Source organism: Talpa occidentalis, unplaced genomic scaffold, assembly GCF_014898055.3.
Source record: "Talpa occidentalis isolate TD23 unplaced genomic scaffold, MPIMG_talOcc4v2.1, whole genome shotgun sequence".
NCBI classification, from domain to species: domain Eukaryota; kingdom Metazoa; phylum Chordata; class Mammalia; order Eulipotyphla; family Talpidae; genus Talpa; species Talpa occidentalis.
In genome coordinates, this window is record NW_026555331.1 from 45,708,643 (window position 1) to 45,780,731 (window position 72,089).

The 72,089-nt window shown below is 38.9% G+C and overlaps 1 protein-coding gene across 2 annotated transcripts; it reads right to left on the reverse strand.

Moving 5' to 3' along the window:
• Positions 1–31,659: 31,659 nt before the first annotated feature.
• On the reverse strand, positions 31,660–56,833 carry STMN2 (stathmin 2). Of its 2 annotated transcripts, none has more exons than XM_037504654.2 (4): positions 56,731–56,833; positions 53,663–53,835; positions 41,221–41,412; positions 31,660–33,019 (listed from the first exon to the last, which is right to left on the reverse strand). In XM_037504654.2, exons 1-4 carry the CDS (start codon positions 56,771–56,773, stop codon positions 32,960–32,962), a joined length of 468 nt encoding a protein of 155 aa, XP_037360551.1. In that variant the 5' UTR covers positions 56,774–56,833; the 3' UTR covers positions 31,660–32,959. The 2 variants fall into 2 exon arrangements, with proteins under 2 accessions (XP_037360551.1, XP_037360496.1); XM_037504599.2 differs by having other exon boundaries at positions 56,713–56,833.
• Between the last annotated feature and the right edge of the window lie 15,256 nt (positions 56,834–72,089).

The window sequence follows — 72,089 nt, forward strand, 5'->3', positions numbered from 1 at the left end:
GAATGCAAGACTCTGAAGCCCGAGTTGCTTTCTCCATATCCCAATACCTGACTCACCACTAACTTTTCTGGTTGAATCTTCCATTTCAACAGTAAGGAACACAGAAAAAAGACAAAGCTTGCAAGCTGACCATAGATCAGAGGCATCCAGGAGGGGGAGGAGTTGAAACAAGAGAGGGAGGAACACAAGGGTCCATGGTGAAGAATCACCTGTGCTATGGGGTGGGAGAACTACGGGAGCTATACCTGAGGGGAGAAATCAAATACTGTCCAAAATTTAACAATGATGTAAAAAAAAGAATTTCTTTATCTAAAAATGAAATTAAAAAAATTAAACTTAAAATATAAATAAAACAACCTTTACTAAACATAGAAAAAGCAAAAGTCTACTGAGCCTATAGCTTTAGGGGAGTGAGTTGGATATAGTCAGAATGCTAATAATAATAATAATAATAATAATAATAAGGAAACAGAGGCTCAGAGGGGTTCAGTGGTAAGTTCACAGTTTAGGTCAGAATTTCATTCCTGGTCTTAGGACTCAAAAGGCCATACTCTGCCCTCTGGCAGGTTGCCCTTTCGACTTAATATTGGCGGTAAAGTTGATTGGCTTTTAAGGTTCTTGTTTCGATGATATCATTTTACATGAAACAATGATCATGGACTCATGAACTCGTTGGGGGCAAATCACACACTCTGTCAGGCCTCATCTGTAATCTAGAAGTCGCATGAGGCTTGAACTTAACATTGTGCAGCAGTGCTGAGGAGCAGGAGGCAGGTGGGGGGGCCTATGGGGTCGGTACAGTGGTGCTCACGCAGCTTTGAATAATGAAGTGGGTTTTGTGATTCTGTGCAAGATATGCTTGTCAGTAGTGGGTACAATTCAGTGGTTTGTCCATTTTCCCCATGAAGGGAGCTTCTCATTTTAAACCTGTCTGCCCTCATGACTCCATGTTCCCTTGGTTTGTCATGTGCCTGCTCTGCATTGGTGCTTGGCTTCCAGCCACCCTCAGTGTCTGAGTGTCTGGCGGCCACAATGGGGTTCACTGCCACAATGGGGTTCACGGCCTCCTCCCTGGGACAACCCGCCTTGGGGGGAGTTCCTACTCAGGGGGAAGACACTCAGGAGAATGGAAAGCCTGCATGTTTTTATAGCTCCTGTGACAAAAGTGTAAAATTATCTGAGATAAAGGAGAACTGGGAAGATAATCATGACAATCATAGAAAAAAAATCCAAAATAACCAGCACATCTAAAAATACCAAGATGAAGAACTGAAGCTCAGGTGAGGGATGAATCATATCTACTTTGGGGGCACAGCCAGAGGTGTGAACTGGGGACAGGTAGGTATAGCAGAGGATAGCAATTGTCACAAAAAGCAATATTTATCTAGACAGTAGGAATCTCAAGGTGGAGAAGTGGGTAGGATGGCTGCCTGGAAGACAGAGCTGACTTGATGTAGAATTGTTCATGTTGTCCAGCTCCTATGTATGATGGAAAGGTGAAACTGAGGGGGCATGTCAGAGGTCACAATCAAAATCTGCAAGAGATGGACACCTACTAGGTGGTGCTTGACTCTGGTTCTTCACAGCACCCAATGTCACAGGACGGTTGAATTGATAGTTTGTAGAAGAAAATAGACAGAGCATGCTTATACCTGCCCAAGTGAGTCAGTAACTGTTCACATTCATTCAAAGACTAGGTGTAGTCAGGCTTAAGGATGAGGTGATTTTTGTTTTCTGAATGTGCTTCCTGATTCCTTTCCCGAAAGCTGACATTTAGGCTCATACTCTTGCAAACCCCCTTTTATCCTCAGTTTCCAAGTCAGCCAGGTAGAAGTTATAACTCACAGCTCTGAGACTTTGTCTCAAATTCCCTGGATGTCCCTGAAGCAGCTGTGGAAAATTCACAATTGATTGGTGGCTGTTGTGGCCCTAGGAAGCATTTCTTAATTCTTGATCTGATTGTACCCGTGAACTACAGTATAATCCATGGTAGGAATGTTCCCGTGTGCTTCTCCACTAAAATTATTTAAGTCATGCTGACTCCTCAATTGACAATTGCACTGTGGACTGACTCAGTGAAAATCATATACCAAAGGCAAATATGTTACTGCTGTTTTGTCACAGGCAGAGATCAATTTGGAAAAAAGTAGATTTGTTGCACAAAGAGTACTCCCAGCCTGGATTATTTATGCTTAAATTCTTCGGTGTCTAATAACAAACATATCTCTTCCATTAGGAATGTCAGACCACAAGGAGTTTCTCCCTTGAGAATCTGACACATCTGCATTGGAAAAAAAAAACATACAGTTACTTCAATCTAATTGGAAGTTTAACATAATACAGATATAAGAACTGGCTCTTTTCCTCCCAACACAGAAAACTTTATGTTTCACCTAGAGAGAAATTATTAAATGCCATTACAAGGTGGAAACTCCACTCATGAAGATGAGTTATGACTATTAAGCTTTTAAGATTTCATTCTCTAAGAACCAGTGCTGGGAATTCAGGCTGTGTAAGAATGATTTTTGAATCATTTAGGGAGATGAATAAATCCCTGGGTCCAGTGTGCCTCACAGTCAATTAAATCACAGTCAATTAAATTGGAGACTTTGCATCCATAATTTTGTAAAACTTCTCCTTGGGAGACCCTTCAGTGTTTAGCGGAGGCTGGGAACCCCTGCTGAAGAGAGTTATGCATTCAAAGGCTGACTTAGAAATCAAAGTGAGGTCCCGGGTAATGTGGGATCTTGATCTTCTCAGCCCTTAGGGACCAGAACTCCTGCAAATGGATATGTCCTTTCTGGATTCAAATCTCCTAATCCAGGTTGCCAAGAAATGTGATCTTTTTCTATGTGACACAGAATGAGAGCACCTGGTGTTTTAAAATCAAACCTTCTATTTGCAGGAAGTCAGCGTGAATGCCATCATGCAACATCAGTTGATGTGGGGAGTCATTTGGGTCAGCTCTGTAAGCTGGCAGCTTCCCACAGAGGGCACCTGCTGTGTGCATGCGTGCAGCCCGCCTTTTTATTTCTCCTGCCTTCTGCCTGTGCCTCTGTCTGTCTCCTGGTCTGTGTACCTGCCTTTCAATTTAGTTACTTATATTTTTTTCCCAACGGTTTTCAAAAGGGAGCCCTAGGAAAATACCAATCCTTAATAAGGAAGTCATTAATGATTGGTTGATTAGAAGATTGCCTCTGGATTTACTTACCTTGCCCTTCATTCTAGAACTCCCTTATCTGTGTATTTCTTTTGTCTCAGGATTTGCTCACCTGGTCTTTCACTGGAATCCTTTGTCCCATTTCCCTGTCTACAAAGTTCTCCCATCTTCGCTCCCCACTAGCAATGCTGTCTTCTCAGTGTACCCCAACAGAGAGAAATAGAATCACATTTCTGAACCAGCATAGCACCTGTATACTATGTTTCAAAGCACTTACGAAATTTCACAGCAAGCAGATAGAGGTCCGTACATTGCCTCATCTCCTGGCAGTGGATATTATGGGTGCCCTATCAAACTTTATTCTCTTTGTGGCAAATTGCATTTATCAAAATAAGTCTGATAATTACAGTGTCCTATATTCTTCCAGAGCTTTCCTATGGAACCACTAAGATGTGGAATTGATGCTTCCTCCAGTTGAGCCTAGGTGGACATTTTTGATTTCCTGTGCAAATAGAATGGTACAGAGTGAGGCTAGAAAAGGTTTCACTGTGATTCTCTCTATAATGGGACTTCTGCCTTAGAGAGCCCTGAGGCACTATGTAAGAAATTCAATGAAGCTCTGAGCTGGAAAGACCATGGAGAGACCACACACAAAAAGAGAGAGATGCTAGGGAGTCTTTGAGTGATCTCAAGTGATGCCCTCCACTATCTGAAGCCACATGAGGCAGAGACGAGTTGTCCCTGCTGAGTCCTGCCCAAATTCTAGCTTGTAAGTTAAATAAGAGTGTTGTTTCAAAGCCACCAAGGTGTGAGTGTTAATAAGTAAACTGACCATTCCTTTTCCTCCCTCCTAACACAGTTTTAGTCTTGTAAAGCTCTACTGTCATCTCCTAGATTATATAGGGAGTTAATCTCAACCATATTTCCAGGGGGTGGCTATATTTGGTTTAAGGATATTCCAGTTCACTTGCCAATGATTGTTTCAGGATTCAATTTAGGCCCAAATATAAAAAGAGAGATTTGTTGGGGATTTCTTTGTAGGTTCTTTTTCTTTCTTCTGTGAAAATGTCTGGAAGCCACTTTCCCCTTTCCTTTAGATTTTTGTAATGTGCAGACATGAGGTCCAGAACCACTATACTTATATCCTTACCCATTGATAGAGATGAGTCTCTCTCAAGGAGGAGGGCAAAGATGAAGAGTATCACAGAGGAATGGAACGAGAGCCACTAGATGATACCATTCCCGAAACCCACCTGACTGTAGGTGAATGTATCACTAAGATCAGGTTTTGCTGTGAGTCATGCAGACCTAACATAACACTGGCTTAAGCAGGATGGATGCTTAGTTTCTTTCATGGAGAAGTATAGGAACACAGCTCAGCACTGATGAGGTGGCTCCACTATAGAAAGTCCTCAGCAGCCTGCGATTCTTCCAGATCATCACTGCACTCTTTAGGATATGGCTCTTATCCTTAGGGTCCAAAATAAAGGCATCTATTTTCCAGGCAACTAGAAAGAGGAAGGTATCAGGGAGAAGAAGACAAAACATATGCACTATATGTCTCTTGAAAGATTCTTAGAGCTGCCTGATACATTTCTGCTTATATTTTGTTGGCTAAAACCAGTGTGAGGCAGAATGGGAAAGCAGTTTTTATTTTGAGTGACTAAATGCTTCGGTAATAATGGGGATTATACTGGGGAGTTGGGGAGAAAATTCATCCTCTGACACAGTGAGGTAATAAATTTCTTACCATATAGAATTAATTTATATTGGGTTTCATGTTGGCCAAGCCATGATCAATTACTGATATCTGCTGTGAACTCAGGATGGGGGAATGCCAAAACAGTCTTCGCTAAAATACTCTCCTTCTTCCCCTGGTGGTGCAGCGGTTGAGCGCTGGGTTGCAAAGCTGCCCGCAGCCTCTGCAGTGCCGGTTCGATCCCCAGCCACCGGCGAGGGTCCCACATGGCATGCAGACCTCTCCTGCCACCCGCTGCTCCCCTCAGCAGTGTATTTCGTCAGTCTGTCTGTTCTGCTCCCCGCTCTGGCTCTGGTGAATCCTCTCACCCTCCTGCACTCCTGACTGTACGCAGTGCTTGTATAAATAAAAATCTTTAAAAAAAATAATAAAATAAAATACCCTCGTTCTAGTATATAATGTAGAATACCCTTCCAGGATCAGTCTGTTGACCCAGAATTTCAAGTCCTGGAAACTTCAAATTAGCAACAGAGTCATTTTATCTGTTTTCCCCCTTTCATCTTATATCTTATAAAGGAGAAGATACAATAGCACATGGATAGTCTAAATCAGCAATGGAACATCTTTTGTATTATAGGCAAGCCTCGTCTCACTAATCCACTGGAGTGCAGGGACCCTATTCTGTTTCATTTGCTGGTATATCACAGCAACTATTGCAATGCCTGGTAGATAACAGATGCCTAATAAATATTGTTGAATAACTGAATGACTAGATAACTTCTGATCAATCAATAAGATTGATACTGAGCTGTGTTCGGGAGGGCTTCATCTTGGCCAGGTCATAATCAATTACTGATATCTGCTGTGAAATCAGCATAGGGGAATGCCAGGTTACTGGCCATTGGTTGTTATTGATGGAGAAATACCTCAGATGATTATTTATTTATAGAAAATATCTATCATATCTATCATTTATAGAAAATATCACTATGCATCTTGCACATTTTATTTATATTAATATTTCAAGTAAAGCCATCTTTTCCCTTAAATTACATTTTTTCTACATAAGAAACCTGCTGCAGTAAGTTTCACATGTTAAAAATTAATCATTATTTACTAAGTATCAGTCATATTTTCTAAAAACAGTGTTCTGTACTTAGTGGGCAATCAGTTAACTGCCCAGTGATTGATGTGTTTTATTAAGTATTTTTACATATACCTTGATAAGCATTTAGTTCAACTAGCACCTTTTTTAACCTAACAAAGAATTGTAATTAGTACACCACAATTTGTAAGTAATGCTCATGAAGGAGTTGAACCAATAGAAAACCAATATGGAGATTTTTTTGTTCATTTTCAAGGGAAATAATTCAAAGTATATATTCAGCTTTAGGACCAATGACAAGAACAGGAATGTCAAAGTAGTCATGGTGATGATGGGGAGCTAATGAGAGCCATGTGTGCAATATGATCTCCCAGTGGGAAAGAACAGGGCTATTTTGGGTGGAATGCCTGAAAGAGGAGGGAGAGTCTGTCCTCTAAGAATTATTTTAGGTGCCAGTGTATTTTGAATGGTAGGTTCAGTTTTTAGACTCATTTGCCCCATTCTCGAAGAGGCTCATGTGAGTAGACTGAAAAGAAAAATGCACACAATGATGACAGTGAATAATAGTCAATATCAACATAGGTCTATCTATGTAAAGGGCACCATTCTAAGCACTTTATATTTATGCTTAGTTTAATTTTCATAAGAAACCCATGAAGTGACTGCTAATAAGAAACTAGGTATTGATATATCATGAGAACTATAAGGAGAGTATCATGCATAGCTGAGTTGAGAAAGATCAAGGAAGAAGTCAGCATTGTTGACTCCGGAATGTATTGCATTTATTTAAGACCAAACCAGGGTTGCTTATAGAACATGGTGAACTTCACAAAGACTTCACTCAGGCTACAAGCTAAAGACAGCATTATAATGGTGTGCTATAGTCCAGGTTGGTCTGCATAGTTGTAGCCTTCAAAATGCTGGACAGTCTTAGTGTGGATGGGATGGGCATGCTTATGTGGGCAGTGAGTTTGCCTTCAGTAGTGATCACACATAGGATGGCTGCTTGACAGGATGTGGTAGAGGAGATGTAGAAAGAAGGGAGATGCTCTTTTTGTTTGTTTATTTATTTATTTATACAAGAACAGGGGTACAGTCCAGATGCACGGGAGGGTGAGAGGATTCACTAGAGACAGAGCGGGGAACAGAACAGACAGACTGACGAAATACACTGCTGAGGGGAGAAGTGGGCGTGACAGGAGAGGTCTGCCATGCCATGTGGGACCCTCACCTGGCAGCAGGAATTGAACTGGCGCTGCAGAGGCTGCGGACAGCTCACAGAGCTGTGCTTAACTGCCTGCACCACCAGGGGGGCCCCCAAAGGGAGAGGCTCTTTGAGAAGACACCCTTTCTTTTCTCTCTAATGCTTAGAGGTCATCCATCTTTTAATCAGAATATCTGCAAGTCTAGCTATTTGAAAAAAGTCTCCTTCTTCCCTTTGTGATGTGATCCTTAAAAAGAATTAGATTGCAGTGCTATGAAGAGGAATTGGCATATATTAAATTAATGCAGTATTGCCATCCCTTCCATCTTTATGACTTTTGTGACCCCTGAGTTACTGGGAAAAGACAGTGTTACTAGTGAATTGACTAGAACTTAATTTTATCATGATGATAAAGGGGAAAGAGCAAGTAACAGACTGTTTCATATAGGCCCACTCCTTACTGGTCCCTCTTTCATCCCTAAATCCCTATATTCCCAATCATCCTTCTGCCTGGAAACTTTGCGGGGTGGAGGGTGGGGCTAAAAGGATATTTTATTTTATCTTTATTGCAGTAACTTTGGTTTCCCATTGTTGTTTGTGAATAGAAGTATAGGATCTCCTCCCTCAGGTGTTGTCAGCGCACGACTCCTACCACCATAATACCCACGCCGCTCTCTGTGATGAAGACTTTTACGCAACAGGCTGGGAAAAGTCCCAGGATTATTACAGGATGAGGGAAAAATTGGTAGAGCTGTGTCATCCAGTTTGAGGGACAATCAAATGCCGGGCATGGATGCTTCTTGATGCACAGTTCCCTTTACCAGGGAAGTTCTGGGTTATCTGAACCAACATCTGAAAATCCATTGGGAATGTGTAATTCCATGAGATATTATTAGATTGTGGATGAGACTGAAGAACAATGTCTGTGAAACAGTGTGTATGTGACAAGCAGTAGAGGGATTCCCATAATACCTAAGAAGTAGAAAATGGGGAAAAATTTAAATCCTTCCTTGGATATCTTCTCTTCAGTGTCTTGGAATGTGCTAAAATAAGTGACCAGATAAGGGCTGTGGTTCCCTGATATGATTTGAACTCATGATATTCTCTGAAGATATAGAAACATTAATATAGAGTGGTATTTGTTCTAAATTGAAATAAACTTTCTATAAAATAAGAGAATGATTGAACAACCTTATGAGATTCCTAAATAACTAAAGGGACAGATTTGCTACTAACTGGAATTAAGTTACAGAAGGTATTTAAGTGGAAGCAGAGAGCTACAATACTTTTATTGTCAAGGGATGTAAAGTAAGGAATCGGGCCACGCTGGTGGTCTAGGGGTTAAGTCTCAGTGCTGTCACTTTATGGCCTGAGTTCGATCCCCGGCCAGGGAGATAACCCACACAGCACAGCAGACCTTTCCTGTTGCTCCTCTTAGCAGTGTTTTTCAGTAAGTCCACCTGTTATGCTCCCACTCAGTCTCTGGTGAATCCTCTCACCTCCCCTGCCCCACACACACCTCTGGCTTATACCCCAGTTCTTCTATGCATAAAAAAAAAAATGAAAAAAATGAAATAAGAAATCGAGTGCAAATACAAGGGACTGCTTAAATTATCTTGGGAACAAGTTACCAGACACCAAAGACATATTGAGACATCTTCTCCTCTGCCATTAAGACCCTTAGTCATTGGCGACAAACATCAACAAAGACTTAAAAAACAAACATTGGTTGACTTTTCATCTCTGTGACTTTCTATCCAGTAGTCATTAGAGACAAAATTGTGTCCTTTGACTCTCTGTCCAATCTTGGATGTCTTCCTGAGCTACAGGTGCCCATCTGCAAGTCTTTTTTTTTTTTTTTAAAGATTTATTTTATTTTATTTTTATTTATTTATTTTATTTATTTATACAAGCAGTGGGTACAGTCAGAAGCATGGGAGGGTGAGAGAATTCATCAGAACCAGAGCAGGGAGCAGAGCAGGCAGAGGGACCGAGGTACACTGCTGAGGGGAGCAGCGGTCGGCAGGAGAGGTCTATGCGCCATGTGGAATTCTCCTCTGGTGGCCGGGGAGCAGCTGGGGATCGAACACCGGGCGGCAGGAGAGGTCTGCGCGCCATGTGGGACCCTCCTCTGGTGGCCAGGGAGCAGCCGAGGATCGAGCCGGCGCTGCAGAGGCTGCGGGCAGCTTCACAACCTAGTGCTCAACCGCTGGCCACCGGGGAGGCCCCATCTGCAAGTCTTAATACTCTGAGGGATTCAATTTGGCAGTAAAAGTGCTTCCATCTTTTGGAGTTTTTCCTTTGGAGCACTTATATGTTTCAGGAGATCTCTTTCATGACTTGAGCAATGGGAATAAAGTTAGATCTTCTTTGGGTCTAAGAGAAGTATTTTCCCTAGAGATTTCAGTCCTACCTGAATCCTGCTTTTTCATTCCCTCTCCCTTCCCTCCTTTATCTGAAGATGCAATGTGACACGGACATTTACCTTAGGAATACTGGCCCTTTCTAATGAGCAGGAGGAGGACAGATGAGAAGTGTCACGGCTCCCAGGGGCAGAGCTAAGAGCTGATTAATAACCTGTCTGCTGTCCAAGCCGGGACCCTGCCCTGTGACAGCTGTATTTTAACAGAAACTGTTTGAAGAGCCTGCTGTGTTCATTTTCAGATTTTTTCTTTATGCTAAGCTATGGTTCTTCAAAATCTAAATGCCAGGGCACATTCTGACTTTTCAACCTAGTAGCAAGAGGCCAAGGAAGTTCCAGTTTCCCCTAGGATCCCCATTTAACCAGGAACTTGTCTCCCTCCCTCCCTCTTTCCCTCCCTGCTTCCTTCCACTATAGTTAACTATCTTCGGATCTTACTCAACTCACAGCTGCAACCAACCTCTCTCTATTGCACAGCTGCAACCAACCTCTCCCTATTACCCCCAGATAAGAATCTAACCTCTATCCTGTATTTAGTTTTGTAAAATGGGTATGATAATGGATAAGTTTCCAACTGGATTTATGTCTCTTGTAGCCTCTGAATTTAACCAGGTTCCAAGTTAAAACTTAACACCGATTCTATGACACAGATATGGAGGTAGTCAGGATTGAGACAAAGATTTTGTGGCGATAATTCATGGACTGAGAGGAATAATAATGAGGTTGACACCTAGGGGCTTTTCTAATGTGAGGATGGAGACTGTGATTCTTGGACTCAAAGAAAGCTCCAAAGTGAGCAGAAGGATGATCAGTGACTTCCTGTCTTTGGGGAATCAAGAATTTTTTAAAATAAGAATTGATACAGTTTTCAAAGTAACTGAGTGATTTATTTTTGGTTGTTTCTTTTTTTTTTTTCTTTTCATGTTGAGAGAGTTGAGTTTTAGGTACATAAGCAACTCCAGATTGCTTTTGAGAATATGCATACATACACATGCATATATTCAGGTAATAAATTACCTTGCTGTATTTGTTTTTTTAAGATTTATTTATTTATTTATTTATGCAAGCACCGGGTACAGTCAGAAGCGCGGGAGGGTGAGAGAATTCACCAGAGCCGGAGCGGGGAACAGAATAGGCAGACTGACAAAGTACACTGCTGAGGGGAGCAGCGGGTGGCAGGAGAGATCTACACACCATGTGGCACCCTCACCGGCAGCCAGAGATCCAATTGGAGCTGCAGAGGCTGCTGGCATCTTTGCAACCCAGCGCTCAACCGCTGCCCCACCAGGGAGGCCCCCTTGCTGTAATTTTTAAAAAGGGATGAAGATCATGTACTGTGCTGGGGTGATAACTGTCTGAATATGTGCTGCCAGCTTGGGTAGTATTTTAGTTATACTCCCATGGCTCAAAGGCTGTTGCTTATTGACTTTTCTCTCTAGACTTCTCCCCAATTTCTTCAGCCATGAATAACTAATGTGTGCTCATCAGCATTTTGTGAGTCTCTGTGTACAGAGCCCTGTGTGAAAAAACATGTGTGAGCAGTGAGCAGGGCAGGAAACAGAAAAGACACTACATAGATGATCACAAGACAGGTTTTCTGACTTCAGGAACTTAACCATCCTGCAGGGTGAGAAGAAAATACGTGCAAACCCATCATCTTTCACCACCTGACCGTGTTCCGTTCTCAATGACCCCAAAGAATTTTTTTTTGAAGTGGTTAGAATTTACTTTCTTGAGGCAATAAAGATGAACTAAGTTTTTCCAAATGCAACGGCTCCTTAAGTCCCCCGTCTGCCTGGCTGTGTTTTGAGGTGCACACACACTCATGGTTTCCTTTGCTAAGGGTGGGTCCTCTTTGGCCTTGCCTCAGTTTGTCACATTCTTTCACTCAAATAGTGACTACTAAAGATATCGGGTTTTCCTAACAACTCCTGGCAGAGGCAGCTTTCAGCAGGTGTGGTTTCAATTTGTGTTTAGTCTCTTAGATACTCTTACTAGGCTCGTTCTCACCATGAGGTGAATGAGGGTGGAATATCCACGTTATAAATCATCTTCCCAAGCATGTTCTCAAGGAACCACATCTAAGGCAGCAGGAACCCTGTGTAATACTTTCTACTAACAAGTTCAAAGCTATTGTAGTCAAAGTTCAATTGACCGCAGGACACTTTTTCTTTGGAGGAAAGTAAGGTATCCTATTGCAAGAGAAGGGAACTGAGACAGAGAGGATGTCTCTTTCTTGAGGCCCTGGGGGAGTTTATGATTTAAAAAAAGGCAACCAACAGGCTGCCTTCTTGGTTACAACCTCTTTGTCTTCAGCTTGGGTACAGAAAGGCTGATTTTGATTCAGGGGAGTTCCATTGATGAACTTTATGTCCAACTATGGCAGGGACTTCTTCTCTTAGCCTCCTTCCCTTGGAAGAGACTTTTACTTAATAAAATATAGGGATTTGACACTGCAGAGCTGATTGCCAGGCCGGTAGGGCATTAATTATATTAACTGTGTGGTCTCTGGCAAGTCACTTTACTGTCTGAGATTCAGTTTCCTTCTGTGTAAAATAGAAATTCAATACTGACAGCAGGACACGGTTTCTGTGAGCACCGAATGGGATAATGTACCAGGAAGTGCTTCAATTTTTAAAAAAATGTATCATATATGTTTATTTTTAAATGGAAAAATATGCAAATAGAAACATATACATATTAAATATCCAACTACCAAGAGAGAATTAATATTCTGTAAGACTGTCTTCTACTCACTTTGTTCAGTATTTCTTAAAATCAGCATTCTTCCAGCTATCTCCAGCACCCTTGACTCATTCTTCTCAGGTGTCTGCGAAGAACATTGTTCTCCTTATCATCGCATTCAGTGGCTTTGTTTTTGCATTTATTCTTTTTTTTTTTAAAGATTTATTTATTTTTATACAAGAACCAGGGTACTGGCCATGTGTGCGGGAAGGTGAGAGGATTCACCAGAGACAGAGCAGGTAACAGAACAGGCGGACTGACTGAAATACACTGCTGAGGGGAGCAGTGGGCAGTCAGGAGAGGTCTGCTTCGCCATGTGGGATTCTCGCTGACCGTTCGGGATCGAACCTGCGCTGCTGACAGCTTCACAGTGCGGCGCGCAACCGCCTGCGCCAGCAGGGAGGTCCTGCAATTATTCTTTTTTCTTTTTTCTTTTTTTTTTAAGATTTATTTATTGATTTATACAAGCACTGGGTACAGTCAGAAGCGCGGGAGGGTGAGAGAATTCACCGAGTCAGAGCGGGGAGCAGAGCAGGCAGAAGGACCGAAGTACATTGCTGAGGGGAGCAGCGGGCGGCAGGAGAGGTCTGCGCGCCATGTGGGACCCTCCTCCGGTGGCCGGGGAGCAGCCGGGGATTGAACCGGTGCTGCAGTGGCTGCGGGCAGCTTCGCAACCCAGTGCTCAACCGCTGCGCCACCGGGGAGGCCCCTGCATTTATTCTTGAAGAATAACGTCTGAAACTTTCCCATCTTGATTGCAATCACTTATTTGGATAAAAAAAATCACAAGAACAAATTCACAGTAACAAATCAAACTATACCCAAAAGTACAAAAAGAAAAAGTTAATGAGTTTCCCTTTTCTCCAATCCCATCTCATTCCTATAACCAAAATTAACACTTTGATGTATATGTTTCTACTCTGTTCTCTGTGGTTTTGCAGACACATGTGATGGTATTTTCATACAGACATACCACCTCTAGGAAGGGAATCATAAAATAAACATTACTTTGCAGCATATATTTTGCTATAAAATATATAGCATATTTCTTCAGATTAAAACATATAATTTTTAATGGTACTTAATATTTCATAATATGTACGTGCCACTATTTATTCAGTTATTTTCTATAAAACTGAATTCAACTTTTTCGAGATTTTCCACTATAAAAAATGCTGCAATAAACAATCAAATACAAATATCTTGAAATATATTGATGGTTTTATTTTCATGTGGTAGATGTTCAAAATAGGTGTCTTTGGGTCAAAGAGTATGTGCATTTTAAAATTTATTGATGCTACCAGATGATTGGAAAAAAGATGTAGCAATTCACATTTCTACTTGTAATACGTGAAAAAATTTGATTCCTCACATCCTGGTCAGCATGGATGCCTCCAACCTTTCTGATAGGGTTTAATTTGCATTTATTATTGGGGAATATGAATGTTTTTTAATATGTAAACTGGCCATTTTCAATTTAATTTCTATAAAATTGCTATTCTTTGTCCATTTTCTATGGTGGAGTCTTTTTATATTTATTTAAACTCAGCTCCATATGAAGTTTTGATTTTTTTTTTCTAGTCTATTCTTGTCTTCTGTTCTTATTTATGGCATCTTTCGCAACATGGGAATTTTAAACTAATTCACTCCCTTCAGAAACATTTTTCTTGTCTTCTGTTGTGCTAGAGAGCTTGGTTTTTCTTTCTTCCCTAATTGTTCCTGTTCCATTTATCTCCTTGTTTCCTATTCTTTTTCCTTCATTTTCTCTCCATAGCTATGCATCCTGCAGACTTGGTCCATTCCTCACTCTGCTTTCAAAATTTAAAACAGTTTGCAGGGTTTTTTTTTTTTTTGTGTGTGTGTGTATGATTTCTCACCATCACACTGATGACATGCTTGTCTATATTTCTAGCATCAACCTCTAGCCTTAGGTGTATAGACACCTGTGCTTGAATCTTTCTCCCTCACCTCACAGACAACTTGGGTAAGAGCAACTTCTTTGTTTTAAGCCCCCAAACCAGCTTTTCCTACCAACTTCCCTAAATTTTTCCAGTAAAATTAGTTCTCTGTCACCTGCATTTGTGACTTTGAATTTACCTTTAACTCTCATAGCAAACCATTTATCTGAGTTTGTCAAGTCCATTTCTGTCTTCTTTATGTCCAGTGCCCCCTCCCTGGTCTAATATCTGTCATATTAGGAAATACTTATGAGGAAATACTCCCATTTTTACCGTGTATAATTCTTTCCATTTGGAAACAATGTTGTAGTGTATTAGTAAATGCCCTTGTGCTTAAAAAGTCAAAGGTAAATGTTGTGGGCATTTGGGTCCTGAAGAAGAAATCTCATGGTAGGAGTCAGATGTGATGTTAATCATCTGGGGAAGAGGTGGGCCCTCAGGTAAATCTGTGAAACTGATTTAATAAAGATCTTTAAGTTGGATGTCCAGGTACTTGCTCCATGTCATGTTTTAAGGATGATTTTATAGACTAGAAGGGAGGAACTGAGGCAAGAGGTACACAGGAATGTTGGCCCTTCAGATGAATGTGGTGTTCAGAGATCACAAAGTATAAGATAAGTTAGCTCTGAAAGGATTAGAGATTTGTATGTAAGATTGGTGTTTTAAGTGCTCTTCCTGCATTTCCACTTTATTCTCCATCATTTAGTAAAGATATTATAAGTCTTGGCTTGCGTCAGCAGTGAAAGGGGACAGAGCAGACCTCCACTGCTATCAGCATGGTAGTGGTGGTAGATGGGCTCAGAGGAGCTGTGCTGCTTGGGAGACGATGCTGTGAAGTGACGGAAGATGTATCTGCACAGCCACCACTTACATAGACAGGATATTTATCAAGGTACTGAATGTCTCTAGGCTTCAGTTCCTTTCTTCATCCATAAAATGGTAATAACATGCTAACCACTCATTATGGTTACTGGGAAGATTAAATGAATTGATATAGTAAAGTGTCTTAAAAAATCCCCAGTATAGGGGCCTCCCCCGTGGCGCAGCCCTTGAGCGAGGGGTTGTGAACCCCCCCCCCCCCCCCCCCCCCCCCGCCCCCCTCTCAGCAATGTGCCTCCGTCCCTCTGCTCCCCGCTCTGGCTCTGGTGAATTCTCTCACCCTCGCGCGCTTCTGACTGTACCCAGTGCTTGTATAAATAAATAAATAAATAAATAAATAAATAAATCTTTAAAAAGAAAAATCCCCAGTATATAATGACTATTTTATCAATATCCCCTTTTTCACCAAGAAACCACTTTGGGTGCTGAATTTTGGAAGTTCTGTAATTTATTTTGTTAGGAGAGATGACATAGTCTTATGTTCTTCATGTCCCGAAAAAGATACCAATGTCCTATTTGCCATTCTGATCCAGGTTTTCTACTTTCTGGGCCATATGTTGCATCTCATATTCAGAATATGCTTGCTCAAAGCCCACTTTTACCATGACCTTGGATTCACCCTGTCTGTGGAACATCACCTATTTTTACACATTGCTTTGTTCAAATTGCGCTTTATATTATCTTTGCTCCTGTTTCTTTGACTTCCTTAAGAATATTCCCTTCCCTGGAGTGTTTCCTCCATCTGCCAACTTTTGTCTCCTCCCTTCCCCAACTCTACTGATTTTATTAGATCTAATCTGAACTTTTCCAGGAACTGTTCTATGACTGCCTTAGCTTTCTACTACTTAAAAGTCACCTCCACTACTAGATGTTTCACATGGACCTTGAACCTAACAGTGTTCTATTTGCATTTACTAGCCTCTATTTCTTTCACTTGTTTTCTTATAGTTGTACAATTGCTGCTGTCTGGGTATAAGTTGAGGACACCTGGTGATAACACAGCAGAAATTAAGAACACCCAAAAGAAATATATCCTCATTGATGTTTCTCATTCCTTATACCCAATACTAATTGGCTACCATGTTGTCTTAGGCTATGTTCTAAATAATCCTTCATTAAATTCCTCTCATGGGTTTTTGTCTTGAATTCTGTAATAGATTCCTATTATTTCCTTGCTTATAATCTAGTTTTATTCAAAACCATTGTTTATGCAGCAATTAAAATAATCCTTTTACTACATAAATGTCATTATCTTAAACTTTTTTGATATTTCAAAGGTTTTCTGGTGTGTAAAGATGCATTCCCCTTCCCATTTGCCATCTTAGTTCTGCCCCACTACCATTTTTATCTTCCATCATTACTCAACTTTTACTCTGAACTTCAGCCTGTTAATAAAACTACCAGTCATTTCTGGACTCTGTGCCTTTGCACACTCAGTTCCCTCTGCCTGGAAGATTCTTTATTCAAGATTCTCCTCAAAAGTCTTCTTTGTTGATTTTTTCTTCTAGTTTTTTTTTTTTTTTAAGATTTATTTATGTATACAAAAACTGGGGAATAAGCCAGAGTTGGGGGTGGGGGTGGGTGGGTGAGAGGATTCACCAGAAAGAGTGGGGAACAGAACAGGCAGACTGACTGAAGCACACTGCTGAGGGGAGCAGCGGGCAAGGCAGGAGAGGTCTGTTGCGCCACACGGGTTGCTCCCTGGCCTGCTGGTAATCGAACTGGTGTTCAGTGGCTGGCAATAGCTTGATAGCGCTGTGTTTAACCCCTGCGCCACCCTTTCTTCTAGTTCTAATGTTCATCTTAAGCATTATCTATCTAGCAAATTGATATATATATATTTATGGATAATATATATATTTTTTATGTAACATTTTTCACCATACCCACATACTACATTGAAAGTAAACAATTGGTTTACAGTTCTGCCTTCTCTACCAGACTGAGTTCTTTGTGGGTGGGATAGAGGACTATTCACATTCCTTTTGTTTATAAAGTGTGATGTTTCACATATTATAGGTGGTTCATTAATATTCACAGAGTAAATTAATAAACAGAATAAATCATACTCTTTACAACAAGAGTAAAGAATCTGCAAAGGCAAGCACAGGACCTTTGGTAGACACTCTTGTATCCCACTCCTGTTTGGAACTTAGTATTCAGTGAATATTAATTGACAATCTCTGTTGAACTCTGCCATGCAGATGGAATCTGTTTTACATTATTATTCACAAACATTGTTATGCCTATCTGCCTTATTAGCATAATTAGATTTAAATCCACTTAGTGCAAAAACACTATTTTATGCATTGTTATCCCCTGATTCCTTCAGCATTTATTCTTTATTTAAGGAATGCCATTGATTGAATAACGAGGTAGCAAAACCTAGATTATTTCCTTCCAATTTTTTTTGGCACTTTATTTCCTGGAACAGTATCTGATCTCTCCATTAATGGTTCCTAGAGAAGATGTTGCTGAGGCCTCTGAGAACAACCTTCTTTAGGCTAAGTAAGAGCTCTAAGCTCTTTACACGCGTCCTGATGTGCTCTGACAGGAATAATATCTCTAAGTGTCTCAAATAACACACTCTTGAAAGCACCTGGTCATTGACTTTTGCCAGGAAATGGCAGTGTTCCAGGTCTTGTTCATTCTGAGGGGCCGTGAGTTGTGTGAATTCTGGGCAGCCTGTCAAACTTGGGTGGCCATTTTCAATTCTGCCCCAACCAGCAGCGAACTCCTCTGAGCTTCCTTATCTGCCAAGCAAAAATGATAATTGCCTCTCATCTATCTCAATGAGTTATGATGAGGCTAAACAAGACTATTCAACATGAAGGAAGCAGCCGTTGGAAGTGCTTGAACAGCATAAATGCTGAGTAGAAACCGGAAAACTCCTTCTCACCTGATATTAATACCTGCTGTGACCTATAGCTGAGTGATGAAAATTATATATGATTAGGAAATGAAGATTTGTTCCGTTAGATAAGGATAATTAGAGAATTATGAATATGAAACGCCTTTTTCCCTTCCAGCTCAATACACTTTAATCCAATTACAATATTTGTCATCCTTGAGGATTGTGCATTTTATTAGTTATGTAAAAGGAATGAATAGCATTTTATGTCCAGGTACTCTTATTTCTTAACAGATCTATCAGTCAGGAGTGCCTCCTACACAAAATGCTAGAGCTGTGGTCACATGTGATCAGACATTGCCCCCTGGTGGTCTAAAGTGATCTCACAGGTCCTCCAGAGGAAAGCTCCAAATAGGACACATTCTAATTTGAGGATATCTACCTGAAAGTCTCTCCCTCCCCCTCTCTCACCTGCTCTCTTGCTCCCATAACTTCTTTCTCTACACTGCTCCCTCCATCCTCCATCATAACTGCCTTGTAATTTATCACTCCAGTGTAGGCTTACTTGTCCAGTGTGATAGTTAAGGAAATATTTAATAATACCTACTTTGGGGGCCTCCCTGGTGGTGCAAGGGGTTAAGCACCACACTATGAAGCAATCCACAGCCTCTGCAGCAACCCACAGCCAGGGAGCAACCCACATGGCGCAGCAGACCTCTCCTGACTTGCCCGCTGCTCTCCTCAGCAATGTACTTTGGTCAATCTGCCTGTTCTGTTTCCCAATGTCTCTGGTGAATTCTCACGCATCTCTGGCCTGTACCCCAGCTCTTGTGTGCATAAATAAATAAATCTATTCTAAAAAAATGAATACCTACTTTGTGCCTGGCATTTGCACTACCTTAAACAGGAAATTTTGGCAACTCTAGCTTATAGATCTGAAACTTTGTTTTAACAAAGCATGGATCTCATTGTTCTTAAGACCATATCCCCCAAATTGAATGAATGTATGCATATATGTATTTGTACTTATTTGTTGTTGAACTCCCCTCACAATCATCTAAGATCTGTTTAAACAAGGAATACATCTGTTTTGTTCACTGGTGTATATTTAGCATCCAGTCTCTTGAGAATGTTTCTGGAGTGCTTTGGTAAAATTTAAATCATTTTTTATTTAATTTTAAATTCACCTATTGACTAGAAAATAAATGGAGAATTAAGTTAAACATTATAAAATTCATATTCTGAATGGCTACACAGATGGGGCAAATGGTTGTAAAAATGTCTCCATTTGGAGACTTATGAAAAAAGGTGTATTTCCACTCTATTCATAAGCTCAATTTAATCTTTTTTTAAAGATTTATTTATTTATTTATGCATACAAGAGCTGGGGTGCAGGCCAGAGATGTGGGGAGTGAGAAGATTCCCCAGAGACAGAGTGGGGAACAGAACAGGCAGACTGACCAAAATACACTGCCGAGGGGAACAGCGGGTGAGACAGGAGGGGTCTGCTTCGCCATGTGAGTTGTTCCCTGGCCAGCCGGGGATTGAATTCCAGCTGCAGAGGCTGCTGATTGCTTCATAGTGTGGTGCTTAACCCCTTGCGCCACCAGGGAGGCCCCCCTGATTTAATCTAAAAGTGATTTTTCATGGACATGCCAATAAATCCAATGCTTTGTATGAAGTAATACCAGTAATTTATGAAGCATTCATTAACAATTTACTGATGAAACAGAAGGATAGGTAAGAGACAAAGTGTGAGTGACCAGTAAATCAAAAATATAAAGACATTTTCAATTGTCTATAAAGATAGTCACATTCAGAAATAATGTAAGGTGAAGGGAACCACCAAATGTGTCTAAACATGAACTAGCCAACCTCAAAGTTCCCAAATTGGAGTTAAGCAAGGAAACAAATTCTATCTCCCTGAGGTAGTCAACTTGAAGGGCCTCTTTGATCTGGGAACACGAAAGCCCATCATCTGGCAGAACCTTTTCAAATCCCATAGTCATTATACTCAGTTTAGACAAGAGAAAAAATGGCCAGGGAAGAGTTTTCTTTTTTTTTTTTAAGATTTATTTACGTATTTATACCTGAACCAGGGTACGGGCCAGATGCGTGGGAGGGTGAGAGAATTCACCAGAGCCAAAGCAGGGAACAGAACAGGCAGACTGACGAAAATCACTGCTGCGGGGAGCAGCGGGCGAGACAGGAGAGGTCTGCGCGCCATGTAGGACCCTCGCCGGCCGGCTGTGATCCAACCGGCACCGTAGAGTCTGCAGACAGCTTCACAGTGCTGCACTCAACCACCTGCGCCACCAGGGGAGGCCCTAGAAGAGTTTTCTTAAAGTCTTTTCTATGATGGTGTGAATGATAATAGTAATAACAAATAATGTATATTAAAGTTTACAAACAATTTTTGAAAAATGATCTCAATGATCATAACAAACTGATGAGGTAGACAGGGTATATCTGATTATTTCCAGTGTGTCCAATTTGCAGATGAGAAAAATAAGACTTGGAGGGAGTTTATCGTTGGCAAAGATCACACAATTCATGAGGGAAAGAATCGTGACTGGTGCTCCTGTCTGGTTTCACATTGCTGCACATTGACACCATGTAGGGAAGCAAGAGAGATCTTGGTGAGCTACTAAAGAAATGATTTTAATTGTACATTGATAATTATTTATAGAGCAAAAACAGAGAGGTTCTGAAGCAGAAAGGAGTCTAGAAAGCTTGGAGAAGTGGGAGAAGATGGAGCTTTGTTTAAGATAGGTTTCTAAGGAAACCAATGGATGCCTGAGTTACAGAAGGAAGTGGGCAGGCAAGCACTGAGAGCAGCATGAGTGAATACGTGAGTCCAAGAAAGAGAGCATGGACTGTGTGAGCAGTTCAGTAATCTTGGAGGTTGCCATGCTTAAGACTCCTGGGGACAATTGGCAGCCATTGTAAGAGACAGCTACATTGTTTTTTTTTTCTTTAGGCAGATGACCATCTGGATGGCCTCAAAACTGAGGATTAGATTGAATTCATTTATATGCAGGACCTGGTGTGCAGGAAGCACTCCATTAATGTATGATGCAACTATGGACCAGAAAGAATCGGAATAAAATAAGGACAATCATGAGGATGATTGATAGAAGTAGAAGATAAAAGGAGAGATTGGGCATGTTTATATCTAGAAGAAAGAGCAAAAGAATGAAAATGAATGTGACAATTTTCTTAGACTGTGTAAACCCCATGGTTGATCTTCAATGAATGTGTGCTGAAAGAACCAATGAGCCACAGGGCCAGTTACAGAGAAATAATAAGCTGATATTGTTGCTATGAAAGTCTAGAGATTTTGCACTTTAAGTGTTTATCATGTTCTGGGCACTGTGCCATTTGCATTAATTGAGTTGCATTTTTATTCTCAGTATGGTGCTGTATTGTTCATTCTGTGATACCTCAACTGTATATGTCATTCAAAGAAATAGACCAGGAAGGTGGGGAGCAACGTTAACCTCAAGGAAGTGAGTGGCAGAAACCTGGATAGTGGTGGCCAAGAGGTGTCTCAGGCCCAGTGGCAGCTGTGGAAGCTTGTGGCAGCTATGGGAAGAGACAAGGGTGGAGAAATTCCTTACCTGGTATTCATTGGAGTAGGTGGGGAAGTGAACTCCATGAAGGAAAAAGGCTGATAATTCATGGGCCAGTCACTGATATCACTTGTTTCCTTACCCAGCATCCTGCTGGAGCTAGCTAATTCTGCAGGAACTAGCTAATGCATGTGAAAGCTTCGGGGATGCTGACCTCTCTTTTGATGCCAGAGAAATGCTCAAGCAGTACTGTGTTGGAGATATGCATCCAAATATCCTCAAACCTGAAAGTGGTAGAAAGGATCCTTCGAGAAATAAGGAATACAAAGTTGCTGGTCATGTTGGATTTTCTTCATCATAGGTGCCGTTATCTTTGTTTCTTAAATCACTACATGGCTGAAAGCAAATCTTCCTGAGTAGCCTTTGTTGAAGCCTGGAAAGTTATTCACTTGGGAATGAAACCAGAAACTTTTTTAGAGGCTGCAATGGTGCCCTCTTTTCAAAACCTGAAAATTGTATTCTTCTCCCTGGGAGCCTCCATGGTTGGACAGACACTCACCTTAAACCTGGGGCCATGTCCCCCACCTTCATAGCCTCACCTCCGAGCACCTGCTCACTGTCCTCTGTCCCTGTCACCTTCTGGTTCCCTCGAGAAACTTCACATTTTTTAATTTAAAGATTTATTTATTTATGCATACAAGAACCGGGGTGTTAGCCAGAGGTACAGTGGGTGAGAGGATCCACCAGAGAGAGAGGGAAGCAGAACAGGCAGATCCACCAAAACATACTGCTGAGGGAAATAGTGGGCTAGACAGGAGAGTTCTGCCGTGCCATGTGGGCTAGCTCCCTGGCCGGGCTGGGATCGAACTCCAGAGGCTGGAGATAGCTCCATTGTACTGTCTTTAACCCCTATGCCACCAAGGAGGTCCCAGAACCTTAACATTTTAAAACTTTCTTTTACAACAGCAATCTATATGCCCTAGTGACATTCCTCCTTGTTAAAAATGCTTCCTGATACTCTGAATGCACGCTAGACATGCCTACATGTCTATGTTTACTTCTCTGGTTCAATCCATCATTGCTTTTGCTTTGAATTATTTTACAAGTAATATTTTACTTGAAATTTTAATATTTTACTTCTATGGAATTAACTTTATAGGAGTAAACAGAAGATCAAATACTCTATCTTTGACAAAAAGATAGGGACTGGGGTTCTAGGAGACAAAACACAAGAGAAAAGTCAATAATAAGAAAAAGCCCTTGACACTATCACTAGTTAAACTATGTTAGTACATCGACCAAGGATGACCAATCAAGAAACTGCATGATGGGCCTCCCTGGTGGCGCAGCGGTTGAGTGCTGGGTTGCGAAGCTGCCCTCAGTCTCTGCAGTGCCGGTTCGATTCCCGGCCACCAGGTGAGGGTCCCAGATGGCACGCAGACCTCTCCTGCTGCACCCACTGCTCCCCTCAGCAGTGTATTCGTCGGTCTGTCTATTCTGTTCCCCGCACTGGCTCTGGTGAATTCTCTCACCCTCACGCACTGACTGTACCCAGTGCTTGTATGAATAAATAAAAAAATCTTAAAAAAAACTGCATAATCACCATGGCTCATCCCCTAGAACTGAAACATACTTATAAGCAACCCCTGCCCCACCCTCCCCCCAGTTGTCTTCACCAGGGCAACACATTCAGGATCCCTCCCATATTTTGCATTTTATCTGTCCTTGCATTAATCTCTTTAAGCCTGCTTGCTGCTGGCAGGAGCTAGCCTGTTTCTTTAACCCTTGCAGCTTTTCTCCTAGGAGCTAGGCTGTATCTTTCAATAAAACTTCCTTTGGCTGGCTTACTGCTGTTTACATGCCATGCTTCAACTCTTTGTTGCACTCTGACTTAACACTTCATATCACATTAGCTATGTTGTGTCTCTTGTGGGTCCATACAAATTTTGTAATTATTTGTTTTCTTTTCTTGAAAAAAGTCACTGGGATTTTGATACTATTACATTGACTCCATTATACAGCCATTTCAACAATGTTTATTCTTTTTTTCCCTCTAAGATTTATTTATTTATGCATACAAGAACTGGGGTATAAGGCAGAGGTGGGGGGGTGAGAGGATTCACCAGAGAGAGTAGGGAGCAGGACATGGAACTCATGCTGCAGCTTGATAGTGCCGTCTTTAATCCCTTAGCCACCAGGGAGGCCCAAGAATGTTTACTCTTTCAATCCATTTTTCATGTCTTCTTTTATTTCTTTTAATAGTGTCTTATAGTTTTCAATGTGCAGGTCTTTCACTTCCTTTGTTAGGTTTACTCTCAGATATTTCATCCTTTTGGTATGATTGTAACTAGGATTTTCTTTTAAAACTTCTTTGTTTTTCTTCATTGTTTACGTATAGAAATACAACTGATTTTTATATATTAATTTTCTCTCCTGCCACTTATTGCATTCATTTATTATTTCTATATATTCTTAAATTTACTGATTACTTAATGAGAAGAGAGTGTAGAAAGAGTCTGATAAGAGGCTTGAGAAGAATTTTGATTGAATTTAAACCCCAGAGTTTCTGCTTATGAATAATATTTTTTAAGTTCAAAATTGGTATTACTTGAAAAAAGGCCACTCCTAGTCAAAATTCAGTGTGAAACAATTCTAGTTATTGCAACTGGAAAGAGTTTTAAGGAAATTATGTGGTTACCAGAACTTTGGAAATTCTGCAAGAATTAAAGTCAGAAGGTACTTTAGCTGTGGTCCAGAAGATACTCTCAATAATCCAAACAAAAGATTGATGGTATATTATATAAAGGTGATAAGCTATAAAGGCATGTAGATTTTGAGAATAGAGTCAACAGAATTTTCTGATGTTTGCAGGTATGCTATTAGAGAAAAGGGAATCAGAGGTAACTACAAGGTGTTTTTGGTTTTTTTTTTTTGAGTATTAAATGAGAATGTACTTTATTTATTTATTTGTTTTGGCAAGAGCGTTTAACTACAAGGGTTTTGGATGAAAAATTTGGGGAAGCAGGATTACGAAGGCCCATTGGGAGTTTTCTATCAGACATGTTCAGTTGAAATATCAATTAGACAAATGAAAAAAATGGAAATGTTGAGCAGTCAGTTAGCTAACAGTTAGCATACAGTGTTTAAATTATGAGGTTGATATAGACCACCGTGGAAATAAAAGTAAGAGTATAGAGAAAAAAGAAGTCCAAAGATTGATCCCTGGGGCACTCTAAAATTCAGATGTTGGGTAGAAGAAGTGGGTTCAACAAAGATGGAGAAGCAGTAACAATGAAATGAAAGTCGAGAAAGTTTGGGGGTAGTGAAGGCCAAGTGAAGAGATACATCGTGGAAGAATCATCAGTTATAGCAAATGATAAATCAAATGAGATGAGAACTGAGCATTTCCCATTAGCTCTAGTACCTTAGACATCATTGGTGAGCTGACAAGAATAACATAGATATGGGGCTAAGTCTCATTGGTAGGATTCATGAGAGAAAGAAAGAAATAGAAATTGAATTCTAATGTTTTAGAAGAGAAAAGAAGAAATAATAATGAGTGAAGACAATGTTTTAGAGTTTTTGCTGAAGTGGAGCAGAAAAATATGTCAATTGTTGGTGGGAAAAATGAAATAGAAAAATCTTTTAAGATGAAAGAAATAATAGTATGTTTTAATGCTGACAATGGAGGAAGAAAACAAAAAAGATGAAATGGGAGTGGAGGAGAGAATTCCTAGAATTGTATATATGTGTTGGGTTTGAGGGGATAGGATCTGGTGCATAAATGGAAAGACTGGCTTTGGATAACTCATCTATAATAACAGCTAGGAAGGCAGAACATAAGTGACTGGTAGGTAGATACATGTGTTGGTGTGAGTCTATGGAAATTACCTTCTAATTACTTCATTTGTTCAGTGAAGTAGGAAGCTGAGTGTGAGGACAGAGAGGGAGGTGTTGAAACTTTAAGGAGTTCTAAGTGAATCTAAGAATAAAACTGGAGAAATAAAGTGTGATTGCTAGGAAAAACTAAGGGCCCACTTGAAATTCATGCTCATGAATTTAAGGGAAGATCAGTTGGAATTGTCATACGATTTCTACAGCTATATTCATCTGCATGGCTGTAGGTGTGGACTAGATGGAGAGTTAATTTGCTAAGTTATAGGTTTGGCCAACTGAGAACACACTTTAAGAGGGAGTTTTAGGGTCCTATGAGAGAGGTTGCAGTGACTTCTATGGAAAAGAAGCAGACAAGGATGGAAGTGAGGACTGAAGAGGGGAAGGGACATATTATGCACCCCCTGGATTGAGTGCCTGTGTGTCTGCAAGATGAGAGGCAAGGTACTACAGGAATGTAGCTGGAAGGACTGAGGATAGTGATCAAAGGGGCATGAATGGTGATAATGGAGGGATTGTGATGACTGGTAATGATAAATCTTGAATAACCAGAAGATTGAATGACTAAGAAAAGAAGCAAGATCGCTAGAGGAGGGAGATCAAAACCTAGAGCAAAATGTGGAAGCTTCATCTATGTGGATACTGACATGGCTAATTATTGGAAAAGCAATAAAATTGAAGAGAGTAAGAGATAGTGAGAAACTGAAATTCATAGAGATGAGGGAATGTGGTTTGCAGGCTGGTCTTGAACGCAAAAAAGATGCTGAATATTCTGGTGACATGAGATTCAAGAGTGGGAATTTTACCTGAATGCTACTGTAAAAAAGTTAAGAGTCAAACAAGTATTGGCAAGATGGTGGAGAAAAAGGGATCCCTGTACACTTTTGGTGGAAATATAGATATGTGGGGCCACTATGGAAAACAGTGTGGAGATTCCTTAAAAATTTAAAAATAGAACAACCCTATATCCAGCAATTCCACTTCTGTGTATTTACTGATGCAAACCAAATCACTATTCTGTAAAGATATCTCTATTTTATGTCCATTACAGCATGATTTACAATAGCCAAGAAATGTAAGTGCCCATTGACAGATGAGTGGATAGGAAAGATGTTCATACACACACACACACACACACACACACACACACACACACACACAGAAAGTTTGTCATAAAAAGAGGAAAATTCTGCAATTTTCATCCACATGGGTGAGTCTTGTGGCCATTATGCTAAGTGAAAGAAGTCATACCAAGAAAGACACATACTGTGTGATCTCACTTACATGTGGAATCTAAAAATACCCAAACTCATAGAAATAGAAAACAGTTTCGCACTTGCCAGATGTGGGGGAAATGGGTGAATGTGGTCAAAAGGGATAAACTTCCAGCTATGATGAATAAGGTCTGACGATCAGTATAAGCACTATGACTGTAACTAACTATACTGTACATATACTGGATTTTTCTTTTAAGATTTATTTATGCACATAAGAACTGGGGTACAGGCCAGAGTTGTGGGAGGTGAGAGGATTCATCAGAGACAGAGCGGGGAGTAGAGCAGGCAGATACACTGAAGTACACTGCTGAGGGGAACAGTGGGTGATACAGGAGAGGTATGTGGGTAGCTCCCTGGCCAGGGATTAAACTCGCACTGCAGTGGCTGCCGATAGCTTCATAGGTTGCATCTTAACCCCTTGCACCACCAGGGAGGCCCTGTACATATACTTCAAAGTTGTTAATAGACTAGAAAGGAAACACTATGACCACATAGACATAAAAAGGTAAATATGTGAGGGATGGACTTGTTCGCTCACCTCATTGTGGTATTTGTTCAATAGTATATATATACATATGAAATGATATCATATACCTTAAACTTACATGTAATAATATCTCAACAAAGCTAAGGAAAAAGAACGGGTGTTGTTCATCTCCTCAGGAAGCCTGCAGAGGAAGCCGTGTCCTTGGGAGAGAGGGGTTTCCACTGGGGAAGACATTGTTTACGGATTTGCTTTACAGGAGACAATACACATGAAGTGTTCAGCACATTGAGGCCAGGGATTTGGTACGAAACCCTAAGGAGTGTGTCGATGTGTTAGTTTCCCATTGCTGAAGATAGTTTAGTTCAGTTAAATTCCATTTCCTCAGGGACAAGTGGGGGTTCCTGGCTTCAGAGGCCTGGACTAGCTGCTGCCTTAACCAGCAGACCTGGCAGGTAGGGTCAGCAGCTCAGTTGGCCTGAGATGTTGGGATCAGTATTGGCTTGATGGTACGTAGTCAAAAATGTTGGCATTAATTCCTAGTGAAGCAACTTCCCCCAAGAGATTTTATCTGTTTTTCTCTGTGGTTAGGTGTTAGAAAATTCTTCATTTCTCACAAAAGTGTTTTATTCTGATCACTGAAATGTTCGTTTGCATGACATGAAGATTAATTTGAGCTCAAGTGATTTAGAACTGAGCAGACAGTATCAGTCTACAGAGGAAAGAAAGAAGATGGGAACTAGTATTTAAGTACCTACTTATGCCAAACATTACACAAAATATTTTCTTTTTTTTTCTTTTTAAAGGTTTATTCACCCAAGTATATAAGACCTGGGGTACAGGCCAGAGGTATGTGGGGGGTGGTGAGAGGATTCACCAGAGACCGAGTGGAGAACAGAACAGGCAGACTGATGAAATACTGCTGAGGGGAGCAGCGGGTGAGCCAGGAGAGGTCTGCTGCACCATGTGGGTATCTCCCTGGTGGGGGATCGTACTTGTGCCTCAGTGGCTGTGGACTGCCCCATAGATTGTGTCTTAACCCCTTGTGCCACCAGGGAGGCCCTAAATATTTTCTTACTGGAATTTATTAATTCAATTTGTGCATTCATTAACTCAAAAAATTGTGTGTGTGTGTGTGTAGAATACTTGCTAAATACTAGGGATTCAATAATAAATTTAGGGACTCTGCCTTAGAGGAGCTCATATCTCACTGAGAAAAACAGCTATGCAAACATAAATTATAATACAGTGTGATATGTTAATGATTAATAATTATTGAATAGTTATTATGTGCAGATGCTATGTGATTTATGTCAGCTCATTAAATCTTCTCAGCAATCCTCTCAGCCACTACATGAATAATCTTATAATAATGCTGTGTTCCAAGGTGGCTCATGACAACAAATAATTGTTTTTTTGCATATTTTCATTTCTGTTTCAGGCAGTGGACCTGCTGGGCTTGGCTTCAGGCCTTAGACTGGTTTCAGGTTTGCTCATGTGTCCTTATTTTACATATCACAGGAGCTCCTCTGTGATATGTTTTCATGATAGATCACAGGACTGGAGGCTGACAAAGCTCTGTAAATGTAAAACCTTTACTCTGCCAAATCGTTTATTATTCCATGGGCCATGGTATGATGCAGGTCCAAACCCAGCATCAGTGGAATGCAGAATAGTCTGGAAGTAGCAAAATGCCTCCTTTAGTGGGAAGTACTGCGAAGTCACATGGAGGAGGGTGAGGATACAGGGAGACAGTGAACGCTTGAGAATCTTGATTCAATCAGCAACAGGAAGTTAGTATTTTGTCATCCTCAACTTAGAAAAAATATAATTTAATTTTTAAACTAAAAAATAATTTAAAAATTAAAAAAAACTAAAATTTAAAAAAATTAAAAAAAAATACAAAGTGTCTGTCAGAGGAGTGCAGATTTTATTCTACTGATCAAGGGGAGGAGGAGGTAGGTTATGGCGAGTGTAAGAGGAGACTTGTCAGCTGGTTGTCGTCACAGTTTCGTAGGATCCAAACTAGAGCAGCGGTCATGGAATAGAAAAGAAGCGAGGAAAGGACAACTTGGAGGTCAAATTAGTATTACTTGATAATCAATTAAAGGTGATCAGTGGGGACAGTGAGAGATTCAAGATGACTCTGGGGTAATTTTGAGGAGCTTGGGGGTCTTAATAGCACTTTGGGCTCTGTGTTTGTTTTAGTAATGCATTTCAAACAAATTGGCTATTTAGAAGTCAAGGATGATTGTCTTGTCTAGGGCTGGAGAATGAAAACGGTGCTTATTTGGTTGCTACAGTTAAGGGTGCCATAGTATCCCCCTTCTCATTCTCTCCCTCAGCTGGAGAGGCTGGTGGGGGGTTGCGGGGGCTGGATGTGGCTCAGTATAGCTCTGAGTACATTTTTACCTTTGTTTTCTACTCTTGAGTGTTTAAAGGCTGGTGCTGCCTCCAGAAAGAAAAGAACATGTGTCAACCCACATTGGTTCCACACATTTTTGACTGAAGAAAAGATAGGAGAGGAAGGTGAATCTTCAAACTAATGGATCATGTAAATCTTCTTCACAGAACATTTCAAAATCATATACACAACTTAAACATAGTCTTGAGGAAACCAAGACTCTCAAAAAATATCACTAAGAGTAAGCAGACTAACATTTGTGGATAATTCACAAAACGGGATGTTCCATGCAAATAGCTCTTAGCTTATTTCTTAAAGGGTCAGGTGCATCTTCAGATATTTTAAACCCTACTGAAATAATATATTGTGTGATAAAAACACATGTGAGAGAAACAAAGTCCTGACCTCAACTGTCTCTTAGCTCTTAGTTCTATTCCAGCTCCTAGGTGCTTTCTTTCTTTTGCTTTATTGTCCCACAAGGTATAGTTTATTTTCTTCTTGGATTCACCTGTGTGCCACTCCCACTTTTATGAATACTACTGAATGAGGTTCTCTTCACATTTCACCCCAATGGAACACATGTCTATTTCAACAGGCCCTCAGTATGGGCACCACCACAACCTGCATCAGTTTCATTGTTTATAGGGGGACTTCTCAGTGAGACTGCAGGCAAGCAGCACTAGGGTCACCTGGAAACACAATAGCAGTGCATGTTTTCAGGCTCCACCCACACCTCAGGAATCAGAAACTCTGGAGATGGCGCTCATTTGGTGTATTTTTAACAAGCTCTCTCAAAGACTATGTGGCATGCTAAAATTTGAAAAACCCTGGTTTAAGGAAGCTTCACAGACATAACCTGAACTCACAGGTTTTGGGGATGGTCTGCTGATGTGCTACTAATCAGGAGAGAAATCAAGATAAGTAGGTTTTGAGACCTGGAGCAAAATCATGTTTCCTTCTCTGTATTTTATTTTCTTTACCTTTGGGATGGTTGGGGCAGTTGAACTGGTCAGCAGTCCCATTCAAGGGTCACAAAGTATATCAGAGATTTGTCAACATTTTTTAATATTTTAGGAAGTTTCAGCGAAATCATGTGTTTCCCCTCATTGTGCTGCTAAGACTGACCCAAATATCCTGTTTGTTAGTTCCGGATTAAAATAAGCCACCAGACTGTGTGCTTCTCATGGCTTTTCATTTTCACATATCCAGGGTTCAATCAAGAGTCTGGCCCAATGGAAACCCTTCATACAATGTTTCCTGAGCTAGTTCATATAAAAGTCAGTGTGCAAATTGGCTTATTTTTGTACTAACAAGAAGCTCTGATTAACTTTCTAAAGGAATAACATGGAGCTTGCGTGTGTATCAATTGTTGCAGTGTTAGATTCCCATAATTAAGGGATATTCAAGCTAGAGACCAGGTGGCATCAACCCTTAGCTTGGCTCGTTAGTTCTCCTATGGACTATGGCCCAGTTTACTTATTCATAAATCTGTGTGGTTTCAATTATTTATGGTTTTCTGCTAAAATTGGACATGGTTCCTTTGGTCCTGCAGGAGCCATCTGGGTCACTGACAGGACCCTGCTGTGTCCATGTGTGCAGTGCGAGAGTCGGCAGTACGGCAGGGAAATCATGTCTTAGCAGGCTAGGGAAGGTGTCCTGTGGCCACACGGGAGAATGCGAGGTGGTACCAGGAATCTTCCAAGTGCTTTGAAAGGTTGTGTCTTCCTCAGAGTTGTTGGTCTGAACCTATGGTACCCTCTTCGGTTGTGAATGTTTTTAAGGGGAACAGATTGAGGACCTCTCCTGCCGAGTCGGTCTGTCAGAGGGAGAGAGAAAGATATGCCGCCTGCAGCTCCCAAAGGGAAGTGAATCAGCAGGATGCTGGTTTCCTTCAAACTCTAATTATCATCTCTTTGCTTATGAGACTGTCTAATTCAAGGGCCACACTTAACCAAATCTGAACTCTGGAGTTCATGACGGGGCAAGAGAACAGACCAAACCTTTATTAGTTCACAGAACTCCAATTCTTTATTAATCACAGCTTGCTCACAATGACATACAGGAAAATAGCACTAATGAAGAGTAAATATGCAGGCAGCAACCTTCAGGAGTTGGGAGTTGGGGGAGAAACGACTTCAAAACTGCGATAGGTACTTACGGTGGGTATCTGGTGATTCTCTTAGTTGGCACAAATGCCCTGCCTAGCCCCCTGAACTGTGTCATCCCTCACAGATGGAGTAATTTTTTTTTTTAATAGGCAGGATTGCCTCACACTGGGGAAGAAAGACCAGCTTGAGTGAAAGTCCGCAGTGTTTTGATTTTGTTAGCGTGTATGTTTTAATGCACAACCAGCTCACAGTTTCCAAGTGGAAAAATATTCAGTAGCATCATGTACTTGTACTATAGGTAAGAGCTTAAAATGAACATCATCAATCATGGCATCCACAAATAAGCCACCCGACACATTAATTAATTCATTCCATCAAAAGAACTTAAACTAGAGAATTAAGCCCACTTCATGAAAAGCGATTTCACAGCTGCTTGAACCATTTGGATTTGGATCTGTGTTCAGCATTTTACAAGTTTCAACTTTTTGCTTCTACCCAGATTGATCTCAAATCTGTCTTCTCATCCATCCCTTTCTAAAGCCAGAGCACATTTGTGGCACATAATCCAGTAGAAGCAGAAGGAAATGCTAGGATTGGTGGTTTTTGTTAGCCTGGTTTTGTAGTTTTTAGGCAGTTAGTAGATTATGAGCGAACAAATGCTGAGGTTCGTGTGGAGTCAATACCTGTGATCTAGGTATGGTCTAAGTCAAGTTCAGAGATTACAAAGCCGTCCAGGTCATTAGGCAATGGTGGGTTTCTAGCACCATAGACTGTCTACTGACCTCATTTTTCTGCTGGAATGAAGGGCAGGGAATGGAGTTAGACATGGGGAGCTTCAAAAAGAACAGACCTAGCAAATTCATTTGAGTGGAAAGACACAACATCAAAAGCCTGTTACAGGACATGTAAGATTATGAAATAACTTGCATAATGCAATACTTGTATTTTTTAACAAAAATGTAAGTATTTACAAAATAAGATCCAAGGTATTTTTTAAACATCAAGCAAAACATTCTGCAAAGAGACCGCATTGATTTTTTTTTTAATTTTTGATTCTGTTTTTTTTTTGTTTTTTGTTTTTATAATGAGTTCTTTTTAAACCATGTCATACAATTCCCATACTGATATCGCATGATCCATTATAATATAGGCAGGGGGATTTACTAGTGGTGGGGCGTGCCATACCCTCCTGTCGCTTCAGCCAGACAGTTCAATCTGGAGCTCCTTGTTCCTGCGCACCTCTGCGGCATGCCTCTCCTAGGGAACACCAAAGGTGGAGAAATGTCACAAAGAAATGTCAATGTCCTCTGGTCCCAAGAGAGCCAGAAGCGCCTGCCCACTACTTGCATATCATGCATTTGGCTGGAAGTAACTCAGTGTGGTGTCTACCTTTAGGAATTTTTCTCATTTCACACAAAAGGAAAACATAGGACCATTAAATGTCAAGTTACAGCTCTTAACAAGATTTAGAGTGTCTTAAAAAATAAACACTATATTTGATTGAAAGAACACTTATGTTTAAAAGAATCTTGAATGACCACTGCTTAATCCAGAAAATAGCAAGAAAACATCCCATTATAATTTGTGCTATCATTTTTGTTTTTTATCCTTTTCCTCAATTTTTTATTTGCTGCTGGACACTGGGAGGATGAGATGCCGGAAGACTTTTTTTTCATGCTTCCTCAACTTTTAATTTATTACACAAGGTTTTTCCAAACTGGAGTCCAAACGACCTTCCCAGTTTTACCTTCCACCCTTGTCCTATATATACTTGATATGTCAGTTTAACAAACTCTTTTTTTTTTAAGGATTATATATTTATACAAGAACTGGGGTACAGTCAGAGGCACGGGAGGGTGAGAGAATTCATCAGAAGCAGAGCTGGGAGCAGAATTGGCAGACGGACCAAAGACACTGCTGACAGGAGCAGCAGGCGAGGCAGGGGAGGTCTGCCACGCCATGTGGGTTTCTCCCTGGCTGGCCGGGAATCGAACCTGCGCTGCAGAGGCTGCAGACAGCTTCACAGTGAGGTGCTCAACCTGCTACGCCACCGGGACGGTCCTTAACAAACTTTTTATGCAGTTTTCAGTGTGTGAGATTCCTAGTCTTCTGTTGCCACTTGGTCAGGATTGTAAACTTTGAACCCTCCAGCTTTTGTCTCTTTCTCCATGATGATTTTCATGAGACTACAAACAAAAAGTCATCTCAATTTTCATTTGAACACCTGCATAAGCCAATTCTTTTATGTGCAGTCATTTTATTCTAACTTGTACGATGGGCATTTCTATTCTCTTCTCACCTGCTATTTAAGTGGACACTCACACTTAAGGTCACTGAAGATCAGGACTTGCTTATTCTGTCCCATGTGCAGGGTATAGCAGAGTGTTTTGCACATAGTACGAGATTGGTGCATGTTTATTTACATGAAGCACTAAACTTTGTTTGGGAACTGAGCTTTCTGAAGGGAGAACTAAAGGAAGAGAGGTGGAACTAGTATTTTTTAGTACAGAGTTCTACATAGAATGACTATAAATATACTGTCTTGCATATCACAGATATGCTAAATAAGTGTTTGTTAAATTGAAATTTTAAAATGCCAATTACCATTAGTATTGTTTAGTTTTCCACGTAGAATATTATTTATACCACTATGTCCCCCCCTCCCCTCCGTAGCTCCAAAGTCAAATTTCTTGTGACTTTGTAGATTCCTTTAGTTTGGGGGTAATGGCCTTGACCAACTATATAGCAAATCTTATCATTATATTATTAATCTCAAGGAGCCTCTGCTTATAGGGTTGTTTATAAATCTGAATATTATGAGACACTTGATGTATAACAGATCTATAGAAATATAGATATTATCTGTATTAATTTTAGCTCCTCACAAAAATGCTATGGTAGACTGTTACTGTTCCCATTTTATAAAGGGTGAAACTGAAGCATAGAAAGCCCAAGATCACAAAAGTTAGAAGCAGCAGTCAGCGGGCCTCCCTGGTGGCACAAGGGTTTAAGATGCAGCACTATGAAGCAATCTGCAGCCAGTGCAGCACGCGTTCGATCCCTGGCCAGGGAGGTGACCCACGTGGCACAGCAGACCTTTCCTGACTCACCTGCTTCTCCCCTCAGCAGTGTACTTCGGTCAATCTGCCTGTTCTGTTCGCCACCCCCCACTCTGTCTCTGGTGGATCCTCTCACCCCCCACACCTCTGGCCTGTACCCCAGCTCTTGTATGCATAAATAAATAAACCTTTAAAAAAAACAAACAAACAAGTGGCAGTCAGGACTTAAACCCAGGGACCCTGGCCTGCAGCCTACCCTCCTGAAACCAATGCTATATGTTAGTGTGAGAAGGTTACAGAGAATGTTAGTTAGAAGATGTTACAGTGGTGTGGGAAAATGTGTCTTTTCAAATGTAGATTCTGGGGGAAAAAGGCACACACCACTCTACAATTCCTTCAAAGACACAGAATTGGAATAAACAGGAAGTAGTCTCTAGAGAAAGAGTATGAAAGCAATTTTATTTAATTGGTTTAAATGAGCTTTTGTGTATGTTCAAAAGCCATGAAGAGAAATGAAAAAAGGCATGTATAGAGAAATCATATCCGGTTTGGAAATGTCACAGGGAGATTAGCACAGATGCAGCTGATTTCCCTTTCTTCTATTTTGCTATTATAAGGAAAAAGATGCAGCAAAATCTTTTCACAGGCCGAAAAAACTAATTAGTGAGAGCTGAGCTCTGATGAAAATTGAGAAAAAACCTAGACTGTCACTTGCTAGAAAAAAACCAGAACCAAAGTCTAAAGATGCATATAAACTCAAATTTATAATATTATAGGAAACATTATAATTATTAGGCTATTTGGAATAAAACTTATCAAACTCAAAATTAGTTACAAAGAAATGGATTTTTCCATGAGAAAATATAATCTATAATTAAAAAAGGTAAATTAAAATAAATTCTGAGTTTCTAGGAAAAATATTTTTTTTCCATTTTATTTAAATTTTATTTTTTTATATTCCCCGTACAATTACAACCCCCTTATTTTGACCCCAAGCCCTCCTTTCCCCGCTCCCCCACCCCCATAGAGTGTCTCTGGTTTGTAGTTGTTTGTTGATTTTGATATTTTCTTTCTTATAGTTATTCTGGAAAAATATTATTTTTAAATATTTTAGTAAATCTACTATTTTGAAAATGTTATATTTAAGTCATCAAATGTATACTCATGAAATTGTATGTGAATTTGTACCATGATATGGGGGAGAGTTAAGGCAGAGTTGAAGGAAGTATGTAATTTTCAACATTAGTTTTTCTTGTCAGCTTATTGTCTGCAATTGTCAGAAAATCTTGAGTCCATTTGTGATACTCAGAAAAAGCTCATCATGAAGTCAAAGTTATTCTTCCAGAATAATGATTTCATTAGTGAGCTTCTAATATTTGCCAGGCACTGTCACCCGCACTGGGCTGGACAGACTGAAGCAGATCTCAATTTACAATGTTCTCTGCAATTTACTCTATTCTTCCCATCAATATGACAGAAGTGTATTTTTGACATTGTATGCAACTCTTAAAAAGTTCAGAAAATATTGTAAAGCTAGGGAAATTTTGTAAAAATTCTATACCTCAGTTATTTTGCAGAACTCTTTAGTTCTCATTCAATTAAAAAAAATAAAACGGAATTCAGTGTTAATGAGATACAGATGTGAATAATGCAAAAAAAAAAGGCCCAAATTAACTAATTTCACAAAAGGTCCTGGCTTACATCAAAAGATTGGCAACTAAATGTATATTTAAATGTTTGATGTTAAATGTATAAAATATATTATTGTTAAAGTGATTATACCTGCTTTAACTGATTTTTCAAAATTAACTACTCACTATTGTTTCTAGTTGAGTCTGGTAAGAAAACTACTGCTACTTGTCAGCTGCTACTTGGGGTTCCAAAAGGGACAGGTGGTATATTTTCTGCAGGATGCTGTTGAATGTGTTAGGGGAGGAAGGACATGTTGAGGGAGGAAGAAAGTGTCTCTTTATTCCTACTTGCATGGCAGGAATAGGTGTTTCTTTACCAGTGTCACAATCCACAAACTCAGGATAGATGATGGATCCTTGCGGATAGATGATGGATCCTTGCGGATAGATGATGTTCCCCCATCCTGAATGCATGCCTGATGGCGGGCACCTAGAGTAGAGTGTGGGCATAGGTAGATGGGATTCATCTGGGCTGATACTGCTTTTTAAGGGCGGCATCACGGGGACGCCAGCAGAAGCCGAGAGAGAAGCAAAAGCAGAGAGAAGGTCGGAGAGCTCAGAGTGAAGACCTGCTGGGGGCTGGGAGGCCTGCCAGCCTACTGGTCCCCCAGCACCCCGGCCTGCCGTGTACCTGGTAATCCCAATAAAAACCTGCAAAACCACTAAGGACTCTGACTCCTCCTTTACCCAGTCTGCTGGATCATAGAAAACCTGCACTGTGTCCTTCCTGTCCTCACAGATTGCTTTTTGCCTTGTTTTTAGTTCTAGCTAAGCTTTTTTTTTTTTTAAATAAGATTTATTTATTTATTTATTTATTTATTTATTTATTTATTTATTTATTTATTTATACAAGCACCGGGTACAGTCAGAAGCGCGGGAGGGTGAGAGAATTCACCAGAGCGGGGAGCAGAGCAGGCAGAAGGACCGAAGTACACTGCTGAGGGGAGCAGCAGGCGGCAGGAGAGGTCTGTGCGCCATGTGGGACCCTCCTCCGGTGGCCGGGGAGAAGCCGGGGATCGAGCCGGTGGTGCAGAGGCTGTGGGCAGCTTCGCAACCCAGTGCTCAAGTGCTGCGCCACCGGGGAGGCCCCTAGCTAAGCTTTTAAGCTAATATTGTTGGAGCTCAGAGTTTTTCTGGAGATTTATCAGTGAATGACATCAAAGATAGCATCATGGACACTCTGTGAGGATATGTCTCTTCAAAAACTCAGTTCTCTCATTGGAGAGGAGAGGGAGGAAGGACTAGGTGGTAGGTAGATTGCTATAAAAGCATGTGGAATTGTATCACATCTCTTGGTTAATTGGTAAGTCCACTGAAGGCACTTAGTGGTGTGTTTTTTCATGTGGATTTATTTTTACTTATATTCTTCAGTGTTTTCATATTTACTATCCATATTGGCCCAAATGACATATTGTCATACTAAGTTTTGTGGCTGTGTTATTTACTGCTGGATTTTCTACGATCTGCATTGGAGGATATTGGAAAGACATATTTGGATAGAGGGGAAAAGAAATGGTTGGCTAATGCATAACAACATTTTCCCAGGTTTTTAAACATATAGTAGGGACTCAATAAATACTCACTGAGTGATTAACTCACTAATAGTCATTTCAGGTTGTAATTGCCTTTTGATGTGGCAGATCCTAGAACATCTTATGTTATATTGGCAATTTTATACATTTCAGTATTACTATCATTATTGATCTTATCCTCTTTTAAATTTCTAATTTCATTCAAACAAAGAGTTAGATATTGGTCATAGTAAAAAAAAAATCCTTTGTCTTATTTTAGGAAAAAGCAAAGTAGTTTTAGTACATACAACACATATACATGTAAACATATATACATGTAAAATTTTATGCTGTATCTGTGACATATTTAAAATTCATCAAATGGAAATAAATTTGCTATTTCTTAATGATTATTTCCACTTTATTGAAAAGACAATAGATTTGGGCTGGCACTGACCAAAGATCCTATTAGATTTGAAAAGCTTTGGAACACCAGGGGCAATGCACTAAAAATTTTCTGGTCTGCATCATTCAGTATGGCATAACATACTATCAGCAAAGGTTTAAATTAGAATAAGCTATGAACCAGTAGGTCTTCAGTCTGGCTACATACTAGAATCATATGGAGAGTTCTGAAAAATTTGGATGCCTAGGTTCCAGCCCTAGAAATTCTGCAGCTCTATGTCAAGCACTTAAACACTCCATAATTTGATTACTTCCAAGACAAATTATATGCATTATGCAGGTACATGTGTATGGGAGGAAGGGAGTAGATCTGCGTGAAAGTGAGAGCCTCCCTGGTGGCACAAGGGGTTAAGCAGAGCACTGTGGAGCTGTCCACGGCCTCTGCGGCATGGGTTTGATCCCCTGCCAGGGAGCTACCCATATGGCACAGCAGACCTCTCCTGTCTCGCCCTTTGCTCCCCTCAGCAGTGTGTTTCGGTTGGTCTGCCTGTTCTGTTCCCCACTCTGTCTCTGGTGAATCCCCTCACCCTCACCCTACTTCTGGCCTGTACCCCAGCTCTTGTATGCATAAATAAATAAATCTTAAAAGATCTGAGTGAAAGTGAGGAAGAGTGCAAAAAGGAGCTGGAAAGGGGATGGATGAGATAAAAACATGCTGAAAAATAAAGTGCCTATGAAAATCCAACACTTTTGTAATACTAGTTTAAATATGCAAATTTTATGAACTATTTTGTAATTGAAATCAAGAGGAAGGGGCTGTATGTCAGTGTATGTGAAATTTCAAAAACAGTAATCTCAAAAATCTTCCGGATTGCCAGTGATGTAAGTCTTGCACTGGATACTAAAGATCTGATTGAGACTCCTGGGATAAAATCAACATGATTCTCATTCCTATCAGCTCCACTTGATTTTTTTCAGGATCTAGGATGTGAGATGAGGTCAAATCACAATTATCTGGAATAAAACACAAGGCATTTCTCTGCTGTCCCTGGTACCAGTTTCCTGTCAGCAGGAATCTCCTTCATTGTGTACAAAAGTTAGAGGGCAAATGGAGGAAGACTGGCTAGTTCATGATCAGGGAAGCAAATTTTAATACAAGGAACTTTGCTGTCCTGCATCTCAGCAAAACAGTTGCTTTGGTACAGCCATTTACAACCGGCTGAGGGCTGAATTCTATTGCTTTTCACCAAATCCTGACCTGCCAATATTAGGTAAAATGCAATGACAGGTCTGGGTATGGAAGCATTCAATTACATCAATACACTCAATCTCAACTGTAAGGTTTTGACCAAGGCATCCAGTGGTTATTTTGGCTCCTACACAGGTTACCACCTCTGAGAGCATCAATGATAACTGCTTGGGTCAGAGCCCACACACCCTTCCCCAACAATGCTCTCATAAATTCCCTGAGAGCACAGATGCTCATGAAAATCTCCATGAAATTATACGCACCTATGGGAGTAAATGGGAGTGAAAACAAAAAATCACCAGAACTTCATGACAGGACTCTCTGATCCTTAGAAGAAATGGGGCAATTTTAATAGAAAACATGAAGCTTCCTAAGAAATACTCACCAAACAGGGGGCTGATCTTGTCTAAACTCCCAGTGCTGTGGTGACAGGGATGGGTCTATTTCTCTCTGTATTTCTTACTGTATCTCTGAACATGTAACTCAGTACTGGTGTGGAGGGTGACTGCTCAGGAAAGGACTGAGGCATTGTTTCTCAAACTTCCCACCTCTTAAGCTCATTCTGATTTCTGGAGATGGACAAAGCTAGACTACTCTTAGCTATACTATGCATTTTCAAAGGAAAAACATTTTTTTTTGGTAATAGTCATGTTGATGATGGTGCATAGATAACATAAAACCCTATAAGAGGGAAAGAGAAGACATTTTTTCCCTGAGGATCTCCAGCACTGCTCTTCCTGACTGATAGGAATGAGTATATGTTTAGGCTGGGGAGAAGAAATGTCAGAAGAATGAGAATGTCAGAAGTTAAGGAAATGAACATCATCTACTACTTTCCAAGTGGTGTTATTCTACCCTAGTTCTTTATGTAGATTCTCCCACAGGGAGAGAATGGGCTTCTCACTGCTCGTAAATGTTTTGTCCTTTTTTGACAAATAGGCTTTGCTAACTTAATACTCATATAGTCAATATTACATAGTAATTATGTATAAAATGAAATATATTATTTATTATGTCTGTGTGAAAAACATATCTACCTTAAAATCACCCAAACACAAACCTAGTGCAAAAATGGTCTACTGATTTGAGAGAGTGTTCTTTTCAAGTGAATCGTGCTTCTAGTCTTAGGCACTGCTGACAATTCTGCACTCATCTGCACAGCTTAGGGTTTTCGATAGAATGTGGTTTGTTGGGAAATGTGGTTAACTGAATTTTCCAGCTTATCGTTTTTTTCAACAGAATGGTTCATAACATATGTATAGAAGTCTTTTAAACATCTGAGAAGCACTTAGCAGCCTACTTGCATCCATTCACCATGGAAATATTAACAAAATTGCTGCTTTAATTTGGATCTTTACAGCTTTAATTTGTTGCAGCCCCCCTAAGGCAGCACTCTACTGGGAGACCCCACCCTTGGGGCTAGCTGTCATCTGCACCTGCAGCAAATTTTGACTAGGCCTCTGGTGCCTGAGCATTTGAAAGTCCCCTCCAGGCTGTGTTGCATATGAATGTACACATCTGCTCAGGACTCTGTTGTGATTACCTTTTCCTGCAGACGTTCAATAATAGCAGCTAGATTAGCCTCACGGTTTTCCTTAATTTGTTCCATTTTCAGGATCAGCTTTTCCTCCGCCATTTTGCTGAAGTTGTTGTTCTCCTCCAAAGCCTTCTGAAGAACTTCTCGCTCATGTTCCCTCTTCTCTGCCAATTGTTTCAGCACCTGGGCCTCCTGAGACTGAGGAAGAAAAATATATCCCTCTTATAATCACCCAAACACAAGCTTGGTGCAATAATGGTCCACTCATTTGAGAGTGTTTTTTTCCCCCCAAATGAATCATACTTCTAATCTTGAGCACTGCTGACAATTCTGCACTCACCTGCTTGGCTTGGTGTTTTCTGTAGAATGTGGTTAGTTTGGAAATGTAGTTAGCTGAATTTTTAGCTGTGAATGTCTTGGACAGACTGTTATGGAAGAAGCATTTAACCCTTGCCAAAGAGTTTTGGTTTTCTTTTTTAAATAAGTTGTTAAACATTTATGCAACAGGGAATGCCGTCATTAATCATTGGATAACATCATTCATTGAATTCTGAGGAAAACAGGTGAGGATTAGGGCAAGTTCCTGTCTTTTTCCTGCTGTATTGTTTTTTGTTTTTGTTTTTGTTTTTTTTTTTTGATTAGCTGTAAGCTGGATCCTACAGTGAACTTTTCTACTTTCACAAATTAAATCACCAAATTCACTTTTTTCATTTATTCTATGTCCATTCCAACTTCTTTTTTATTAGCAAATTCTCTTTGAGAACTTGTGAACAATGCAAGCTTAATGCTTACCTAATGGTCACAGACAGCAGAAAATACTTGTTGTGGGCCCCTTTTTACATGCTGTAGTCACTTGGGTAACCTTTGAAACCCTGTAGTTGCCCAAGTAGATTAGACCAGAACCTCCAGAGCAGGTTGTACCACACCTCCATTTTTCTCCCACATTTTATACGCTCTAACTTTCCTGTAGCAGCAGGAGGCTGGCTGGTTCTGTGAAATGTATGTTGGCAGATGCTATGGTGATTATGAGAAAATACAGGTGCCTGGTATCCACCACTAAATAGTCTGACTCTGTGGTTGTGTTTGGCAAGACCCAGGAATCTATATTTTCAATAAGCAATCATAGTGATTTTGATGCAGACTATTGACAGAATACCTTTTGAAAATTCAGACTGGCGTGAGCCTTGGTATTGGGACTAATCTTGAGTCTTAACTGTGCTGGTGAACCTGGATGTATGATTGAACCTCTTTCCACATTCATTTTCTCCTCTACTATCAGCCAAGGAACCCTTCACACCAAGCTACTAGGTTTAAGACTAAATTGTGACACATTTACTTTTCCTTAGGGTTTGCTCATGCACTGAGAACTTTCAAAGGGGGAATTGTAAATGTAAACATTTAAATAATGGTAGATCAGAAACATATTCCATGTCCTATTAAGTACTGATTACCAATAAAAGCATTAATAGGAAAACACATTAGTTAATGGTAGTGGTCATGGGGCCTCACTGGAGGGATTTTGCTGTATAAATGGTGTCTGATAGGTGAAGAAACTTCTCTTCAGATAAAAATTCTACAGGAATGATAAGATCAGACAAACTTAAGAGTCTTTCTTGATATACTTTTTTCCTCAAATTGATCAGAAAGAGGTCTAGTGACTCATTTGAAATAAGGCAAAAAATTCTAGGAACCTACCCTACTTCTTATTTTAATCCCATAATAGTTTAATTGACATCCTTAGTAGCACTACAGATTCTTGCTTTGTAATAACTTGCAATGAACATAAAACAATGAAAAAGTGTTATTAAACAAAATAAGTTGAAAACTAAATAGTGCCTTTCTGGGAAAAACAAAAAAAAAAAAAAAAAAAAAGAATTAAAATATTTTTAGGTGGTTCATCCTCCTGCCTCTAGGTGGAACTATTGTAAAGCATCCTTCATTGATTTTGCTTATTTACAGCTACCTAGACCCATAAATTGTTACAGAGAAAGAGACTGCCTGAAGTTATGGGCAAGTGTATTTAAAGTTTCTTTTTTAGAAAAGTCTTCATAAAATTACCATATTTTTGACATATAAAGATAGTACCGATCCCATAGGACAGTTTCTCAGGATCAAATGCTAAGATGTAAGTAAGGTATTCAGCACAATGTCTACTATCAAGTGAGTGAGTACTGAGCAAATGGTAGCCATTATTCTTAAAGTAAAACTCAAACACTGGTGACTAGGACATGTTGAACCTCCTAGTGCAGTTAAACTCAATGTTAAATTTTGGTCATCTCCTGTGTGCATGATATGTATCCAAATTCCTTTGATTATGGACAGTTTGTAGATTCAGAGGTCCGCATGGGTGATGACAGTCAGTCCTTTCCTAACTCTCTCACCTGTACCCATGCACACCCACTGAGTATCGATAGGGAATTTCACAAGAAAGTGAACACCACGAAGAGTTAAGAGGAAACAATTATCCTTCATTTCACAAAACTAAATTCAATCTATGTAATTCTTAATTCAGAAAACTTTCCAGAGGGAGGGAAGGCTGCAACGTGTGGGTAGGAATGTTTGAGGCAGACTAAGTAATTCCATCTTGTGTTGAGATTCTATTTTACTGAACTTTTTTTTTTTTTAAAGATTTATTTATTTATGCATACAAGAGCTGGGGCGCAGTCCAGAGATGCAGGGGGTGAGAGAACCCACCAGAGACAGAGTGGGGAACAGAACAGGCAGATTGAATGAAATACATTGCTGAGGGGAGCAGCAGAAGAGACAGGATAGGTCTGCCTTGCCATGTGGGTTTCTCCCTGGCTGGCTGGGGATCGAACTCATGCTGCAGAGGCTGTGGATTGCTTCATAGGGCAGTGCTCAACCCCTTGTGCCACCAGGGAGGCTCTTTACTGAACTTTTAACTTAAAAGAGCTATTTACTGACTAGGAAGAAATGGTTTCTAGTTAAATATGGTCTTCACCAAGAATATCTCCAAGAAAGATACCTATTTTTTTCTTTTTCTTCTCTCCCTGTAGTAACCAAGGGTAGCCTGACTAAAAGCTAGTGAATTCTAAGGAATATAGCCTATAACCATTTCTAGTTCTTCATCAGTAGCTTCTACAATCCTATGGCTTCCCCCCTTTTCTGTCCTTTAAAATCCCTTAAGCAAAGATCCTGGAGAGACACAATTTGGGTTAGTTTTCCTCAATTTGCAAATCTAAGACCACCCCTCCAAATAAATACCATTATTTTATTTTAACCTTATGTTTTTCTCAGTCTACAAATCTGTGCAACTGTTAGGGATTAGATTGGAGCCTTAGGGTTCTCTTATAATAGAAATCTTCAGGAAACAAAAAGAAGCTGAAAAAATAAAAGTAAATCAAAACAAAACTTTTCAAAATTCTCTACAGTCGTGCTTTTAGATTGTTTTCTTCAGGGCAAAACATGTTCATTAGCCATAGCTACTAAAGGCAGGGAGAAATGTGAAATTTCTGTTTAGTGTGTTAGCAGATCCCCTCCCCTTCTCCCATAGACTAGTACTTTCGATGCTGTCCTAGATAAGACCCACCTGGATTTTTCATGGCCCTTGTTTTGAGCAGGCTTTCTATAGACATTCCTGTGGTGCACTGAAAAGAACCCCAGCCTGGTATTCAGAAATCCTGAGCTACAGTCCTGCTTTGCTGAGTACAGGCAGGCCACCCTGCCTGCACCCTGCCTCTTAAGGTGGTATCCGCGGCCAGTGGCCAGGGGCCTACTGCTCTTCCATGACAGCTCACTGACAGCATTGCCATGGATAGTTAACAAGAAGCAGTGGCATCATTTTAAATTTTCAGATGCTCAAAGTAACTTTGGCTCTTTGTTAAATTGTGTTTTAACTGAAAATTTATGTTTGCACTCTTAATTTTCCTTGGTCAAAAAGCCAGCATCAAAAGAAGACAGCAGGGAAATAGGATTGAGAAGGAAAGGCCTTGGAATTCAAAAGGCAATCTAGCAGCACATATTTATTCAAGTTTCTTGCCTGGGCGGGACACATTAAGTCTGTGTGAATCCACACTCCCGCAGGTCCCAAGATGAGTAATGCAGAGAGTCCCGCTGCACTTACTGGAGTGCAGTGTTTGGCTCAGTTTGAAATGCCTCAATTAATGGCGTTAGTACTTTTGCAGCCTTTGGGGCTAAATGAGATTACCCAGCACAGGTGTCAAGTGCATTTCTTTAATACAATTAATGTGGTAAAACAGAAACAGAAGGCAGTACAGAATGTTCTCAAGTGCAGCCGCTGCTAAATGATGTTCTGCCAAACAGGGCCAGGCCACACTTGAGGGCTGCTCGCTACTGTGGTGATTTTTCTTATGTGCTAGAAGCATGTTATTATCACCACTGCTTCAATTATGAATTTTTGGACCAAATGATTATCTATGTTTCAAATGTTTAAAGCTCAAGCCCATGGGAAAAAAAATACAAGATGTGAAGTTAGTTATGGAAAGAACTTTTCTCTGAGGAACTACTTCTGGGTCCCAATTTTGTCCCTACTCGTAAGTACCCCAATTATTGTGTGGCACTAATAGTCCTCGGGGATTTTATCTTGGCTGCTAAGTTCACTGCAACTTTATTCCTGCAGAAAAGTCATACCCTAGCACCCCGTTATCACAGCTTAGAACTTCTCTAACATTATTCTTGGGGACAAGTTGATTCTCTTATGAAGACAGCTTAATCTCCCAGTCATAGCCTGAAGGGAGAAAGCGAATTCTGATTCTGTTATTTCTATCAACAAGTAAATAAGCAGTCAATCCTGAGAACTAGAGTAAAACATGACATGAAGTGTGAGGATTTAGACTAATAAAACACATGATATGCAAAAGAGAGACATCTTTTTTCATTTTGGTAAAGTTCTCACCCCATCACTGAATAGATGTTCTTACTGTGATTAGCATCTTGAATGTGTTGGCTGATATAAGGAGCTTGGAGAGGTGGAATTTGCTGAATGTAGTTAAAAATAAATTGTTCAGAGGATATGGACCTGACCATGGAGGGACATTTCTGAATTTTATGTACCTAACACAGAAGTCACTAAGATATAGAGATGGAAACTTAGGGCATAAGCGTGATCTGCTGGTATAATGCAAATGCCAAGGCCAAGTATTTATAGAATTGAAACATCCAACAGGACTTTCTGGGAGACTAAGAAACCCCTCCATTTATTATAGTAGGCACCTTCTCTAGGCATAAACCTCTTCACACTAAACTCACTAACATTGAAATAATTACAAGAGAGACACATGATGGGAAAAATAACGAGACAGGGAGAAGAGTTATTGTACATTTAGGAACACTTTAACATTTTCCAAAGAGGCTCATTATCATTTCTTTTATTACTGAGTATAAGAGTTTAATTACTGTACAAATGAAATGGAAGATAAATTTGAGTTAAGTGGTATATAAAACTCGTTTTATGTATGCTTATGAGATTTAAGGTTGTATTTTAGATACTGCTGATTTTCTGTTTATTCCCCAAGTAAACATTTCTACCACTTTATTCTTCTTGTCCTTTTCCATCATTAGGATATATTACTTGCCAGCTATACCCATTTATCAGATACTAGATGTCCTAGTACTAATGGGCCTTTTTTACAGTAGTAGGTTAGATGATATATTTCTGATTATTGGCTTTCTTCTTAACAATGAAAAAGCACTAGTTATTCAGTTAAAACTACAATAAGGTTTTGTTTAAATATGACAATTGAATATAATTACATAAGGCAAAACGGTGCAAATTCACTTTGTGTTGATGAGTCACAAGCATAATAAGAAATTTAAAATGATTAAAGCCCAAAGACCTTTAGAATGAGGCCTTCGCTAAAGCCTATAATGTGTTGTGTTAACTCCTAGGCACAGATTCATACTGTGCTCTTCACTGGGGAGGATTCTGTGGATCTCATCACTTTCTCAGAAGCTGGATGCTTCCTAGATGTTCAATTATGCATAAGCCAGCACTTTAGCTCATAAACCATTGCTGTACAAACCACTCCCTCTTTTCCTGGACTCTACTTTGTCATCTGTAATATTAGAGGACAATAAACAGAAACGTTAAGTCTATCAGGTTCAGTCACTAATGATCCAATTTTATGCCAGTTTATAAATGTAAATAATACATCTTTCTTTTAGAGTTTGAGTGACTTAGGAATTGATTGTGCCAATATTTTCAGCATGCCAGTTATATCTGGTTTCAGTATTGCTTTTTTAATTTAATCTATTTTAGGGTGAGATTTTATCACTTGTACTAAAATCCTTGAGTCATCAATTTTTTCATTATGTTAATTTTTTCAAGCCACTACAGTTGGGCTGACCTATTTGTATGTATGTTATCTATCAAATGATCATTTTATTTATAATATTGTAATATAAACCATTTATATAATGTATTATATGGTAGCATTTCACTATCTGTGTTTTTAAGAAACTGCTTAATAAAATTGTGAGTTTGCTAGACCACCAACTCTGTGAGGTCAGTTACAGGATGTATTTTTACACAATAATAGCTACCTCTTAGACAGTACTTTTATATGTCTTTATGTAGAGCAATTTTTCTCATTTTCACAACAACTCCATGATGTAGGTGTATCATGAGTCTCATATTATGGGTGGGTAAAATAACACACAGGGAGACTAAGTGACTTGCCCAAAGTCATATGACATCAAGTGGTGGAACCAGACCATGGTCACAGCTGGTTTTTTTTTTTAGCAATATGTTCTTAATCACTATGTTTTTAAATACTGTGCTCATTATATGATCATATATATATATATATATATATTTTAAGATTTATTTATTTACACAAGAACCGGGGTACAGGCCAGATGTGTGGGAGGGTGAGAGGATACACCAGAAACAGAGCGGGGAACAGAACAGCAGACTGATGAAATACACCGCTGAGGGGAGCAGCAGGCGAGGCAGGAGAGGTCTGCTCACCATGTGGGACCCTCGCAGGCCGGCCGGGATAGAACCAGCGCTGCAGAGGCTGTGGGCAGCTTCACAGCGCAGCGCTTAACCGCCTGCGCCACCAGGGGAGGCCCTATATGATCATATATTATCCAAAATGGGATACTTATGAGATTGAAAAGAGGAATTATTAACAATAATTTCAAAACAACAGTAATGAGCTGACTGGGATGTAAGGTTAGCTTGACTTTGCTGTCTCTAAATAAATGTCTGTTGAATGAGTGATTGAAGGGAAGAGTGGATGACTAAAGTGTGTATATCATTTCACCCTTGCAGGCCAGTTATATTATGGAAATTTTGATTTCAAAATATAAACTTGAAGCTGATCTCATGATATTATATGTCTCATGAAGGCAAACACTGATTTCTAGAGACAATCAAAGAAGGGAGAAAGGTTTTATTCATTGTATAACAAACTTCTACCAGCTAATAGATGGGTCATTAATTCTAGTCCAAAGGAGGCTAAGGGGGATAGTCCAGTGTAGTAACCAGATGGTCAGTGTTGCAATAATGTCAACAGATGGAGTGAGGAACTGGGAAACTGCCAAGACATTTAACACACAGTGAATTCGAGTCCATGTAGAGATTCCACCATAACAGCCTTCCAGGTAGAAATCCAGAAGAATCCCAGAACACAGCTTAGATAGACCAGTAGTTCCCATTCTTTCAAGGGTGCTAATGGGAGGGGTAATGGCTCAAAAGCTGTTGTAAGTTAAAAGTCTTTTCAGATATAATATTTTGCATCTATATGTCTAAATTCAGATTTCCTTGAGTTGGAATTATGTCAATTTGTGAGAAAATGCTTATTATTTTATGATAATCAGAAATATTAATACGCAGTTTTAGATTCCTTTGATTATAATCATGACAAAAGGAATTTGTTAATACTTCATATGGATGGAGTAAGTTTGGTAGGCAGAATCTTTAAAAGCTTGTAACTTGTGGGAAAGGAAGTAGATCCAGGGTGGTGAAAACTTTGCTGAGTGCTGAGTGGACATCTGTAGATTTCTCAAAGTATTTGAGACTTCTCATTTCTTATACAACGGAGCTAAGCACCTAACCTGGCATTCAAGTTCACCCACAGTTTCACCTCACTACTCTCCAACTTCACCTAAATTCACTAATTTAAACTACTGGTCTATTCACTGCCCTGAAAACATGCTTTCTCTATTGTCATCTTTTGGAAGCTTTAGTTCTGGGAACATTTTGGTTTAGAATAGTTTTGTGGCTTCTCTATGTACCTAACACTATTTTTCTAGTCACTTATCTTTTGTAAAATGGATATTCTGAAAAAATTCACATCAAGTAGTGAAGTGGCTGTTTTCCTCAATGGCCTCCCACTTCATTTTAAGTCAAAGACCTAAAAATGCTTCCTTCTGGGTTCAATTCCTACCAGTCTCTCCCTGCCCTTTCTGCTTCATCCACACTAGCTTCTGTGTTATTATCCAAATAGTCCTAGCATATTACCACCTCAGGACCCTACCACTTGCTAATTTCTTTAGTTCAATTGTTCTACCTCTAAAGAAAAGCTGCATGGCTTACTCTTTACCTTCCTGTTTTTTTTTTCCTTCCAGTAATATCCCTTACTACCTTTGGGCTATTTTTAAATGCTATCATATTTAAGACACTTTTCCTGCTCACCCACTACTAATCACAGTTATCACCCCAAACACTATCAATTCCCTTTGCCCTGCTTTATTTAGTATCATCTGATTCATTATATATTTATTTATTACCTATTCCTTCCCCATGGGATTGTAAAGTTGGTGCAGTTATCCCTACTATCTAGAACAGTCTTTCACTTAGTAGATGCTCAATAAAAATTGCCCCCAGAATAAGAATTCTTTGGATTGTAGAATTTACATAGTGCAGTAGCAGATGCCTTTTGGAAACTTATTATTGACTATGCTTTATTATTTTTTTTACTATAAATTTGTTTTAAGATGGGAGGATGAAATAAAAAGTCAAAGTAAGTTATATATCGCAACTTTAACATTTGTCTCTGAAAGTTGTCATTTATTTATTCACTTAAAACTTTTTGCAGTACTAACTACAAAATAGCTATTAAAGACAAGACACGGTGCTTACCTTCATGGAATTTATAATCTAATGACAGATACTGGGTTAAATGAATATACATGTGCTTACACATTATGCTAAGAGCTACAAAGAAAAGACAAACCCGAGTATCATGAAATAGAATATCAGATGGAAACTTAGCACAGAGAAACCTTCTCCCACAGTGAGGTCAGTGTGGGATTTAGAAGATCTTATCACTTATAGTAGGTCCTAAGTTTCATCGGGGGTTGATTTTGCTATGACAGATTAAAATAACAACATGGAAGTTTCTTTTAATTTTCTAAGTTTTTATAGTACTGTGATTCTTAGGGAATATGTATAATAAAAAAAGTAAAATTAAACCTGAATAATTATCTGGTGCTACTTTGAAAAGAGTTAGGTCTGAAGTTTTCCCATTGTTCTCTGTCTTCTAATCATCTGTTGATTGCTGAGGCTGTCCAACTCAGTCATCATTACCTGCATATAACTATTCTAATGTTTCATTTTATTTAATGTGAAAGTTAGAAAAACTGAAAATATATACGTATTTTTATTCATTTTTGCTGCATAGATTACTTTGTTAATACTTATATATATGAAAATAAACTTGTGGAATATTGGTGGGGCTGAAGCAGAGAATTTCAGGTTGAATAATGTATGAGGTAAATAATTATTCTAATGGTTATAGTAACACTAAACATTTACAGATAAGAACTGTGACTAGATAGCATTGTTGCTTTTTAAAAGTCCATTTCCCCCTTTTCTGGTAAGAAATCCTCAGTATTCATTTGGGGCACTGCTACTCCACTCTTCTCACCTCAGGATGTCACCTCGGCTCCTGGGTAGCTCAGCGCTGAGCTTGTTATCCTGGCTAGTCAATCCAAGTGCTGCCTCCCCTTTACATACAGAGGCTTGGGGTTGTGACCGGACAGGTTGTCACTGAGACTCAATCCCAACACTATTAGGGAAAAGAGTCTCTCTTTTCTGCCAGAGTTGCTAATTTATAAGTAGAGTAATTTGGGGCTAGTTTTATGAAACTAAGCTTTCTTGGTATTGAAATCAATTAAATGTAGGAAGATATGGTAGACAATAGAAAGTTTTCAAACAATATTGCTTGAGCTCCTGGGTCCAGTGGTGTTTCAAACTATAGTCACTGGTAGACTTTTTAGTCACACTTCTTTGTCTTAGCTAGTTGAATTAGGTTTTGGTATAATTATGTCCTTACTAAGATAATTACTGAGATATATGCCTTTACTGAAGGCTCCGAAAAGAGAATAAACAGTTCTTCAAATGAGCATTAAGTTAGTACAATCCAATAGAATAAATCAATTAATGATTTTTTACTTTAGCTCTTTTCATTAATTAGTTATATTGATATTTTCTTCTAATTAAAAATCCTTCTACCATGACACAATCCATATAATGATTTTTGCCTTGAAAATGTTAACGAGTCACACCAAAAATTTGAAGGAATATTGATTTTTAAAGGGATCCAAAGAATATTTTACTTGGGTGTTACAATTTTGGAATGTCTTTCAGCCTTGTGGCCAATTTCTAGCCAATTCAACTGTTTTTTTTTTTCCTAAAGATTGATTTTTTTATTTATACAAGCACTGGGGGTACAGTCAGAAATGCGGGAGGGTGAGAGAATTCACCAGAGCCAAGGCGGGGAACAGAACAGGCAGACCAACGAAATACACTGCTGAGGGGAGCAGTAGGGGTGGCAGGAGAGGTCTGCGTGCCATGTGGGACCCTTGCTGGTGGCCAGGGATCAAACCGGCGCTGCAAAGGCTGCGGGCAGTTTAGCAGCCCAGCCCTCAACCACTGCGCCACCAGGGGAGGCCCACCAACTCAACTGTTTAAATGCATAATTGTTGATAATTCACTGTTGTCAAGGTATAAAAATTTTGCCAGAATTAGTATTTGTTAGCCGAGGGAGTTTAATGAGAACAGTTAATTTCAATCACCTCTGTGGTTTTTTGAAATAACAATTTCCTTTGAGTTAAATACATTACCTAGAAACAGCAGCAGCATCCTGAACCATTATACTGAGTTTTCATCTCTAAGTTTCAATTTCAGTTCAGTCACTCACTCTGTATTATAACCAAGTCCCAGTCTTTCTATATGTCAACTTATGACCTATACCTATTATCTATGGGATGCCAAAGTTTGCTGAGAACTTGAACTGCCTTAAGTGCAAATGCTTTCTATTGTTATAGTCAGTTGTCTATAGTTGCGGATTTCTAGCCATTGAGATTTATTATTTGATACCACAGTATGTATATATATGTATGTGTGTATACATGTGTGTACACATACCCATGTACACACACACAGGTGCACTCTCTGTTAGAGAATTCAGTCTTTAGCAGGACTATCTTCATTCTCTTTGTAAATAACTAACATGGAGTTTCATATGTTGACTGATTCTTTATAGATAACATTTTAATAAAATAAAAATGATAATTAGTAGAGTTTCCCTTTACATTGTAAGACCATATATGGGGCATATTATTAGTGACTATATGATTTTAAAAACATCATGATAAAGTCAGTGGAGTATATAATGTTGGAATGCATTGCTTAAAATAATTCCATTTGGGTTGATCAAGAGCATCTTGAAGTGATGGTCACCTATAGGCACATATGGTACAGATCTATTCAGATATAACTTCTCTTTTATAGAGTTCTTGGAATTTTCTGAGTACCCTTCATTTTAAATACCGCTGATTTTTCTTAGTCATTCTGATTGTGGAAAATTAAAGATTTGACAAAAATGAAGCTCTCCAATGTAAACAGGGACCATAGGAAAAAGGAGAAAACAATGTCATCGAGGCTGAGAATTGGGTGGAGGAAGATACTCATGGATCCCAGAGAGTCTTGACCTTGAAAGGACCAACTTCAAGGGCAGGTATCCAGGCTTTGAGGAGCAGAGGGGCTAGTTCCTGGCCTTTATTCTGGGGTGAATAGCAACTGGGCAGGAACTATTTGAGGGGGAGAATCAGGTGGTTTCCAGTTCCAAAGAAAACCATAGACTACAGTGGGGGCAGGATGCAAAGTCTAAGAGGGAAGAATCACCACTCTTGTGTCCTCTTCACGCTCAACCCCTGGGGTTAAGTTACTTAAGGCTGTGCATTCTCCATAAGGGTTATGCAAGATGGACTAGGGTAGAGACACTTACAATATGGGACCCAAGATGGGGGGAGTGGCACTAAGACATGGAAGCTCTTTCAATGTCTGTGATCTTTGGCCTTGACTAATCTCAAAACAGCAATTTTTATTTGAACTAGCCTGGCTTTATGCCTATTGAAGGCAGAGAGGCAGGAGGAACATGAGAGTGAGAGGGGAAGTTGGGTCCAGATGGGAGAGACGGGGAAAGAGAAGAATTTAGAAAAGGATGAGAAAAATTACCTTTCTTCTTTCCTCTGCAGCCTCCAGTTTTTTCTGAATCTCCTCCAGGGACAGGTCTTTCTTCTTTGGAGAAGCTAAAGTTCGAGGGGCTTCTGAGATAGGAGATGGTGGCTTTAAGATCAGCTCAAAAGCCTGGCCAGAGGCACGTTTGTTGATTTGCTTCACTTCCATATCTGAGAAATGAATATTTCAGAATGTTAAGCATAAAAAGCATGCAAGGATTCATTTAAATAATTTATATTCTGACAACTGAAAGCAGCATTGTTATTTTGATAAATAGGAATACAATGTTGCACATGATTATTTGCTCTACATTGTTTTGAACATATAAAACCTCTTTCTTTAGTATAATATTGGGTAGCAGGATAAATATTTACAGAGTTGGGAAACTCAACAATGTCTATAGTTGAATGAAAAAATAGACTGAATTGATATTAAAGGAAACTTTATTTTTCTTTTGTATAAATATGAGCTTCACATGAAAATCAAGAAGCACAGATTTAGATTTGTTTTTTATTTTGGGAAATTATCATAACTGGAGGTGTTTCAAGCTAAACGATAAAGAAAATAGCAAAGTTCTCCAAGTTCTCCAGTTGTGAGTGGGTATCACAGGGACTGTGTTAGAACCAATATATCTGATTGGTCGGAAATACTTGACCAAGTCAAGGCAAAAGTGCAAAACATCCTGTGGTTCCTGTTTCGACCTTCAGGGAGTTGGCTCATCTGAGTCATCCAGCACTTAACAGTGTCCACTCAGGGGAGAACACTTTCAAGGGGGGGGGGTCTGTCTTCAAAGTGCTTATACCTAATGGGACAAGAAGATGAGAGCCCACTGTCATAACTTTTCTCCTATCTTGTGGTTAGTTAGAATATCCGCAGCTGCAGATAGGAGCCAGGGAAAGCCACAAAGGGGAGCAATATATGCTTATCTAATTTTTACACTGTATATATTAAAAAAAAGCTTAAATTCGAGAACTGAAGAATGGTTCATCATTTTTTTTATCAGCAGTTTCCACGATAAAGATAAGCAGACTATTAAGCCTTGAAGTTCTAATACGGCATGAGTGAGCACTGGCATCTACTAGGATATTGATAATTACATAACTTATAACAGTAAAATATAATTTTTTTAAAAAAAATTCATAGGCCAGCTCTCATTTTTAGATGAGTACTACCTATTTTCAGCCTCTGACTGCATCCTCTTTCCTTTTGGACCACTAGGCCTTATTTTTTCTCTTACCCAAACTTAGTTCTTTTCTAATGTTCATCACCATCTTTCGAGTATTTAAAAATAGCTAATAATTTTCCATTTCAAAATTCCCTCTCCCCATATCTCAGTGCCCTAAAGTGACACTGTTTCTGGTTCTTTACCACCTTGTAGTTCCCTAATCTCAAATTTATATATGTCTGATTTATCAATGTCACTTTTACATTGTAGCAACCATAGTGGTCAGATCGAATTCTGATTAGAGCAGAGCAGAGAAGAAATATTACTTCTTAATACAACTATTATTCTTCCAGTACTGTTACAGGGCAACCCCAAAGGGAAATGGGATGGCCTGGGAGTCCTGGCTGGCCCACACACTGAAAAAAACTCAGAACAAGACCCAAGGGCAGGCATACATAGAAAGGTTAATAATAAGAGGTATAATTTACAAGGGAAATGAAAGGGGTGAGGGAGGGAGAGAGATAGAGAGAGAGATGTTAATTGGTCAGTGTGTCCTACCATCCTACCAGTAACGCAGCCTAAGCTGGGACCCTGGGTGCACACTGAAGGCAGGCAAAAACCAAGCCCCCTCCAGGCCACAAGTGTTTGGTTTTACACTATGCATGACTGCTTAATTTCATCCTTAGTTCCCAGCAACCCCCCTTCACAAAGTCAAGAGTCTTGGCAGACTCATGGCATGATGGGAGCTGCAGTCCTCGGCACCCAGGATCTCTGGCTGGGAAGGTGGGGTGGAGCCCATGAAACATCATTGGGTGAGTTCACTCAGGACATACTGTTCCCCCAAGAGTGCTATTTGTTCAACAGCTTGGTTAGTGCACATTGAGATTGTTGTAGTCAACTAAAACCCTAGGTGAACAGTAACTGACCTTAGATCTTTAAATGCCAACAGTCAATATAGATATAATCAGTTTAATAAATATATTGGGAATGATTTTTCCCCCACAAATGTAAAAATGTGTTAAATTTTCTTGAAGGTACCCAAATTTATAGTCTCATCTTATGTAAAATTCTATAAAAATTCTGTAAACTTATGGAAAGGATGGACGAGAACATGGGCAAATAAAATTAACTTATTTGAAAAGGTGATAGATTTTAAGTAACTTGGATTAGAGACTCAATCAAAACTGCCTGAATTTGTACCAAAATAACAAACATCTTTCACTAGCTGTATGATAAATGGGGAAGTTAATCTATTAAGATTGATATGAAGATGAAAAAATAAAGAAAATTCATGAAAATGTATATATCAAATATGTGTAAAAATTTGTATGTCAATTAATATCTCCATTAAATTGTATATATGTTAAAAAACCAGATAAAGGATACTAATTGTAAAGCATAGGCTAGCACTTAGTATTTATAAACACCACCAATTTTAATTATTAATTCTTGTCATAATGTTTGTTTTCAACAAACACTTCAAACTATTATCTAATATAGAAACACAGGGCAAGGTTAAAGAGTTTGGAAATTTGGGCCTCCCTGGTAGCGCAGGGGTTAAAGTCTCAGTGCTATCAAGCATCACCAGCCACTGCTACATGAGTTAGATCCTTGGCCAGGGAGCTGATCCACCTGGCACAGCAGACCTCTCCTGTCTCGCCCGCTGCTCCTCTCAGCAGTGTATTTCAGTCAGTCTGCCTGTTCAGTTCCCCACTCTGTCTCTGGTGAATCCTCTCACCCCCTACACACCAGTTCTTATATGCATAAATAAATAAAAATAAATCTTAAAAAAAGACTTTGGAAATTTGAGATTTCCTACCAACTCTTTTAGGAAGCAGTGCATGAACAATGTAAAACTATCTATTTAACACCTAAAACTCACGTATAGATAACTTCTTACTTTCTTCTGTCTCCTCTTCAATCCCTAAGTGAGCAGAAATCATCACTGTCTTCCTGTTCTATGAGTACATTTTGTAGAACCTCTGTCTTAGAATGTAATCACACAAAGTTCTATTGATTATTGCATATGATATGTTTGATTCTCTTCTATTATGTCTAAATTCCTGGAAGGTGAGGTCTGTTCTATAGTCGTCTTTGGAACTTCAATGATAACACAAAGTGAGATATTAAGACCTCAGAAATTTAGCTGTATTACTGGTCATGGTTCTTCAGCAGATTAAAGTCTATGTAGTTTATCTGCTAACTGAATTTATACAAAGTAGTCATTGTGTCTACATTCTAAAGAGTTTTGTTTGGAAATTGAAACGGTTTCTTTCTTTTTTTTAAAGATTTATTTATTTATTTATTTATTTATTTATTTATTTATTTATTTATTTATTTATTTATTTATTTATATAAGCACTGGGTATAGTCAGAAGAACAGGAGGGTGAGAGAATTCACCAGAGCCAGAGCAGGGAGCAGAACAGGCAGACGGATGAAGTACACTGCTGAGGGGAGCAGCGGGCGCGGCAGAAGAGTTTTGCGCGCCATGTGGGACCCTCACCCAGCGGCCGGGAATCAAACCAGCGCTGCAGAGGCTGCGGGCAGCTTCGAAGCCAGCTCTCAACTGCTGCGCCACTGGGGAGGCCCTGAAACTGTTTCTTAAGAGACATTAATGTGCTGTGATTAGCATCAAACTCAAACTGTTTGGGGCAATCGAGAATCAATAAGATCTAATAGTTAGACACAGCAAGTCAATAATGAAATGTAAAAAATATTGATTTCATTATATCAGGAGCTATAGGACAGAAACAAATGATGTACCCAAGCTTTTCCAAATGATCTAGTCAGCAGGGGCATTTGTGTTGTAAGCAACTTACCATCGTAAGTGTAGATGTTGATGTTGCGAGGTTCTGGATAAAAGCAAGAGCAGATCAGTGACAGCATGGACAGCTCCTTCATTTTTTCCTTGTAGGCTGAAATAAAAGACTCCAGATTAGTATTCTCCATTTTCTGGATTTCTGTTAATGCTTCTTTTAATTTGAATAATAATTATAGCCTCTTCCAGGATGAGTATTTCCAGGGACACTGCTTTACTCTCTTTCACAAGATAGAAGTGAATAAAACATTGAAACAGAACTCTGAAGCTTGTATCTCTTACTTCAGAGGGCATGACTGCATATTATTACAAGGTAGATAAGTGGGAGGTGGCGGTGAGAGAAGTACAGTGACCACACCTGAGGGGAGGAATCATTTACTGTCCAAAAATTAACAATGATGTAAGAAAAAGGTATTTCATTTAAAAATATATTAATTTAAAAAGTGGAAGCATGAAAGAGAGAGAGAAAGAAGGGAAGGTAGAAGGAATTAAGATCTAGCAGGACAGGAGAGAGACAAACAGGAAAGACAAGTAAGAAGCAAAAATACAAAATTAGGGGCCTCCCTGGTTGTGCAAGGGGTTAAGATGCAGTACTATGAAGCTATCTGCAACCACTGCAGCACAAGTTCAATTCTGGGCCACGGAGCTGGCCACATTGCGCAGCAGATCTCTCCTGTCTCGCCCACTGCTCCCCTCAATTAGTGTATTTCAGTCAATCCATCTATTCAATTCCCCCCTCTGTCTATGGTGAATCCTCTTGCCCCCCACATCTGGCCTGTACTCCAGTTCTTATATGCATAAATAAATAAATCTTAAACCCACAAAAATAGCAAAGAGATAGGTTCATTCAAATACATGTGCATGCAGGCCTATTGTACAGAAGTAAGGTTCTGGAGGACCCTCTGCTGGTTCAGCCCAAATGGCCACATGTTCATTTGGGATAGGTAAAAAATGCCTATCCTGTGTTGATGCTTTCTCTATATTCCTAAGTGTACTTTCTTACATTTTCCTCTTTCCCACACATCAAAAACTTGGATATAAGTTCTGGTAAGGCTCTCTTCTCCTCTCTGCATTAAACCAGCTTGGGGGTCTGCCTTACCAAGCAGATGCATGAGTTCAGATGTTGGCCTTCACTCCCCATTCACTCCTCCTCCCATTTCATTTTCCTCTTTCTTCTCTAAGAGGCCTCCTGGCCAGTGGGTCTTCTAATCACTCTTGGTTGTGACCAGGATAAATAACTACTCCATGAGAGAAAGGAGGTGGGATCCTTTCACTGTTGTTGATTTTTTATAATTGGATTAATAAATCAAGAAAATTGGAGGAAAATGATAAGTATGTTACACATACTATTATAAGGACATATAAACAGATGGTGATGGTATAACAAATTGAACCTCATAGGTAACACCTGCCTCTTGTCAGGGTCCCCTGATCATTACTGTGACCCAAGGGAGAGTGAGTACCGTGGGAAGTGAGAACCCCCAAGAGATCCTTCTGGGCATCACTGACAGGTATACCAGCTGCTGGCCAGCAGCAAATAGATTCAACATAAGGATGCTTTAGAGCTATAGAATATTAGATTGGGGCCTCCCTGGTGGTGCAGGCAGTTGAGAGCCACACTGTGAAGCTGTCCGCAGCCTCTGCAGCATGGGTTCGATCCTCACTGGCCAGCGAGAATCCCACATGGCGTGGCAGACCTCTCCTGTCATGCCCGCTGCTCCCCTCAGCAGTGTATTTCATCAGTCTGCCTGTTCTGTTCCCCGCTCTGTCTCTGGTGAATCTTCTCACCCCCCACGCATCTGGCCTGTACCCCAGTCCTTGTATAAAAAAATAAAAAAATAAATCTTTTTTAAAAAAAGAATATTAGATTGGAAAGGTTCAAAGAGATCATCTATCCACTGTCCACTTACCCCACCACCAATTTTGCAAATGAAACTAGCCGACACTGGCCAAATTTGTATGTGACTGGTGACAAAGCTGGGGCCTCTGGATAAAATGCAGAAAGTCAATCCATCTCAAGACTGCCAAGAGGCCTTCTAACTCTTCTTTCAGGATGAGGTCAGTGTGGCAATAGGGTTGGACATACTTGTACATTGCTAAGCCATGTGCAAAGATGTAATACTTCCAATTGGGTATCTTTAAAAAACCTCTTCCCTATTTAGCTTATTTCCTTAAAACAAACAACACAATTTGCCTTGTACCACAGCAATCCTCCTGACACCCATTCTAAGAGATTTCATTGGAATGTCTTTGGAAATTTGGAAGACTGAAATCATGTTTGTCTATTTTCTTTTTGGTTAATAAATCATGTCACTTGTAAGGGTCCAGGCACATCTTTCATGGAAGGTCAATATGAATCACTCTACCTGTCAGGTAGAAACATTTTGGGGTTGAATATATTTAATTCTGTCAACTGATTAATACCAAGAATGGCAACACTTTGTAGGCTGGTGCTTTTTTTGTGAGAGAATGCGATTTGGTATCCAAAACATTTTGCAAATTTAGCATGTATTAGAAGCACACGTTAAAGACACCAACTTTATTAAGGAGGGAGCAATCTAAAAATAAAAATAAAGTAAAAGACTTTCCATCTTATAGAGTATTAATAGATTATAACTGTAGGAGAACATGAATTTCTACAGACGAGAACACTCCTCAACATCTGTCCTCAGTTTCTTGGAAATGAAATTCAATAATTTTCAGTAATGTCACTATTTGAATTCTGCTTGTTATGTTAATCCAGAGAAGGGGGATGTAAGGGTTGTTAGGGACCAATGTGTAATGCATAATCATAACCAATAAAAATGTTTATTCTTTTCTCCTCCCGGGTGGTCTGGGGAAAACCCAGCTGATTTCTCTGGGTAATTTATTTCATAGAATTCTTACTTTAATGATTTTTTTTTTTAATCAAGAGCTGTGACTCTCCATGGAATGACCTATCAAGTAGGATAGATTCTCAGTGATACAAATGCTCTTAATCTTAAGCAACTACTAAAAACCAGTTGTAACCACAGTCCAAGCAAATCCTAATTGTTTCTCTTGAGCAAAATCACAGCCTCCTGTGAGAAAAGATTTCCTTTCCACTCCATGCAGTTGCCAAACATTCCCACAGGTGGCGTCGCCCTTCCCAGTCCTCTCTGATCTAAGTCCTTCCCTATATTTGAATCCCAATTCAGATTCTCTCTCTCCTCACTATTTCTTTCTTAGGGGTACTACCCACATTGATTTACTATTGCCCTTAGTCGGTTGTACAATTAATTATATGCCTTTTAGGGTCATTCACTAATGGTTTTTGATGTGCATTTTCTGTTTACAACGTTATAATCTCTTTGAAGGCAAATACTACACTTACCAATGACAAAACTTACAACATAGTTCTGGATAGAATAGGAAGCAGTTACCCAATACAGAGCTGCTGGCTATCTTGTTCATTGATGGTAAATCAATCTCTCAATTAAAAAGTATTTATGGTCATCACTACTGGCAAGAATTTCTGTGAGGCATAGGGAATTACAATTCAATATATAGGAGCTTGTATCAAGGAAGCAGAATACATGGACATACATACAACTTAGAGGAAAAAAATTCCAAGTTTATATGGGGTGTATATTAACTAGACTTTTTGTGGTTTTCATTTGCAAAATATGCAAATATCTAATAATTGTATTGTGCACCTCAAAATGACATAATGTTATATATCAATTATACTTCAGTAAAAAACACACGCAAAATAGGTGTCAAATGGAGACACAGGTGATTGGTATTAGAAGTTCGGAAGAACCTCAAAGCCCTGGAGCTGAAGGGAGATCAAGAATGGTTTTAGTTAGGGTCACCAGATTTAGCAAATAAAATACAGAATATCTAGTTAAGTTTTTTTTTTTTTTAAGATTTATTTATTTATTTATACAAGCACTGGGTACAGTCAGAGGCACTGGAGGGTGAGAGAATTCACCAGAGCCAGAGTGCAGAGTAGAACAGGCAGAGTGACAAAGTACACTGCTGAGGGGAGCAGCGGGCGGCAGGAGAGGTCTGCGCGCAATGTGGGACCCTCGCCTGTAGGCCGGGGATTGAACTGGAGCTGCAGAGGCTGTGGGCAGCTTCACAACCCAGTGTTCAACCGCTGCGCCACTGGGGAGGCCCTCTAGTTAAGTTTTAATTCAAGTACTGCATAGGACATACTAAAAATCATTCCTTGCTTTTCTGAAATGCAAATTTAACTGGGTATTTTGGATTTTATATGGCAACCAGCATAAATGAAACTAGATCTGAATAATGTGGAGAACAGGAATAGAGAAGGTATATTTATTATTGCTGACATGGCAATGAGTTCTACAGAGACTATGTGAAAGATTTTTATGGGTATGGAAGTGAATTCATATAAGGATTAACTCCGGGGAGCACCGTTCACTTCATGGTGTTTATGAATGGCTTTCTCTGTATTCCAGGAGATAGCATTCCTTTGGGCTACACTACAATGGTATTTTCAGAATTGTGTCCTGATAGTATTTCTGGGGATCAATTTTGCTTATTTTGAATTTTTGCTTATGTAACAGTGTTGTTTCTTAAGACATTATGTTCATATTAAAACAGACATGGATATATTTTGTACTAGAAAGTTAGAGTAAAATGAATTTTAAATATGTACAATTAAAAGAAATACATGCTTGAGACTTAAATTTAAATCTATCCTTAAGGATACATTGGTGGAGGGTTGTCACTACTAAGTTGTAATCTGAAACCAAAAGTATTTGGAGTTGACTTTGTAATGGCTCATGAGAACTAACTATTAAATCTTTAGAAATATTTGTGACCAGTTGTTAATCACAGGCATTGTTAAGTTAAATTATATACACTCTCTGTTAAATAAGTTAAACGGAAAATAAGTATTCAAGCTCAACACTTCTTAATTATTTTACTACACTGCACTGGTATCTAAGCCCTTGGGGTTATTTATATGGAGGAAATATTACTTAAGCTATGCCACCTGTACCCCTACCCAGTTCTGTATCTGTGAGGTCACACTTGGTACTTTGATGTCAATAATGGTGACAGCATATTGCTGAAATGGGAAATATAACAAATCAAGTTTTACTGTTTTATTGATTGCTAGATTTAAGATTTCTGAGAAAAGGCAAGTGAAGTCTGCATTGAAAAGTATGTTTTGTCTGCAACCATTATCATGTAAGTGGCATAAAAATTTGAGGGAATAGTCTAATATTTGAGGACAATAATCTAATATACCAAGGGAAACATTTATCACTGACCATTGATGATTGTGATTTCCAACTTAGATTTTCAATGTTTCACTTTCCTCTTACTTCCAAATAAAACAATAGCATCAAACAGCATTCTTGTCAGAACAATTGCTACTTTAGGTTGGCTACCAATATAACATCACAAAATTAACTAAAACATTTTGTGAAAATGACTATGGAATTTATAATAGAGTATTGCATAATTTGTTATTATTTGTAAATTTTGTGCAAAACATCTTTGATATCTGTAAAGTTGATAATAAATGTGTATAAGAAAAAAAGAATCTTTTTTTGAGCGAGTTGAGAAGCATGGAGGTGGCCTTAGGTTGGTTAGCTATAAGTCCTGGTTTGCCTCCATATATGTAGATACAGATATGATATATAGATATAGATAAATAATTTGGATACACTTTTTTTATTAACAGTAAAAAATTTCAAACAAATACAAGGCTGTTAGAAACATAGTAAGATTTTGCTACTAATATTTCATACTTTGGATTGAAAATCATTTTCCTGATTGATTTTTGAAAATCAGCATATGTTCATCTTTTCACAGCACCCAATACCAAACAGAGTTGTATGCAGATTTGTAAGGATGTGGGAGGGGGTCGGTTATCCCACACAATTTTTTTCATAGCTGGTTGCATTTCCTATTAACTATTAATGTTTGCAAGTAAGTGCATTTCTCTCGTGAATTCATTTAAAATTCAACCCACATGATATATAATGATTCTATAGCAATATCCACTTAACCTAATGATGTATGAACAATAATTGTTTTTCCATTCTTCCAAATGGCTACAATGGACTATGAGTAATGGTTACAGCTGCTATTTGTTCAGCACAAACAATGTACTGGGCAAGGAGTTAAGATACTTGTATTTGTTTCCTCATTTAATTGTCACAACAATGGTAGGAGAAAGATCCTATAATTCCTTCAGTTTTACAAATGCATAACAAGTCTCAGAAAAGTATAGTAACTTGCTATTATGTGACAGACCATAAAGTGTGAAGTTTAATTCGAATGTATGTCTGTTTGACTTGATGAGCTTTGCTCACTTCCCTAACAGTTTGCCCAGATGTATTATACACCTTGTTTCTAGAAGAAAATAAATGTATTTTATTACTGATTTTTAAAATAAAGAGACCAAGACTTTTCCTCTTCCCATTTTTTTTTGCATTTGTTCTTTAATTAATTTCCACATGTGAAATGACTTGTGGATTTTACTTTATGCATAGGTGACTAGAAAACTCAGGAACAATTTCTTAAAAGAAATTCTGGGCATGTATGTTCTTATTACTCATTTAAGTATATCCTTACATGCTTACATCATAGGTAATGAAGTAAACAGAGAAACTGGCAAATATCTAGGTATTTTCAGGAAAAAAACACACATCAATCATTTGGGTAGTGAAGTAAACAAAGAAACTGGCAAATATCTAGGTATTTTCAGGAAAAAAAAACACACATCAATTATTTGGGTATTTTAAGAATGATAGATTTTGGTTGAAATAAGCTGAATTTTCTTCATTTATTTATTGATTTTTCCTTGTATGTATGTAAACCTGGGGATTTTTCTTTTCTTTAAGGAACAAAAAATGGTTGAGAAAAACAATACAATCTAGAGATTTAATAATCATATTAGATTTTGGGATAGATTAAAGCAAAGAGAGAATTTGTTTAATTTGTAAAATAGGAAACACTCACATGTATAATTATTTCTCCAATTTGTTTAAATATATATCACAAAATCCAAACCCTTTGCTCAAACTTTTGAATACAACTTAATTTTACATGTACTATGTTTCAACATGAAAATAATTATTTTTGAAAGATTAATTAAAAATAATGAGAAACAAGTGGTTTTAAAAATGTTCAGTTTTCTACTTGTATGGGAATTACCTGACTTTTGTGGAAATTATCAATATGAGTTCTCATATTTGTCCTTTTGTTGTTATTTGATTTAGACTCCTTTGTATCAGAAAAATGCCCTGTGTTGATCCATTTGGGGCAAAATTTTATCTGACTCCAGTTTTATCTAATGCTGATTGTAAAAAGTCATATGTATTAGTTTCTGCTAACATGGGAAAGACCGTAAGGGATGCTCTGGAGATGTGATTAATATTGGGAGAAAAATCTCTGAATTTATTGTTTCTCTGTGTCCTGACACATCAGCATTCTCAGTGACCACAGTAACACACTCAGTGAACTAGGTCCTTTGATGTTGGCCTTGGGTTTTGCACACTCAACTGAAGGGCACCCAGGTCATCAGCATGTTCCCTTTCTTTTTGTAAATTTATTTTTAAAGATTTATTTATTTATGCAAGAGCTGGGGTACAGGCCAGAGGTGTGGGGGGTAGGGGTTTAAAGGATTCACCTGAGACAGAGTGGGGAACAGAACAGGCAGATTGACCAAAGTACACTGCTGAGGGGAGCAGTGGGCAAATCAGGAGAGGTCTGCATCGCCATGTGGGTTGCTCCCTGGCCAGGGATCGAACTCATGCTGCAGAGGTTGCAGATAGCTTCATAGGTTGCGTCTTAACCCCTTGCACCACCAGGGAGGCCCAGCATGTTCCCTTTCTTCCTTTCCTTACTCGTGTTTCCCCGATGATCATATAGCTTAGCAGGGAGCTTTTCTTGGCAAGTTCTAAAGTATTCAATTAGAGTCAACCTAAATTTCTTTTTCTGAAAAGGTCTCTGGTCAGAGAGTAAAGGATAAAATTGGATGAGTCAAAGAATGTAGGATATGGGTTCTTTGCACTTGGTTTCACAGCAATTTGATTTACACTGAGTTCTGAGATTTCATTGAAAAAATTAAAAAAATTCGAAGCCTACCAATTTATATAAACATTAACCAAACCTATCTCCTCAGGAAACAAATCTGTCATTTCCAGGTAGTGGCATCTTTTGGATTTGGCAAATTGGAGTCGAAAGCTGTTGGATTTTGTCAGCAGTCCTTACTGCCAGTGCCCAGATTTAAACAAACAGCAGCCAATGGAAGTTACAGGATGCACTGTTAATGAGTTCAAAAAATCTTGAGATTTACACCCACAATTATTACACTACTAATTCTATCCTCCATTCTCTTTCTCTCAATTTATCTGTGTTAAAATTGATAGGAATCAGTTACCTCTTAGCCTTTTTTATGCCTCTTTTTTCAGTCATAAATTAAGCTCCTGATACTCATGTGTGTGTGTGTATGTGTGTGTGTGTGTGTTTGTGTGTGTGTTGTAGTTGATAGTTTGGTATTTGAGGTCCTAGATCCTGAGGTCAGATGATTTTCTAAATGTTAAATCTGTCATCATTTAGAAATACTTTTGGGAGCTCCATTTGCTATGATTTTTAAAAATATGAAACAGACTAAAATGACTTTATTTAAAAGAATTGCATGTTATATCGACTTGAATTTGGATCTTAAAAAACTTTGGTTGATGAATATGTAATTGAAGACTCAAGATTTAAATGAAAAATCAATTTCAGATTTTTAAAGGTCTATTTTAATATCCCCAAGGATCACTGATATGAGGTAATGTTCTAGATATTTCTGCTATGATGATGTAATGCTAATTGGTTTAGTATAAAAATGTATTCAGTCAGACTACATTCATCCTACCCACTGCTTCCCCTAAGAATTACGGTCTCCTATGCTATCATGACCAGGGAGATAGTGAAAGATTAATATTTTGCTCAGCTGAAGGAGCACACTTTTACTGTACAAATAGATATCAAGTGAAACAAAGGGACATTTAAGGTCAAAGCTGTACAACCAGTTGCTGAGTTTTACAGAAACATATAAGGCTCTTAAATTTCAATGTGATTGATTTTTGGCAAAGCAACTGTGACAGGGAAAGATATGGATGATATAAATCAGTCCTCATGATCAAAATTGTAATAAGAGCAACAAATTGTACTGACCTGGTACCTCAGAGTAGCCTTGATTTCAGTTAAAACTTTTCCTGAGTGTAATGAGAGTTCTACTGTATCATCAAGGCCTGTCCTTTTTCCCTCCTCCCTGATGAAAGAAATTCATATGGTCCCACTTGGAGACCAACTGTGGTTTAAAGGAGTAATGAAGGCACTTCATTCTGTTTATGCTTCAAAATTTCATCATCAAGCTAATTCTGAATATGAGGGATATTTTTTTTTTCTTAAGCCCCCAATCTGCCAGGTACTAGTAATAAATCCAAGATGATAGCTAGTTAAGACTTAAACAAGATGCCAGGGTAAACAAAACAGAGTCTATTCATCCAGCTAAGTGGAGTTCTCTTGTGCGTGACTCTCCCCTTCCCTGCAGTCTCCCAGGAATGCAATGGCCTTTTGAGGCTGCCATGGTGTCCTCTGAATTCTATACCCAAAGTGGGTTCCCACACCATCTAAGTTTCTTTCCATTACTTTTCAGGTTTTGGGCTGAAGAATAGAAAAATATTTTGCACACATTCTTCATTAAGCAAAATGAATTCTCTGCAGAGTGATTGCATCTGTGGGTTTGATTTCTAGAATCAAATCTTTATCAGTTCCTTATTGTTGTCTTTTGTTGCATTTTCTCCAGAAAATAAACCCTGGTTTCTGCTTGAAATGGATTTTAGAATTGCCTGACTGTGACTGATGTCTTTGTATTGAATAAAGTGGTGTAAGCCTATATATGTGATGAATTACCAATGATCTCAGTGAAAGCAGCAACTTTTAGAAATGGAAAATGTGACTTTTATCACAAATGAAAAATTAAAAAGCTGTAATATAAGATTCAGTTAACTTTATCTTAGTTAATGAGCCAGTTGGCTTTCCCCTTCAATTGGCCAGTGGTTAGTTACTGAGGATACAGACTTAATGAACTCAAGAGAAACCTATTTGTTATAACAAGCTGGGTTTGCCTGTCTTCTCATAATGGATATGCTAATTTATACAGAACAATGAAAAGAAAAAGTTGTATTAAGTAGGGATTCTGCAGCAATTTGTGTGGCAAGTCATAGAAGTTCTATCCTGATTTAATTTTTCTACCTATCTGAAAATTTGTGAAAGGTTCAAAGAATATTTCTTCAAGACTTTGGGCATAAACCTTGCCCATAAACCTTCCTTGGAATGGTATCAAGTTTTTGTGCATTTGAAGGATTCTGTATTGTTGTGTTAGTTCTGGGTTTGTCTTACAAAACCCATATTATCTTTTTTTTTTTTTTAAAAAGAGTTATTTATTTATGCATACAAGAGCTGGGGTACAGGCCAGAGATGCGGGGTGGGAGGAGGTGAGAGGATTCACCAGAGACAGCGGGGAACAGAACAGGCAGACTGAAACACACTGCTGAGGGGAGCAGCGGGCAAGTCAGGAGAGGTCCACTGCACCATGTGGGTTGCTCCCTGGCCAGCCGGGGATGGAACTCGTGCTGCAGAGGCTGTGGATTGCTTCATAGTGTGGTGCTTAACCCCTTGCGCCACCAGGGAGGCCCAAAACCCATACTATCTTTAATTGCTGCTTGCATCAACTCTGACTAAAAGAAGTATTTTAACTGGGTGTTATCTCCAACTAATATTTATTAAGTTTCCACTGAATAAAATCCTTATATGAACAATATGAAAATTATACTTGCAGTAGTCTCCCTATGTTTTCTTAGGGACTGAATGGTATATAAATATTTAATAGAAGATAACTATTTCAGTTAGAGGCGACAAAAACCTCATACAGGAGCCAGCATTTTGCTTGCTTCTAAAAACCTTAGGAGAATTCCAGAGTCTCATTCAATGAAACTTTGTAAAATGCCCAGAATGTAATATTTACTCAATAGTGCCCTAAAAGTTGGACTTTCAAAACACATTCATTAGAGATTTATTTTGGTCATTCAGAAACTGCATTACCTGCTTATATAATTGGTATAATCAACAAAATCTTAATAGTCAGGTACTTTTTCCCCTAAATGAAAATAAACCCTGTGACTTTCCTAGTCATACACAAGTAATATGTCTTACAGTTTCTTTGTGTCAAAGAGAATAGCATGAACAGATACATATTTAAGAAGATAAGATATATGGATCTTGTCAAGCTTTAGAAATATCTGATGTGAAAAAAATGATCACAGTGCATTATTTTTGAGTATCTCTGGGAGTATGTGAGAGTAAGAAGTAAGACTCTGAGATGAGTGTGAAGCTTGTTAATATTAGAGATATCCACAGTGTGAATATCTTCAGCATCCATTTTGGAGACAATTAAACAGAGAGGAAGAAATTGTTCTGGTTCTCTTGATATACCATGAAAATTGCTTTTTTGTTTTGGAATTCAAGTGCTACTTCCACAACCTTTCCCATGATAAGGCTTGTATTCTGAAATAGGATTCATCATATCATACATTAGCACCTTAATTAGTATAATTTTCTAAGCAGAATGAAAAGCCATATTCAAAGCAAGTAAATAATGTGTCTGAACCCTCTGCATTCCTCTGAGTTTTGTGTCCTCACCATTACAAACAAGATTAAAATACAGAAGACAACTTGGTCCAGGATCAGTTTTCTAAATTTTCTTTCTTTCCTGTGCTGTGCTTTTTGTTTCTTCTGGATATTTTGAAATAAAAGCTCCCCTAAGAGAAGGTTATTTTCAATGGCACAAGTTTTTCATGTTCATGCTATAGTAAATATAGATTTGTTAAGTTATTGCTTCTTCACCTCCCCAAATATGTTTACCTTTTATTATAATAAAGCAAATGGCTACAGAGAAGATAAACAGGTTGAAATGGTTGTTGTCACCTGAAATGGCACAAAACCCCAGAAAGATTTAAATACTGTGTGTTCTCCTGAAGGTAGATTTTGTAGTACATTGTAAAAATAAGAGTGCCCGAGAATCAGAAGAGTTTATTCATATTTTGAGGAAATACTTTATGAAGGTTATATGGTTTGTTTTGGTTATTGCATTTTGTATTTCTTTTATGAAACATGCTTGATTTGGATTGGTGAGCAATATTTCACAAAAGACTTCTTTATTTTCAATGACATAGATATGTTTGCATTGTTAGTAAATCTGCATTTTGTCTAAAGCAATTTTACTCACTTGTCATAGCATTTTAGGCCTTGAAACAAGAGTTGAAATTATCTGATGATAGTATCATTTTATAGAGGAAGAAATCAGGCTATTATTTCTTTAAAGGCTCCCCCCACCCACACGCTTTGGGAGTCATGGGAGAGAATGGAAAGCAGAAGTGGCAAGAGGTTACAATGAATGGAAGTGATGGTAGACTTTAAAAATAGTAAGTCTTGGGCCTCACTGGTGGTGCAGAGGTTGAGATCTCAGCGCTATCAGATTATCACCAGTCACTGCAGCGAGTTCAATCCCTGCCCAGGGGTAATCCCACCTGGCTCAGCAGACCTCTCCTGTCTCACTTGCTGCTCCCCTCAGCAGTGCATTTCAGTCAATATGCCTGTTCTGCTCCCTACTATATCTCTGAAGAATGCTCTCACCACCCCCTGCCTCTCACCTACACCCCAGTTCTTGCATGCATAAATAAATAAAAATAAATCTTAAAAAAAATTGGCCTTTCATTATTTGACTCTGTCCTGTCTAGATCTGGTTGTACATTTTTAATGTTAGGTAATAAAATGCAATTATTTTGCATCATGGGTTTTTCATTCCCTTTTTTGAAATTCAGGAAATCTTAATTCCCTCTTCCAGAACATATATTTTAATTGCTCTTGGAAATCAAATTTTTGTGCATGTGAGGCCCAGTTCTTGGGATACATTCAGATGGGTGGTATTTGTTCTTGCTTCTGCTGGGAGATACAATATATGTGTCCTCCATATCACTTCCAGAATTCCTCCAGCTACAAATATTTCATAAAAATATTTTTTAAATATTTTAAAAATATATTCTTTTACTTAAAAAATTCTGGGATGTGTGGAGACTTTCAAGGTAGGAAGGTATTATGGGGCATTTAGATGTTTTTTAGAGCCTTAGAATTTTACATTTTAAGAACTTGAACAAGTAATCTAACCTTTCTGGACCTCTCTTTCCTCTGTAATTGGTATTGCCAATCTCTGGAATTCTATGATTCTATAAATTTTGCAAATTTTATCTTTAATGGAGGAACTTTGCCATTACATACAGACTCCACATTTTGGTGTTTTTTACAGGAAGGACTTTCTTTACCTACTTTCTGTTAAGCAAATTATTTTAAAGAAAAGGAAATCTTACATTCCATATTTTGCTTAGCATATAATTTCCTCTTTGTTAATCATAATATTTCATATTAAATATTTATGTGATAGAAATAAAATAGTATTAAATAATGTGTTTCATAAAGCAGCTATATTTTTAATTTTTTAAAAAGATTTATTTATTCATTTACACAAGAATGGGGTACAGGCCAGATGCACGTGAGGGTGAGAGGATTCACCAGAGACAGAGTGGGGAACAGAACAGGCAGACTGGCTGAAATACACTGCTGAGGGGAGCAGCAGGTGCGACAGGAAAGGTCCGCTGCACCATGTGGGAATCTTGCTGGTGGCTAGGATCGAACTGGCGCTACAGAGGCTGTGGACAGCTTCACAGCGTGGCACTCAACCACCTGCGCCACCAGGGGAGGCCCAGCTATATTTTTAATTTTAAGTTGTCAAGCTACTAGGGCAAATTTCACTTTTTCATATATAACATTATGATCTATTTTTGACTTTAAAGTTGTTTTAATTAAGCAGAATATGTGATGCATAAAATTTAAGATTTTTGGATGCCATCTGGAATTCCTTTTGAATTCATGATACTTGTGCTTCAAGATATGAGGAGAACTGGTATGTTGGTATATGTTGGTGTAACTGAGTGAGATTAGAATAACCGATGCATTTTATTTTATTTTATTTGTGGCAGCAATTAGCATATAACTTGGTTATAAACATTCTCTACAAAAAACTGAAGGCAAAAATAGAATCAAGTATTTAACCTGCATAGGTAAATATTAATTAGAAGTTGGCATAAGTTGCTGATATTATTTTTAAAAAATCACAGCTTGGTAACCTACAATGCATAAAGGCATAATATTGGTTTTTCTTCATGTTCCATTTTCTGTAGACTTATTCAGCCTAAATGTTACTGAAAAAAGATAGTGGACTTGTGGTTTAGGGTATTGCTCACAATTTCAAAAAGCTTGCTAAATAATAGAGCAGGACAAGAGATCTGAGTCCTAGGATGCGGTGATGATTCAGAAATGTCTACAA

What these genes read in the sequence shown, in the direction of transcription:
- STMN2 (XM_037504599.2), bottom strand. Translation starts at nt 56,773, where the DNA reads ATGATTTCTGCTCACTTAGGGATTGAAGAGGAGACAGAAGAAAGTAAG. An exon ending in CTGCAGAGGAAAGAAGAAAG is followed by an intron (nt 41,413 to 53,662) that starts GTAATTTTTCTC and finishes TTTCTTCCTCAG; the next exon opens with TCTCAGGAGGCCCAGGTGCT. An exon ending in TTGAACGTCTGCAGGAAAAG is followed by an intron (nt 33,020 to 41,220) that starts GTAATCACAACA and finishes GGTGTTCCCTAG; the next exon opens with GAGAGGCATGCCGCAGAGGT.